The sequence below is a fragment of the Xyrauchen texanus genome, chromosome 25 (assembly GCF_025860055.1).
Source record: "Xyrauchen texanus isolate HMW12.3.18 chromosome 25, RBS_HiC_50CHRs, whole genome shotgun sequence".
Taxonomy (NCBI): Eukaryota; Metazoa; Chordata; class Actinopteri; order Cypriniformes; family Catostomidae; genus Xyrauchen; species Xyrauchen texanus.
Window position 1 is genome coordinate 38,941,918 of NC_068300.1, and position 60,948 is coordinate 39,002,865.

A 60,948-nucleotide genomic window follows, 5' to 3' on the forward strand; every position below is an offset into this window, starting at 1 on the left:
CAATATCAACTTTCATGATGCTTCACACTGATTTATACTGGTCTAACAGGTAAATCTGTAATGAAGCTGCTCAACCAGTATGGTTTTTCTGGTGAAGCTTGTTGACCATTGTAGTTTTACTGGAAGTGCTAGTTAAGAAGACGGTTGAAGCTGTGGCGTAGTGGGTAATGCACATGCTTTAAAGCAGTATTGAAAGAGTTCCCATGTATGCTGGACACTTTGTGGTTGCTTTTCTTTCACTATCCACTCCAAATAAAAATATTTTCAATTAAATTCTAGTTTTATAAAGAAATTCATACTTAAGCCTAATTTATATTTGTCTATAAAACCAATTTCAAGCATTTAAACATAAGCCTTGAGATCAAAAGGCTTTTAAGATGATGAAAAACATAAATTCAGTCAAGTGTGTCCAAACTTTTCACTGGTAGTGTATATCCTGTAGATTTGGTGTGGACAGGCTTTAGGGCAACAGTCTGGCTTGTGTTGATGGTTTTTCTGTAACCTTGAGCTCTGGATACCTTATGGCTTTTTGCAGGAGTGCTGGAAAGGGTCAGCTATTCCAGTCAAATCCAGACAGCAGGAGCTGAAAAGAATCACCCCTGTCAAACGGCCAGCTAACCTATGTTGTGTATGGTGTGTAAGCATGTTTTTGTGTGTATGTGGGGTCAGTGTATCAGGGTTTAAATCCCAGTGAAGATGTTTTTGGCCTTGATCAGCATCCTGATCGATCTCTGGCTGATTCACTCTCAGATATGTCTTATTTTATTAGTAGCTTCAGCCTTCCAAGTGCCCATTCACCCGTGATCAATACGATGGCTGAGATGGGACATATTTTTCTCATTTTTAGTGCCTTAACGCTATTTAACCGTGTCATCTGATAAATGAGTGACCCTCCCAAAACGCTGATTTTCTATTGATTTCTCCCTCAATCTCGCCACCCTTTGCTCCGTCACCCTTGCATTGTTTGTATGTCCAGTTATCTGCTCATATCCTCCAGCTTTAAAAGACTGCACTGTTCATTTTCTTTACACAGGCAACCATTTTGTATTAACCAAAACACTGGTTAAAGCACTTGCTATGGTGAAATAAAGGTGTAGAGATATTCTCAATAGTAGCCAGATTTTGGACTTGATAGCCAAAAAATATTTATATATATTATTTTTTTATTTATTTTTTTATTTATTGAACTGAAAGAACTGAAGACTGAAAAATAAGGACAGTTTTATTGATTAACTATACCAAGAATTCAAAGTAGAACGTTGTAGGCCATGTACACACTGCAGATTTTTGGGAGTAACAACCACATTTAAACACTCTTAAGTATCTGTGTGTGTATGAAATTCAGGAGGCACTCCTGAGTTTGCAGTGGCTGACACAGTGAAAACCACAGTATCACTTTGGATTTGGACTAATCACTTTGGATGCAAAGGAAAAGTGCATCCTGACAACCCTGATTGGCTGACAGCACCACAAGAACACAGTACTAAGCCCTTTACTTGTGACTATCCTAAGCTCTAAAGATTTCCATTCTACACAGTGTTCATTTTAGGAGATCCTCATACCTCTGCATCGGTTTTCAGCCATTAGACAGAATGGCATCAAGCTTCAGACCTCAACAGATGAAACAGCATCAGATAAAATGGCCTCAATCTCAAAGAATCAAAATAAATTACATCAGACTCAAAGTATCAGACTAATAAGGTATCTGATAAAATGGCATCAGACTAAACAGCATCAGACTAAATGGCCTCAGACTCAAAGGCATCTGATGAAATGACATCAGACTCAAAAGATTAGAATAAACAGCATCAGACAAAATGGCTTCAGACTCAAAGGCATCAGATGAAACAGCATCAGAATCAATGGCAAAAGATGAAACAGCCTTAGACTCAAAGGTATCAGATGAAATAGCATCAGACTAAATTGCTTCAGACTCAAAGGTATCTGATGAAATGGCATTAGACTTAAAGACATCAGATGAAACATCATCAGCTGAAATGGCCTCAAACTCAAAGGCATCTGATGAAATGACATCAGACTCAAATGATTAGAATAAACAGCATCAGACAAAATGGCTTCAGACTCAAAGGCATCAGACTACACAGCATCAGACTAAATGGCCTCAGACTCAAAAGCATCAGACAACACAGCATCAGACTAGTCAGCCTAAGACTCAAAGACATCAAATGAAACAGCATCAAATAAAATAGCCTCAAACTCAAAGGTATCTGATGAAATGGAATTAGACTCAAAGGCCTCAGACAAAATGGCCTCAAACTCAAAGGCATCTAAAGAAATGACATCAGACTCAAAGTATCAGACTAATAAGGCATCTGATAAAATGGCATCACACTAAACAGTATCAACCTAAATGGATTCAGACTCAAAGGCATCAGACTACATAGCATCAGCCTAAATGGCATCAGACCAAAAGGCATCTGATGAAATGGCATCAGACCAAAAGGCATCTGATGAAACAGCCTCAGACTAAATTGAATCAGACTCAAAGGCATAAGATGAAACCTCATCAAATGAAACAGCATCAGATGAAACAGCCTTAAACTCAAAGGCATCTGATGAAACAACATGAGACTCAAGAAATCAGTCTAAATGGCCTCAGACTCAAAAGCATCAGAATAAACAGCATCAGACTAAATGGCCTCAGACTCAAAGGTATCTAAAGAAATTACATTAGACTAAAGCATCAGATGAAATAGCATCAGACTAAACAGCATCAGACTAAATAGCCTCAGACTCAAAGCATCAGATGAAATAGCATCAGACTAAACAGCATCAGACTAAATGGCCTCAGACTCAAAGGCATCAGACTACACAGCATCAGACTATGGCCGCCGACTCAAAGGGATCAGACTACACAGCATCAGACTAAATGGCCTCAGTCTCAAAGGTATCAGATGAAATGGCATCAGATTCAAAGGTATCAGACCTGAACTGAATGCCTTGATCAGACTCAAGGGATCAGACTACACAGCATCAGACTAAATGGCCTCAGACTCAAAGGCATCAGATGAAATGGCATCAGATTCAAAGGTATCAGACCAAACTGAATGCCTTGATCAGATGAAAAAACATAAAATGAAATGGCCTCAAACTCAAAGGCATCTGATGAAACTACATTAGACACAAATGATTCAAATGAAACAGGATCCAATGAAACAGCCTCAACCTCAAAGGTATCTAAAAAAAAAAGAACATCAGACTCAAAGCATCAGACTAAACAACATCAGGCTAAATGGCCTCAGACTCAAAAGCATCAGACTAAACAGCATCAGACTAAATGGCCTCAGACTCAAAGGTATCTAAAGAAATTACATTAGACTAAAGCATCAGATGAAATAGCATCAGACTAAATAGCATCAGACTAAACAGCATCAGACTAAACAGCATCAGACTCAAAGCATGAGATGAAATAGCATCAGACTAAACAGCATCAGACTAAATGGCCTCAGACTCAAAGGCATCAGACTACACAGCATCAGACTATGGCCGCCGACTCAAAGGGATCAGACTACACAGCATCAGACTAAATGGCCTCAGTCTCAAAGGCATCAGATGAAATGGCATCAGATTCAAAGGTATCAGACCTGAACTGAATGCCTTGATCAGACTCAAGGGATCAGACTACACAGCATCAGACTAAATGGCCTCAGACTCAAAGGCATAAGATGAAATGGCATCAGATTCAAAGGTATCAGACCAAACTGAATGCCTTGATCAGATGAAAAAACATAAAATGAAATGGCCTCAAACTCAAAGGCATCTGATGAAACTACATTAGACACAAATGATTCAAATGAAACAGGATCCAATGAAACAGCCTCAACCTCAAAGGTATCTAAAAAAAAAAAAAAGAACATCAGACTCAAAGCATCAGACTAAACAACATCAGGCTAAATGGCCTCAGGCTCAAAGACATCAGACTAAATGGCCTTAGATTCAAAGGCATCAGATGAAATGGCATCAGATTCTAAGGTATCAGATGGAAAAGCATCATACTCAAAGGCATTGAATGAAACAGCCTCAGATGAAATAGCCTCAAACTCAAAGGCATATGATGAAACAGCATCAGTCTCGAAGCATCAGATTCAAAGGCATCAGACTCAAAGGCATCAGTCTAACCAGCATCAGATGATGCAGCTTTAGACTCAAAGGCATCAGATAAAACAGATTCAGACTAAAAGGCATAAGACAAAACAGCATCAGGCAATGTAGCCTCAGACTCAAAAGCATCAGACAAATCAGCATGAACTAAATGGCCTAAGACTCAAAGGCATCTTATGAAACAGCATCAGTCTCAAAGGCATAAGACTAACCAGCATCAGGCAATGTAGCCTCAGACTCAAAAGCATCAGACAAATCAGCATGAACTAAATGGCCTAAGACTCAAAGGCATCTTATGAAACAGCATCAGTCTCAAAGCATCAGCCAAAACAGCACTAACAAAATGGCCTCAGACTCAAAGACATCAGATGAAACAGCCTCAGACTAAATTGAATCAGACTTAAAGGCATAAGATGAAACCTCATCAAATGAAACAGCATCAGTCAATGCAGTCTCAGACTCAAATGCATCAGATGAAATGGCACGAGATTCAAAAGCATCAGACGGAACAGCATCATACTCAAAAGCACTGAATGAAACCGCATCAGATGAAATGGCATCAAACTCAAACACATCAGACTAAATGGCCTCAGACTCAAAGGCATCTGATGAAACAGCATCAGACTCAAAGGCATCAGTCTAACCAGCATCAGATGATGCAGTCTTAGACTCAAAGGCATCAGATAAAACAGATTCAGAAAAGGCATAAGACAAAACAGCCCTCAGACTACAGGGGCCAGTGGTGGCTCAGCGGTTAAGGCTCTGGGTTACTGCCCCAGCCCCAGCACCGTCAAGATACCACTGTTGGGCCCTTGAGCAAGGCCCTTGACCCTATCTGCTCCAGGGGCGCTGTTTCATGGCTGACCCTGTGCTCTGACCCCAGCCGAGTTTGGATATGCGAAAACAACTGCATTTCATAGGCTCTGTACCTGTACTCTGCACAATGACAATAAAGTTGAATCTTAATCTTAGAGGCATAAGACTAACCAGCCTCAGACTCAAAGGCATCAGACAAAACAGCATGAACTAAATGGCCTCAGACTCAAAGGCATCTTATGAAATATCATCTAAATCATGAAACAGACTAAAATGCCTCTGGACTATAATGCATCTAAATGCATCAGCCTATACAGCATCAGAATTAAGGGCATAATAAAGATTTATTCCATGACTATGCACTAAACAGATGGCTTTCACTGTTGCGCACCACACTGTCACACTGTTCTCCTGCGAACGTTGATGCGGGCGAATGAGATGGTGAATGCCGTGACTGGGTCCCGCCACTGAGAGTTGTGGGCCCCACTGCAGCCACGGGCCCTGGGGCTTAAGCAAAGGTAAGCTCATGCATTAATGCTGCCCTGTATCTACAGTGTGTTGCCTTATTGTAGTTTCATGACTTTTCTAAAACCTTTCTTATTCTTTATACATTTTATATATTATATATGATATAAAACCATTTTTACCATTTTCATTGATAACTTCTAGTAAAACAAACACTCTGTTTTTAACCATATTGTCTCTAATTTTATAAAACATTAGATCTGATATCACTGCCTTCCAACACATTTCATACCTCAAATCGCAACACACACTCACACCCGCTCTGTTTCTCTGCATTATTAATGCTAAATTAAAGCAGCCACTGTCTCCTGTCTTGAGCACAGTAATACATATTGATCCTTTCATTACCAAAGAACCTCCATAAAGTTCTTTACATGTTGCTGAGGCATTCTAGGTGAATCTAGATCTAATCACACTTGATACATGTCATAGATTGAGTCAAGTGGCGGACATCAGTCTTGGAATTCACAGGACACAATCCTAGCATAAAATTACTTCAAACATTTCAGGAGTTTCATAAAAATGCATTTGCAAAATTAATAAACATTAATAAAAAATTCTTCAACAGGATTATTTCATACCTGCCCCACAGTTTTACAAGTGTTCTCTGAATACCTGCACCAAAGGCATAAACACACATTATGTAGTCCAATAACAGCAGCTTGTGTGGGTTTTATTAGACCTTACCACCCTTTTTTAATGGGTTAAGTGATAAAGTGACATATACTGCCCACTCACCAGGTTACTAGAGTAGAGCAGCATACTGAGCATGCAGCAATAAAGTTGCTGGTGGGGAGGATTTTCTAATAACACTGACTACAGGGCAAAGTGCAGTTTGTTTTAAAAGAATGTATCGCTCAAATTAATTTAAAATATCGGTTAGCATTCCTATTTACCTAATGGCAGTTGCTCAGCTGGTGCATGCAGGTCCAGAAATATGTGACCAGCATCTTTGCTCACAGCTAATCTTAAACTTTTTTTGAGCAAAACTCTTGAGTTTTGATTTAAGACTTTTTAAGACTCTATAAGGCTGAATAAAAGAAAAATGTAATACTTTTGCATATTAATACAGACTTATTAAAAATGACTGATTCGCATGGCAAAGAAAATACCTGTAGGATATACATCAGATGGAGCTCTTGAGGGATGGAGATGAGAAATGTAACAGAGATGTAACCCTGCAGCTGAGCAGTTCTGGTAGCTTTGCACAAAGCATTTTTTTTAATTTCTGCCTTTCTTGTCAAAGGTGCTGTAATATGAGGGAGCACCACGATGTGAAAGGTGGCCAAACTAGACTGCACCAACATCGCATGCTTGCACGTTGCAATATTGACAGCTTTGTTGATTATAAACAGAAGCGATTGTTTTATTGCATCGCTCGCTTGATGCAGTATAACGGCATTTGCATGTCAAATTAACAGGTTTATATATCTTTAATATCTTAAGTTCAGTAAATATGTGACAACAATGTGCTTCCTTGCTGAGCATGCTCACAGATGCTGGCTGCATGAGAGATAGATAGAGAGAGAGAGAGAGAGAGAGAGAGAGAGAGAGAGAGAGAGAGAGCCGGAAGAGCTGATTTACTCGCGATGACATTACAGTTTGAAACAAATAATTGATTATTGATTTGATTTGTTTATCTGTATGGATTGGTTTACCAATTCTCAGCTACATGTTAAAGTGAATTAAGTGTGCGGGAATTCCCAGCATTATGAACGTTGAACATGTGGAAGTGATACACCTGCAATCCCATGCCAAATTTCAGACCCTGATTACCTGATGTTAACTGCTTTTAACCATTTGAGAGCCTCTTGGTTTTAATCAGTCTAAGAACTCATTATTTTCAAGCCACTTGTTGTTAAAAATGCATTTCCCCATTGTTTGGTATTTGATTACTTCACACCATAATCCACCTCACCCCATCCTGCACCGATCTAACAGCTCTGTTAACATGCAAATCAGTTAAAATATAGTTATTAACAGCCAATTAAAAAACATGTTTGCTGTTTAAAGCAACTCCTCTATACTCCAAAAATAACCCAGTCAACACAAAGTAACAAAACGCAAAGAATATTGTAAACAAATCCGCCATTTGGACTTGTTATGGGTTTAGCTTGAAAAAGTGCAGGGTACCAAATCATCTTTTTAAAGACTGCAGGTAGATGTGTCCCCCACAGCTGCTATGCCCCTGAGATAAAAGGTATCTTTCCATGTTAATCAGAGTTTTTGTCCTAACCAGCCATGACAGCGACACACAATGTGCACAGAGCATTCTAGTTTTGGAATCGTTTCTATTTCTTATGTCGCTCAGCCCAGTCAAGAAATGTGTCTAAAATTCTTCTCATAACAGTAAATTACAGCCTTTAGCATCTGTAATTAGGGTATGAACTACAATACCGTGAAGCACTGCGAATGAGGCAATCGAAATAATAACGAAGGAAATATATAAAACGATTGATTTAGAGTTGTTAATACAAACAATATATTTTGATAATATATAAAAAAATATTCTGATACAGATTAATATAAGGATTTTAGGAGTGTAGAGACTTGGTTGCATAATTCACAGTGCATCATGGGAGTTGAGGAATCTCTGTGGTGGGTCATTTCCCATCAGGATCATGGGAAGTGTAGTTATTCATCAGAAATTCATCTATTAAACCAATTTTTTCTTATTTTTTATTTTTTTTCTAAATTAAGTTGAAATAACGTGGATTGATGGCTTCCACAGAAGCATACTGTACCATCAATTAACAACTTCAGGGCTCACGGTAGGTCTGTCAAAGGCTTATAAATTATTGTTCATAATCAATTCCCCTATGGAAAAAAATGAATGTGATATTTACTTTTGGAACCAGACTGCAGCGCTCTATTTTCAAGTGAACTATTCCTTTAACATTCACCGCTGAAGCTTGTAGATTACCAGCTCCCCCTTGTGGCGACTCCCCGCCGCTGTGCCCCATCCACAGACGGGCATTAATCAAAACCAGAGTAGTATAAAATTCACTTGCCTATCCATTTGGAGTGTAGAAGCCTGAAGGCCGGCCTTGTACTTCACCTGAGAAAGAAAGAGAGAAAATAAATAAATAAATAAATAAATAAAGAAGAAGCAGCCCACTGCCTACACTTCATCAGAAGCCCGAGCTTCATAATAAATGGTGTGTCTGTGCGGTGGAGTTGTGCCATCAGAAACTCGCGCACTCTCTATCCATTTCATCCCAGCGGCGGCGGGAAGGGTCAGGGTAGAGCAGCGCCGCCTGCTTCCCTCAGTCATGGTGTAAACTACCTTTTAGGAATTGTTTCTCAATAAGAAATGATCAGTCCATTTATCTGCGGCAGACTGAACTGTCTCCGCGCGCAGACCTCCAATATTTTTCGTTTGACCTGATCAGGGCAATAAACTAGAGCGAAACACTTTCGATTTGTCACCGGCCCGAGAGCGCCACACACACACACAAACACACACACACACACACACACACACACACACACACACGTTTTTATATCATTGTGGGGACTCTCCATAGACTTCCATGCATTTTATGGGTTTTATACAGATCTAATGATAATTTCTATCCCCTAACCCTCCCAGAAAACCTTTTGCATCCACAAGGTAAGTGATCTCAGGTTTTACTATCCTTAAATGTCCCCACAATGTAGCATAAACGTGTACACCCCACCGCACGCGCGCACACACAAATTAATTCAACTCCAAATTCAACCCCTCCCATTCTCTGTGAATCCACACACCTCAGTTTTATGATTTACACTGTATTGTCTGTTTGTCTGTTGGGAGTGTTTTTTTGTTTTGTTTTTATAATTAGGCTATTAAGAATATTATTTATGCATGTATTGCCTAATATTAATTTTATTTTCTTTAAGAAGTCAATATACTGTTTATTTACTCATTATTTTCATTTGTTTCTTAGTACACTGTTAATTTACTCTGGTACTCTTCTCTATAATGTTAACTTTTTTATGTTTACTGGTTTTATGTGTTCATTGCTAAATATACTGTGTAAACCGTTTACCTTGTGTAATGTATACCTTTTTACTGTCCTGTTTTAATTGTAATATATGTGGTATATTCTACATTCTATAACATTTTACTCTCTGACTGCTAATGCACCACAATTTCTGTATATTGAATATTATTGTGTAAAACATCGAAAGGTTGTTAATTTTGGGTCATCATAAAGACCAGTAAAATATCTACTTTTGCTGTACTTCTGATTGTTTGTGGCATAAATGTAGAGTTCTTTACATTTTGTTTACATTTTTTGAGAACTTAATATTGGCACAAAGTGCATTCAATAATGGAAAGAGCATTAATCACTCTTGATTTACCATTTAAATGATCGGTTTTATGAAATGACAGGGTATTATATTGCATTCTGAAATCCTCAGAATGTGCTGTGGAAGACTGCTGCATATGCACTTTAGTATTGACAACTAGAATGAACAAATGAAAAAATCTCTTTGCTATTAATCAACTTGGAAAATCGAGACTTTCTTTGAGATAAAATGATTTATATAATAAAATCCCTTTCAAACAATTATTGACAACCTATATTTCAGATTTGGCCATTTTACATTGTTTTGTAGCTACAATACTACTGCATTCGGAAAGTATTCAGATCCCTTCATTTTTTCACATTTTGTTATGTTGCAGCCTTTTTATTTATTATTATTATTATTTTACATCAATCTACATTCCATACACCATAATGACCAAGCAAAACAGGTTTTTGATAACTTTGCACATTTGACATTGACTTAAGTATTCAGACTCTTTGCTTGAAATTTAGCTCAGGTGCATCTCATCACCTGGATCATATTTGAGATGTTTCTACACTTTGATTGGAGTCCACCTGTGGCAAATTCAACTGATTGGACATGATTTGGAAAGGCACACACCTGTCTATATAAGGTCTCACAGCTGAAAATACATATCAGAGTAAAAACAATCCATGATGTCAAAGGAACCGCCTGCAGAGCTCAGAGACTGGATTGTCTCGAGGCACAGATTTGGGGAAGGCTACAAAAAACAAAACAAAAATTCGGCTGCATTGAAGGTTCCCAAGAGCTAAGTGGCCTCCATAATTCTTAAATGGAAGAAGTTTGGAACAACCAGGATACTTCCTAGAGCTGACCCCCTGGCCAAACCATGCAGTCAGGGGAGAAGTTCCTAGGCAAGAGAGGTGACCAAGAACCCGATGGTCACTCTGTTTGAGCTCCAGAGATCATGTGTGGAGATGGGAGAAACTTGCAGTAGGACAATCATCACTGCAACACTCCACCGATCTGGGCTTTATGGCAGAGTGGCCAGATGGAAGCCTCTTCTCAATGCAAGACACATATAAAATCATTTAAAGGACTCTCAGACTGTGAGAAACAAGATTCTGTGGTCTGATGAAACTGTTTGGCCTTAATTCCACACGCCATGTCTAGAGGAAACCAGGCACCGCTCATCACCTGCGCAATACCATTCCAACGGAGAAGCATGGTGGTGGTAGCTTCATGCTATGGGGGTGTTTTTCAGTGGGAGGTACTGGTCAGGGTTGAAGGAAAGCTGAATGCAGCAAAATACAGAGATATCCTTAATGAAAACCTGGTCCAGAATGCTCAGGATCTCAGACTAGCAGAAAATTCCCAAATCTAGGTGTGCAAAGCTTGTCGCATCATACCCAAAAAGAACTGTAATCACTGTCAAAGCTGCTTCAACTAAGTAACTAAGTAAAGTAGTCAAGGGTAACTTATGGCAATGTGATATTTCAGTTTTTTCTTATTAATACATTTGTAAAGTTATTAAAAATCTAGTTTTTGCTTTGTTATTATGATATATATATATATATACTTAGTGCTGTCTCAAAGAAAAGATTAATATAATTTGAATTTCTTTTCATTTTTTATGTATCCGTAAAATAACATGACTGTGTTAGCTGCTTAGCAAAAAGAAAATACACAAAATGATTTACAGCCCTCAAGTTGTCCTTATTGTTTTTTCTCCCTGTAGAATCTTAACTTTAACTTTTTCTTTTTCTACAAATGCTGAATTTGCTAAATTTGTCAACTACAACTTAAAGCTCTTTAAATGTGTGCACTGCATAAAGCTTCTACATCACATTTCATTTTCAACATTTAATTTTTTTCTGGAATTTTTTGTCTGCTGAAATCTCTTGGAAAGATGTTTATCTTTCTCTATGTATCTGTAGCAAAGGTTCAGGTTTGGAGTTGATAAAGTCAGACATGAGTCATGTTTATTACAAACGAAACAGAAATCGCTCTTCAGCATAAATAAATCCAAAATACTTATTTTCAGCGTAAACACTCTCTATGAAACTCTCTGGTGTGTGCCTCTCTCTCTCTCTGTGGACTGGGTCATCTTTTATCTCCCCCGTCTCTCACTGTGAACATAGAAATGGTAATTAGTAGCAATTCATCTGAGGTGGAACTCCTTACCGCTTTCTCTCTCTCCAGACGGACCACGCCCTCACCTCCACAAACCCCCACCGCCTGAATCAGGGAACCGTCTGGACTGCCCACTCTCCCACCCCCCCTTTCTGGGGCGGAAATCTGTGATAGCCATCTGTGCCCCCGGTCTGTGGACCACCTCGAACTTGAATGCTTCATGCGGTGGAGCCATTGGAGCAGGACATGGTCCGAACAGAGGTTCCGACTAATGTACAGCACCGGGCGCTCCTCCCCCTCTACTACTTGATACATGCGTCCGTATGTAAAACAAAAGGGAGAGCGAAATCAGGGGAGTGCAGAAGCGGCCTGCCACAAAGTGCAGCTTTTACCTGTGTGAAAGCCTGTTTGCAAGGCTCCGTCTACTGGACCAGGTCTGGAGATCCCTTTTTAGTGAGATCAGTCAGTCGATAATAGCCAGCCAGCCTCAAAAACTGTCTCACATCCATTTTGGTCTTGGGTCACAATCGCTGTGGTTTTATCAATTTGGTGTTGCACCTGCCCATGCCCCATGTGGAACCCCAGATACCATACCTCCACCTGTCCAATTGCGCACTTCTTCGGGTTTACCTTGTTTTTAGCCCTGCTCGTCGCAGCAACTTCAGAATGGCCCCCAGATGCTACATGTGCCACTGCCAATCATTACTGTAAATAATGATATAATCTGAATAAGCAGTAGCATACACGGCATGCGGTTTGAGGACTCTGTCCATAAGACACTGAAACATAGCCGGGGCACAAATGTGACAGAAGGGTCACAAATTGGTGTAACCTAAACGTTGTGGAGAAGGCCGTTTTCTCGCGGGACATTGCTGTTAAGGGGATATGTCAATAACCCTTTGTTAAATCCAGTGTCCAATAAAAGCCATACCCAACCGATCGAACAGTTTGTCAATATAAGGCATTGGATACACGTAAGATTTAGACACCGCTTTGATTTTCCTATAATCCACACAGAACCGGACCGAGCCATCGCTCTTTGGCATCAGAACCACCAGGCTGGCTCAGGGATTCTTCTATTAACCCCATATCAAGCATGGACTTTAATTCATTTTTTGTGCTCAGGTATCTGGTAGGGCCGACTACGTATCACTACCCCTGGTCTGGTATTGTCTCAATGTGGTGTTCTATAAGATTAGCGTGGCCGGGTAGAGGTGAGAACACATCAGATAATAATTTTTTGCAATCTGGCAACCTCACCTGACAGTGAGAGGTGGTCTCCACAATGGACCATGAACTGATTGGTTTTAGACTAACTTCAGGACCAAGTCACCTCCCTCTCCCGAACTACCGTCGCCAAGGATATGGAGACTGGCTCTCTCTGTGGTTTTAGTAGATTGAGGTAGTAAATTTGACAAGCCCCGCCCTTATCCATATGCGCTACCTCATAGTCTACTTCCCCAACTCACCGTGTGACCTCAAAGGGCCCTTGCCACTTCATGAGTAATTCAAGCTTGATGTGAGCAGTAATACAAGTACTTTATCTACCAAGCTCCCCTGTTATACAGCCGGGACTGACATTCTTGCACCTTTAGCAAATTCTCCTTTAATAGACATCACAGTGTGTGGAGTTTTGATCTCAGGACAAGAATGTAATGATTTCAGATTTGCTTTGTGAAGGTCCCTCCTCCCAATTTTCCTTCATGACATCTAACATGCCACAGAGCTTTTGCCCATATAACAATTCAAATGGGGAAACCCCTGTGGAGGCACTACAAATAACAGGGGTTCGAGCCACTTATCCCAATTCCAATCACCTTTGTGCACAAACTTACGAATCATATTTTTTAAGGTCTTATTAAATCATTCGACCAAGCCATCTGTTTGTGGATGGTACACTCATGTCTGAATCAATTTATTACCCAGTAATTCATACAGCTCATGAAGTGTACATGACATGAAAGTGGTGCCCTGATCAGTGAGGATTTCTTTTGTAATCCCCACTCGGAAGATTGTTCTGAAGAGTGCTTCTGCAACACTACGTGCTGAGATGTTGCATCCAGGTTTCATGTCGCGTAGTCCACCAGAACTAGCACAAAGTGGTTCCTGCGTGCTTACAATTCTAATGGCCCAATGAGGTCCATGCCAACTCTTTAAAAGGGAACATTGATCAACAGAAGGGGGCGCAATGGTGCTTTTGGAAATTCTGGTCATTCACCAGCTGCCCGACCAATAGAAACAGGCCATGAGATGGCTTATTGTTTTCCCCTGTCCCGCAATCGGACTATGATGAGCCGCCTGGAACAACATTTCCCGACTCCTCTTTGGTAATAACAATTGGTTTGTATCTTCCTTTGTCTGAGTGTCCTGCGTTACTCGATACAACTGGTCGTTTCTAATTGAAAAATAGGGATATGAGAGTGCAATGCATGGCTGAAGGCAATGACCATCAATTACTTTCACTTGGTCAAACACATGCTTAAGAGTCTTGTCTTACATCTGCTCCAGGGGGCAATCCCGACAGTGCCTCCCCAGCCAGCACATTGCACATCCCACACTGTCCCACTTTCTTACAGGACCCATCCACACACAACCTCTTAACAACGCTGGAAAAGCCGGCCAATTAGTACCCAAAATTAGTGGATTGATGAGCTGGGAACTAACCACAGCCTCAATATTATGCTTTTGGGGCAGCTGTGGCTCAGGTGGTAGAGCGGGTTGGCCACTAATCACAGGGTTGGCGGTTTGATTCCTGGCCCACATGCCGAAGTGTCCTTGGGCAAGACACTGAAACCCAAGTTGCTCCCAGTGGTAGGCTAGTGCCTTGCATGGCAGCTCTGCCATCATTGGTGTGTGAGTGTGTGTGTGAATGGGTGAATGAGTCACAGTGTAAAGTGCTTTGAAAATTGCTAAGGTTAAAAAAGCAATATATAAGTGCAGACCATTTACCATTTTGTCCCCGAAATAGAATAGTGACGGTCACTACAGGATAATCGTAAATATCCCAATACACACCTGATTATTTGCATCCAATGTCCCATATTGAGCCAAGCATTGATGAATAGAGGTTAGGTTACAACCTGAATACACCAAGGCTTGGTATGTACACCCCCCCCCATACTTATGGGTATTTGGTACATCCCGGCTCGATTGGGGGCAGCCTGTGGAGTGTCGGGAACATCAACGTCCCCACCTCCATCACTGGGCACAGTTCACGGATGTGTACCAATTCCCCGCAACTTCAACAGATCAGCCCAAAACTCACACCCACACCAGTGGCAGCAGCTTCCCCCACCTAAGAGGAAGAATAGGCAGAGCTGGGAGAGAGAAAAACAGTTGTGTTAGTGCACCCACGAGGCTGGGGAACCGGTTTCGGGGGATTGTTCCACCATTTGTGGGGGAACGGGATAGGTCGGATGGAAGGAAGGGAAGGGCCAAGGGAAGGAGAAGGGGAGGGACCACAGAGAGAGAGAGCTGGGCTCGCCGGCTCCCGGATACGCTGTTAAATGGTCTTCTGCCAACTGTACTGCTTCATCCAGAGATGCTGGTCAGTGGCACTGGACCCACTCTGCCAATCCTTCCGGTATTTAGGAGATTAATTGTTCCAGTACCACGAGATAAAATTTTGCGAAGGCAAATGGGTGGCCGGCTTCGCTCAGCATCAGGGATCGGAACTGCTAGTGTTGCTCTTCTGGATTGTGGCTGACCCGCTGCAGGATGACTTTCTTCAGCCTCAGGAGGTTGCAACCACAGCCATTCCAGAGCTTGGGCCGTGCATACGAAGAGCTCCAGAAAGGCCTCCGGGTCTTCTTGCACCTCCATCTTTGCCAGCATTACATGGAGGTTTGCTGCTGCAGGGGTCGTGGCGTGCACCCCCTCCTGGGGTACCAAGCTCCGCAGTGCCCGTCAGTCTTCCTCTTGGCCCCGAACCGTTGTTGCTGCTCCACCCACAGATCCATGAGGGCCTGGTGTTGAGCCTGGTGGTTGCTGGTGAGGGATCGGAAAGCTTCTTCCAACTTCCTATCAATATCAAAGATGTGCTACTGTGAAAATGTCCACTGACAGACAGTGGCAGCACTAGGGCTGGGCTTTCCAGGGCTATAGTCCCCCTCAAGGATTTCCTAAAGATGTTAAAAAAAATCTCCCCTTTTCTCCTGTCCTCGTGGTGGCATAGTGACTCAATCCGGGTGGCGGAGGACGAATCTCAGTTGCCTCCGGGTGGCTTGTTCACCACGTTACCGCGAGACATAGCGCATGTGGAGGCTTCATCCCATTCTCCGCAGCATCCACACACAACTCACCACGCGCCCCACCAAGAGCGAGAACCACATTCTAATGACCTCAACTGGTTTGGTTGCTTAGCAGACCTGGCTGGAGTCACTCAGTATGAGTGACTGGACGCGACTCCAAGGGGTGGTAGTCAGCATTAATACTCGCTGAGCTACCCAGGTCCCCAAAGATGTATATTTTTTTACTTACACTTCCACTTTCATTAAAAGTAAAAAAAACATTTTTTTAATGATAAGATTAAAATGTGAGTGTACAAGTATAAACAAAACTTTATGTTCTTGACTATATAGGAGCCATTCAGGCTATGTACTCAAGTAAAGGTACGTATTAGCGATCATTTACAGTTGATCATCAACATCAATCACAATGGAACGCTATCAAATACAGTCAGGTCCATAAATATTGGGACATCGACACAATTCTAATCTTTTTGGCTCTATACACCACCACAATGGATTTGAAATGAAACAAACAAGATGTGCTTTAACTGCAGACTTTCAGCTTTAATTTGAGGGTATTTACATCCAAATCAGGTTACTCCCACTTTTTAAGGGACCAAAAGTAATGGGACAATTGGCTGCTCAGCTGTTCCATGGCCAGGTGTGTGTTATTCCCTCATTATCCCATTTACATGGAGTAGATAAAAGGCCCAGAGTTCATTTCAAGTGTGCTATTTGCATTTGGAATCTGTTGCTGTCAACTCTCAATATGAGATCCAAAGAGCTGTCACTATCAGTGAAGCAAGCCGTCATTAGGCTGACAAATCAAAACAAACCCATCAGAGAGATAGCAAAAATATTAGGTGTGGCCAAATCAACTGTTTGGAACATTCTTAAAAAGAAAGAATGCACCGGTGAGCTCAGCAACACCAAAAGACCTGTAAGACCACGGAAAACAACAGTGGTGGATGACCGAAGAATTCTTTCCCTGGTGAAGAAAACACCCTTCACAACAGTTGGCCAGATCAAGAACACTCTCCAGGAGGTAGGTGTATGTGTGTCAAAGTCAACAATCAAGAGGTAGGTGTATGTGTGTCAAAGTCAACAATCAAGAGAAGACTTCACCAGAGTGAATACAGAGGGTTCACCACAAGATGTAAACCATTGGTGAGCCTCAAAAACAGGAAGGCCAGAGTAGAGTTTGCCAAACAACATCTAAAAAAGCCTTCACAGTTCTGGAACAACATTCTATGGACAGATGAGACAAAGATCAACTTGTACCAGAGTGATGGGAAGAGAAGAGTATGGAGAAGGAAAGGAACTGCTCATGATCCAAAGCATACCACCTCATCAGTGAAGCATGGTGGTGATAGTGTCATGGCGTGGGCATGTATGGCTGCCAATGGAACTGGTACTCTTGTATTTATTGATGATGTGACTGCTGACAAAAGCAGCAGGATGAATTCTGAAATGTTTCGGGCAATATTATCTGCTCATATTCAGCCAAATGCTTCAGAACTCATTGGACGGCGCTTCACAGTACAGATGGACAATGACCCGAAGCATACTGCAAAAGCAACCAAAGAGTTTTTTAAGGGAAAGAAGTGGAATGTTATGCAATGGCCAAGTCAATCACCTGACCTGAATCCGATTGAGCATGCATTTCACTTGCTGAAGACCAAACTGAAGGGGAAGTGCCCCAAGAACAAGCAGGAACTGAAGACAGTTGCAGTAGAGGCCTGGCAGAGCATCACCAGGGATGAAACCCAGCGTCTGGTGATGTCTATGCATTCCAGACTTCAGGCTGAAATTGACTGCAAAGGATTTTCAACCAAGTATTAAAAAGTGAAAGTTTGATTTATGATTGTTAATCTGTCCCATTACTTTTGGTCCCTTAAAAAGTGGGAGGCACATATACAAACTGTTGTAATTCCTACACCGTTCCCCTGATTTGGATGTAAATACCCTCAAATTAAAGCTGAAAGTCTGCAGTTAAAGCACATCTTGTTCGTTTCATTTTAAATCCATTGTGGTGGTACGTAGAGCCAAAAAGATTAGAATTGTGTTGATGTCCCATTATTTATGGACCTGACAGTAAGTAAAAATAACACAGACTTAAGACACACCTCAAAATAGTTTAGAGAACATTAAGTGCTACTTTTAAGTCGACAGCCTCCGTTTGAGCCCGATGTTAGGAAAGTGAAGAAGTGAAGCGAGGCGGCTGGATACGTGAATTACAAACTCACGTAAATGTAGCACACATTTTATTTCTGGTAGGTGAAAAAAAATGTTGCCAACAAGTTTTCTAGGATGAGTCTAGCTGGCTAATTAAGTCAGAGTATTTCTTTACATGCTCTAAAAGTGACCTCATAGATCACTCCCATTATAATGAATGAAGCTGCACAAATCATGCTTGCAACATTATCAACTTCATTGATTATAACGGGAGCGATCAAATTTTCGAGCCCTTTCTGCTAAGGGAATAATTATAAGCATCTAAACTACGATACGCTTTAATCGCCATGGCCAGATGTCCCGATAAAACCGGGAGCCAAGTCCAGCGCCCTGACGGAGGTACAGTCAGTACGTCTTTTGTCCCGATATCAGTCTTAGCTTAAATGTTTTACGAAACTGACATTTCGTGCTTCTTCTGTCTTGAGAAACAAGCGTCAAGTAATGAGAGAACTGTTCATTTTTGAAGTCAAAATCAGCTGTACTTTTTCCATGTAGCTCCCAGTCTGTGCAAAACTTTCCACCTGGCCGCCCCCTCCCACCTTGGCTGCTTTGTGTCTGCCCATAAGAAAAGTTTCTACACCTGTTAGAAAAAAACACAAAATGTGATAATCACAAGGCTGTGAGTTGCAGATAAACATACAGTGCTCCCAAAAGATATTTTGACATTTAAAACACATTTAGACATGTATGAATGGAAATGCATTAGATAATAGAAATGTAAATGCAAGTGTAATTTATTTAAAAAAAATATATATATATATATATATATATATATATATATATATATATATATATATATATATATATATATATGTATGTATGTATGTATGTATGTATGTATGTATACAAAATTCGCTTAAAAGACACCAGTCGCTTAAAAGTCATTTAAAAAAATTAATCAGAAGTTTGTCATCATTTGTTTACAGATACCACTTGCTTTGAAACAAAATATCTAATGTAATGACATTCAGATATGTTTAAGGGCCCTATGTGTCCAAATGTTTTTTTTTTTTTTTGAGGCCACTGTATTTGTACAGAATAGTAGAAAATCTTCTGAAACGTCTGACCAGGCCAACACTGACACCTATTGGTCCAGCTGAGTCATTACTGAATGTTTTTATCACTCTACAAATGTCATTATGTCTGTTTTTTGGGTTCCCCCTACTCAGAATTTTCAATTTAATCCATGGTTACCACATGTTTGTTAGCTTTATTGTTGAGTATTCTGTCCTACCTAAAATGGAGCATACATAAAAACCGATTATTAAACACAATATGAAGATTGTATATTCTAGCAACACAATTATTGAGTTCTTTTAAAACACATGGATGGCCATATTAATATTAATGTATTGATTTTAGTCATCAGATTTTGTTGTTTGAAAGTGAGGGGAACTGACTTCAAACAGCCACTAACCACCTTGGCATCATTTGGTTAAAAATAATGGCAAAAATGGTTCAGAAGTTAATTCTGAGGCCATGTTCACATTAACACGTTTTTGTTTGAAAATTTCACTTTATTCCTCTCATCCACACTAACGTCATTTTTCTCCACCGAAAGAATGTAACATTTAAAATTCATTCTCTCCATCGCCGCATACTTTGGGAAAACATGCCGTTACAATACTGAAAACTGAAAGAGTTGTGGCCTCTGGACTAACTTCTCTTTTCTGAGCCATTTTTGCCAATATTTTTAACTAACTGATGCCAAGGTGATTGTTAGTGGCTGATTGAAGTCAGTTCCCCTCATTTTCACTTAAAAAAAAATAAAATGATAATTATTATCTTCAAAAAAATTTTTTTTCTCTTTTCAAAAGAAGGAATGCGGTACCAATCTTGGCCACTAGGTGCCATTATCAGTAAACATGTAATCTTATGCTTTTAATGCTTTTTCGGTTGCTATGTGTCATGTGCAGACTTTCATGGTGAAATTTAATTAAAAATAACAAGCAGTCTATGCTTTTGAAACACACTGTCTACTGCAGAAGTGAAGAGTTCCAGAGGAAGACTGTCAAATAAATATCCAAATATTGTTGGTCTGTCTAAACATGAGATAGACAGTTACGCCAATGTAAAATGCTCATCCTGAGGGGTAAGCAATGACCTGTAGTATCGCTCCCCAGGTTCCGCCGGAAGATTTTTATTAAATATATATTTTATAAAATTATGCTCCAAGTTTACATTTAATGGTTTTAATTATTAGTAGTTTAGCAACTTGATTCATTCTGGGGTGTTAGGAGTTCATGGTAATGTTAATGTATGATCAGTCGACTAAACGCACATTCAACCGGATGACTGCAATGGAGATATAACGAGAGACACTTTATGAGATTGTAAGAGATTTTTAAGAAAATACGTTTTTAAATATAATTGTATCACATTAATACATTTTCCGCCCAGTTTGTCAAAATTAAATGTTTAAGCTGAAATAATTAAGATGTTTACATATTGTATTGAGGTCATTTCTTGTGTGAATGAATCAAGTTGCTAAACTACTAATAATTAAAAGCACAAAATGTAAAATTAGACCATAAGTTATATTAATAGCGTGTATTTTACCTGGCGCCTATGATCACGCATAGAGGTTACGTCCTTTACTATAGTCATATCACACTAAACAGTGGTATTATGTTTTTAGCAACATCACCCCTCACCAAATTGTTTGGGATGAGCATTTTACATTGGCATCACTGTCTAGCTCATGTTTAGACAGACCAACAATATTTGGATATGTTATATTAAAATATATTATTATAATTAAATTTCACCATGAAAGTCTTCACATGACAAAGAGAAAGCATTAAAAGCATAGGATTACATGTTTACTGATAGTGGAACCGCATTCCTTTTCTTTTTTTGAAGAGAGAAAAATAATTTTAAGAGAGAAAAAAATATTTGAAGAGAGAATTTTTAAAAAATATATATATGTTTTGTTTTTTGAAGAGAGAGAGATAAAAATAAAAAGGCTCAGAAGAAACTGAGACAGAATTATTATTATTTTTTTACCGTTTTTTTTTTTTTTGTATTTTTTTTTTTGTGAGTGTCCAAATACTTTTTGCAAAGATAAGACTTCAGTGAAGTATTTTAATATTTTTGTAAGGCACACCATCATCATACACCATCAAATGCAAAGACCACATATAGTTCAGCACAAACAACCAATTCACTTTTTACTGTCTTTTACGTTTTTTTCTTTATTTCCTCCTTTTAAAAATGTACCACAATAAGTAATATACACAATTACTTACTACAAACAAATAACTGAACTATATGCTGTACAGTGCTTTGGAATGGGGCATTCGGACAGAACTTCGATTACACTTTGCTCACATAATACATATCAGATTCAAATAACTGCACTAAAGTGAAACTACTTGAGATTTTCCATATTAAAGATTTTGTTGATCATGCTATTATGTTTAAACTGGTTTTATATTCAGCTAATTTGACTGTGAAACAGAACAGCTACACTACTTCAGACTACTGAACTGACTACATATATAACCGTTTACATTACCATAGAGAGATTTGGCAATAAAGTTATAGAAGTAACTTTAAAAGTACATTTTATATGGACTTTAACCACTTTCAAATTGATTTGGAACAGAATCAAGTGTATTGGGGACAAAGAAACCACAGTAAAATTAAAACAGCAATGAAATACACAGGAAAAATGTTCATTAGCTGCTTCCAAGTTTAAAGAGCGTCACATTTATGTTGACATGACAGAGGCTCCGCCTTCACTCACAGGATTGGCACCCCAGTCCAATTAATTATGAAATGAGCTCCTCCCTGAGGCGTGTCTTTCACTGTGCTATTTACTCTCATCTTATCAAACAACTAGTCATGGCTGGTTATTCCTTAGGAAATGACAATATGAAACTATGACTAGTTACACCTAATAACAGTTTTTGTGTCTAAAGGTGTGGAACAAGGCTCATTTTTAGGGATACAAATATAAAAATGGCACTTTTTGACACATGCTTACAGTATAACTATGATTAATTGCACATTCCATAAATACCATGAAATGCTCTATGGTTTCATAATATTTGGCACAAAATGGTTAAAAGGCCACTACGATTGAGCTACACAGTATTTCTCCGATGAGGGTTTGAAATCATTTGTAAAAATAGCTTATTATAGTAATATTGGCTATTAATATGGATATTATTGAGAGTAGGGGTTCGTGCAATGTTGTAAAGCTTTACATTCTGGCCATCAGATATCCATCCAAATATTGTTATTTCTCATTCAGTTTTCAGTCTCTAACAGTAAACAATCAAATCACAGTCCATTTGACTCCAATGGCTCTCTAGCTTCACTAAAAAGCTAATCAAAATAATAAGATTACGAGGATGGACCATATATCATACATCTGTATATACAAAAAGTAACAAGAGTGTTTTAGTGTTTTTCGGGCTTGATATCCGCATGTGTGGTGAAGTTGTGTCTAAACTTTGTGTCTAAGGAGTGCACTAGGTTTTTGGAGATGTGTGTCAGTTGAAGGTCAGCTCAGAAGACTTTGGCCCGTTTGCTGTTCAGAGACCCGTGCTGCAAGAGAAGAGATATAAGTGGGTAAGATATCTGATGTTTTCTATAAAACATGCAAAACTATTTTACTGGTGCAAAGAAACTGGCCTGTGAAGTTCATGCAACCATTATTCATTTGAATTAAGAAAAGGAAGAAAAATCCTGTTTTTAATGATACAAGCCTTTTAAATAAAACCTCAAATCTGACATTTTATGCAGGCAATCATACTCACAGCACACAAACTTCATTTTTCATTACAGTCAGTAGAGAATGGATCAGATCTGACACCAGATCAACACAACTACCCACAAATACAGTGTGAAAACAGGCTTTGTTTGAGTTTGTGCATCTTACCTTGGCCTGTTTGTAAAAGTGAGGGGCCAACTCCACCAACCAGGAAGACTCGACTGCCGTCACGTCCCGCATGTAGTACTTACTGGTCTGAATCACCTCATTGAAAACCACCCTGAGACATGACACATGAGAAATTGTTCAGTGTATACTAAATGACAAATCGATAAATACTGGGGGCTTTGATGGTTTTTGTTAATGGAATCAAAGCACTGACAACAATTGAAAAGATGTTTATTTGGTTATGAATAATGTACCATTTTGGGGGCTTTTCTCCATACAGCACAGAATCAGGGTGTATGTACAGTTCTCTATCATCTCGCAGCGTCCTGTACATGAAAATAAATCACAAGAAATACATAATGCAAGTATAACATTAACAATAATGCTGATGTGCAAAAGAAAATTTGGATAAACACATTTATGGCTGGAAGTGTTAGATGATACTAGTGATAAAAAAGGAATTATTGATGAAAAAGAAAGGTGAAACTGATTGACTGGACTGACCTGTAGGAGCCGGAGTGATGCATACGAGCAGCATTTGCAAAAAATCCTGACACAATACATCTGAGAATCACATCCGGGTCACCTTGAGAGCAGACAGAAGATCAGAGTTAGAATCAGACTAATATGACAATGTAATCTGACAATACGACTGTGACACGGCAGAGGGCGAAGCCGGGTCCTTTATCAGGCTAATCAAGCCTCCGAGAGGAATAGAGGCCGACTGCGGACGGTGGTGTGACAGAGAAAGAGCATTTAAGGGTAGCTACCCTTGTGTGTGTTTGTGGGTGTGTGTCTTTTTATTTAATTAAATGTCGTTTATATTGTCAAGCCGGTTCTTGCCACCTCCTTTCCATTAATACCTTTATACTGGTGCCGAAACACGGGAGTTCTCGCTGCTACCGTCCACCCCAACGGAGCAGCCGTGGCCATCTACTGGGGGATGGAGGAGCCCGGCTGACTGGAAATGGAGGAACGGCCACCGACCGCCAACCGCAAGGGGAGAATGGGCTCCTAGCCGACCGCCTGGAGCAGTCAGGGCCCCTGCCAGGGGTGGGGGGAGCCCCTACCAGCCGCTAAACGTGGCGGGGTCAAGAGAGGACCACTGACCACAAGCGGTGAGGGGTTCCCGGCCGACCGCCTGGAGCGGAAGAACCGCTGCCAGGGGCGGGGGAGACCCCTTCTGTTCCCCGAGAACGCGGCAGGGCGTTCTGTCCGCCAGGGACTGGAGGACTGCCTCCGATCCACCCGGGGATGTGCAGCTGTCATTTGTTAGAGGGTGGAGGAGTAGCCAAGGACCAAGCTAAGGCAACACGGAGAGCCTGCTTGACAATATAAACAACATTTAATTAAATAAAAAGACACACACACAAACACACACATGGCAGCTGCCCATAAACGCTCGCTCTCTCTCTCTCGCACCACCGTCCGCAGTCGGCCTTTATCCCTCTCGGAGGCTTGATTAGCCTGACAAGGGACCGGGTGTGTAGAATCACGACCCGGCCCCGCCCTCCGCCCAGTCACAATGACAAACTGATATGACAATATGATCTGACAATACAGCAAACCACTATGACAAACAAATATGCCAAATACAGAAAACCAATATGACAATACGAATGACAATGTGACTAACCAATATCAAAGTACGATAAACTGAAGTTTCACTTTTCACAATAACTTTTTTTTTCAAAGCAGCTATACAGAAAATACAACTAACCAATATAACAAAACAATCAAACGTACAAATGCTGCAATTTAATTATACAAATATAGAGTCTGCATGTGCTGCGTGCTTCACAAAATGTATTTATTTTGTTTAATTACTAAGATGGAACACTTCTGATTTGTCTGCAAATTTCAAAGCACTTGTTCAGTTTTGGTCATAATGCCTAAATGCATTGGAAAGTAGAGCTGACAGGCCCATTCGAGCTTAAAAAAAGTACCGGTAGTCCCTTTAAAATGATGTATCATTAAAATATGATGTAACGATATGACAAACCGTTCAGACAATACAACAAACTAATATGACAATACGACAAACCCATCTGATAATACGATCTGGCAATACAACAAAATGGTATGACAAGATGGAGTTGAAAAACCAGAGCTTGATGCTATAGCCCACTGGTTGGCAACCTTTTTGACATGGAGTGTCATTTTTAATATTCCTAGTTAATGGCTGTGTTGATGCCTCACTTTATTTCCAGGATTAATATATATTTTGAATCAGACTCAGGTTTTTGAACCCCACAATGTGTGTTTATGTTTACTCTTTTAAATGTAGTTTTGGAAGTCACCATCATTGTGGTTTAAGGAGGGTGTATGCTGGGTTGAAATGTTAATGTTTCGTTTTGATGTTAATGTTAAAGTGAAGCTCTGCCTAAATTGATCTGCACCGCCAACTCGTGATGCACTAATGGCTTGGTGCTGCGCTCGTCTGTTGACAATAACACAGTCTCATAACACTTCAAGAATCTTTAGCTTCCCATTCAGCTCATAAAAACACGCTGAGTGATCATGAGTAAGCATTACATTAAGAGGTATGTAGTACATATGGTGGTGGCGCAGTGGGCTAAAGCACTGAACTGATAAGCAGATGGTTGTCGGTTCAATCCCCACAGCCACCACTATTGTGTCCTTGAGCAAGGCACTTAACTCCAGGTTACTGCGGGGGGATTGTCCCTGTAATAAGGGCACTGTAAGTCACTTTGGATAAAAGCATCTGCCAAATGCATAAATGTAGGTAGATTGGCATGCAGATGAAAGGGACATGTAAATAAAAAAGCAAACTCCTCTCTCACTGTTGTTTGGGTGCCAGCAATTACCCCTCTGTGTGCCATAGGTTTTCGACCCCTGCTATAGTCTTTACAGTAGTATGTATTATTGTATGTCCTTTAGACCTAACATTAGCATTAAAGTTGATCACAGATATGTTAACCTGATATGACAACTTACCTTCACTGGATGTTCGAGGCACCTTAAACTTATTGAGGAGGTGTCGTAGCTGCTCTCGAACGGTCACAGCACGCAAGAGACCTTTATAGTTCAGGAAATGATCCTGACACCACTGAGAGCTCTTCTGATGCTGTGGGAAACAAGAACGCATTTGGTCTTCATAAATACATTTCATTAGCTGGGTTTGTATAGTGTATCATTTTTATGAAAATCAGTCTTTCAATAGCAGGATATGATATGTCTGTCAGAGTGGTTACCTTTATAAAAGCCTCATAAACGTTCAACATGGTCAAATGATCACCTTCAGCCACAGCAAACTTCCTGTGCTCACGTGCCTGATGTCATAGAAAGACAGATTGGAAAATAAAGGTATTCATGGTAAAATATTTAGTTGATGATTAAGATAAAATTAAGGGTACAAGATAGAAATATTGAAGTCAAACGCATACAGCTGATTTCTTCTGATTGTGTGGCACCATAAAAATGTTCTGAATTTGCATCATGGCTGCTATGGTGACAATCTCCTTGGAACAGCTGAAGTTTCCTGATTCCAGCAGCATCTTGGCAAACATGGGACTGAGGGGAAACTCTGCCATACGCACGCCCATCGGGTCAGTCAGACGCCCGTATTGATCCAGACCTGATAGAGCAAGATCTTATGAGAATACAAAGATCATCAACTAGACATTGATAATGAAACAGTGAAAAAGGCAGTGGTGGTTTTATACCTCCAAGAGCGAAGAGCAGCTCCAGAGCTTGAACCATAGACTGAGCCGGTGGAGGCTGGAATGCAAAAACCAAACAGCAATGACTCACATCTGATCGCACCAAACTGTGCTGAGGATTTCCATTATAAAACAATGAAAGGATTCATAAATGTGTTTATATTTGTTATATTTGCAGAAGATATCAGTATCTGGCACTCACAGATAGGAAGTTGAATCGCAGAACATTGTCGATTCCCAGAGCTTTGAGCTGAAGAATGACTGGAGCCAAATTAGAGCGCTGCATCTCTGGAACTGTAGATGCAGGCAACTTCTCAAAGTCCTCCTCTGATAGAGAGAAAAAGAAAGAGAGAGAGTGCTGTGTTGTGTTGTGTTACAGTATTGTACAATATAGTGCAGTGGAGTAAAGTACAGTTTCATGTTGTATAGTTTAGTCCAATGAGTGTAGTGTAGTACTGTGCAGAGGGGCTATCAACTGGGCTTAGAAACTGAAGTTGAACTTTTACCTAAAATATTACAAAAAACTCTAATTAACCTTCCTATGGTATTCAGTCATTTTTGACCGAAACACATTTTCCTCATTTAAAATAAATGGTTTCCTTTATCTGAGCAGTATGAGACTTTTACTCCATTTGCCATCTGAATATAAAAAAATAAATTAAAAAATATCTTCTTTTTTTTTGTATATACAATCAATAAATCAGCCTCAATGCAGATAAAACCAGACAGAAATTACAGGGTAAGACCCTAAAACATCCTCAGTACAAAACATACACACTCACACATTTACAGACACTCAAAAATGAATTGGTGAGACTAAAACACAGAGCTTTTTTATTTACATCTACCAAAAAAAAATTATTAAATCAGTCACAATGCTAAACACACACACACTCAGAAATGAAGGGGTGAGAGGATAACACACTCACAATGCAGAAAACACACACACACACACACACACACACACACACACACACACACACACACACACACACAGAACTAGGGCATTGATAATTTGAGCTCTACAGCCATATTTTGGCCATAATTGCCTTTAAACGTCATCTGTTGTTTTCCAGCAGATGATAGCAGTTTGACACACTCACTCACGCACGCACACGCGCACACACGTTTGAAAAATTACTTTTAAATATAAAAAGTTTGAAATTGCAAAATGTTTACTCTGTGTCTTCTGTTTTATACTCTAATTGAATTTTCTGAATTTTAACAGTTCGTTTACGTTTCTTGATGTTCATTTTTTGACATAATTATGCATTTACTTTGAGTTATTATTATGTTTAAAATAAATTAGAAAATTGCTTATGTGTCTTCCCTTTGTAACACCATGGTCAGGTTTGATTGCAAGAATAATGACAATAGCAGCAAAAACTGGCACTTCAAATCAATTTTAAAATGCTAAACTTTGACAAATAATAGGTTGATAATGTCTAAATATATATCCAAATGCACATCTTGTAATAAAATATAAAATTAGGTTACAATAAGCCATCAGACTACACAGTAGGTTGCTACAACTATCTACTGGCTGTTACTGGCATGACATGGTGTTCAAGTTATGTTATTGATATTTTGTTTACCAGATGGCAGCAAACTTCCCTCAATTTATGTCACATTCTCATATTTTATTAATGTTTCAAATTATAGAAGTGTAGGTTCTGAATGTTTTTTGTTGTTGTTTTTATGGCTTATTTGTATATGCAAATTAAAGGTAAAAAGTTAGATATTTACATGTTGAAATGATTGAATAACATGAATAAAATCCTAAATGAAATGAATAATTTTATTGTTCTTACTTCAAGGAAGAAGAAATGGTATCATTATAATAAAAATATCAGAAAAAGGGTTACACATCTGTCCGGTCCAAAATTACCATGAATACCATAGGGAGGAGCCATTTTCCAATACCATAGGAGGGTTATATTTGAATTTAAAAGTCACCAGATTTTTACATTTACGTTGTTTCCTTAGTCCACAAGAGGGCGCAATGAATACATATTAGCCAAAAAGCACCGCTGTATATTACTGCAAAGAACATTCCTGGATATTAAAAAAGAGCATTCAATTTAAAATTAAAATGCATAAAATAGAAAAGAATAAAAAGGTTTAGCCAAATCATATTCTCAAATGGGCAAAAAAAAAGCTTGAATAGACAGTTCTTAGTTAACTGTGTAGGCATCAGAACATGTTGAAATACATTTACAGATATAAACAATTAGCATAATTCAATGGTTGAAGTAAGTAGTGCATTGCTTATCAGAGACTAAAAACGAAATGTTTTCATTTTAGTTCATTCGTAGCAGAAAAAGTATTTTTTCGTTCTGGTTCCAGCATTCTGCCGCACACCTCTTTTCAAATGGTAACCGGTTAGAATTTTCTTCTTTTTTTGTTAAATGACAGCACTCTGTTCTAAGGGTGATACTCACAAGAAGAACAATAACAAGCACAGTATACAGCTAATAAAGTCCTGAATCAAGTTTATTTTACAACCACTATTTGGGTGCACACTCATTGCTCTCGACTCTTCAATAAGCCATATGAAACCAAACATTATCACAAAGAAAGGCCTAAATAAAAAAGAAACTAATAATAATTGAATTTTAATTATAGATCTGTATCTCACTCAAAACCTTGCAGCAATAAATCTATATTAATGCATAAGCCTAGAAAACAACTAAGAAGTGCCCAGAACTTTTTATCTTTAATATCTGTCCTAGCACACATGCATCACTCAGACATCTATTTGATGTGTGTGTTTACATCTGGAAGACATATTTTTTTACATTGTTTGCTCATCTGCAATACGTCTTTAAGACGTTTGTCAATATGTATGTTTTAGATGTCAGTAAGACATTCATCAGATCTCTTTGAAACATTTATGATTTACAATGTTTGTAAATCTGATCTTTTCAAGATGTTTAGCAGATTTTAATTAGATTGTGATTCTTTCCAGATGAAAAAATCTCGGAGATGTGTGCTATCTGGGTTGTATCTGGATTAAAGGTGTATGTATATGTAGTTTCTGTATATAGTTGTTAAAAAGGTCAGTAAACAGGAGTGACTGACAGATCATTGTGAAAATGTACTAGTTGAAATTCCATTTTTGATATCAAGAATTAAGTTTTTACTACTACAAACCTACTTACTGATGTAAAAAACATTAGTACATTCACTAGTAGTAATTCCATTGATGATATCAAGAATCATGGACATTTTAACAAATCAAAATTGAATTGTTGATATCTATAATTCATAATCTGCATGTGATGAAATGTTGAAAGGGCTTGCGATAGTCACCCTGCCATAATGCCTTTGCCTTCTATAGGCAACAATGAAATGTTGTCCCATTATATCGCTCACCAAATTCTTGCCATTACAAATCAATGCACTGTGGTACGTGATGTTGAGAGATGGGGAATTCAGGTGTAGCCAAATGTAACAATTTTAGATTTTTGTTGGTTCTTGTTAGAGAGATTTAAAGGGCACTTTATAAATTGCTTCCCAGAATTAAAATAGTAATAGTAGAGTAGAATTTTTGAAAAATATGTGTACAATGATGTACAGTACACTAACATGAGATGAAGACTCTTGTCATCAGTCTTAGTGAAAAGGCTACTTTATCCATGAGCACCACTACATTGAGATCATTGACTTGTTTTATCTCGATAAACCACTATATAAATATACAGTGCTTTGAAAATTATTTGACCCCCATCCTGATTTCTTCAGTTTTTGTGTTCAAAAATTCAAACAAAATTTAACATATCACAAAGGCAATCGGAGTAAACAATAATAATGTTATTTATTGAAGCAAAAAGGTTATCCAATACCAACTGGCCCTGTGTGGAAAAAGTATTTGCCCTAAATACTTAAGTCTATGAAACTGCATTCATAATGGGGTTCAGCTGGACTAGAAACACACAGGCCCTATTTACTGTCAGCCCAATTCAATCAAATCAACAACTAAATAAAACTTTTCTTGGCTAAAAGGTCTCACCCAGTAGCACACAATGCCAAGGTCGAAGGGAATTCCAGAAATTATGAGGAATAAGGTGATTGAAATACATCTGTAGGGTGCTACTGGATGTTTAGATCAATTCAAGCATCAGAAATAATTAATATTTATTAATTATTAATTAATTAAATTAAATAATAGAATTTAACTCGGGCACCAATCTTTGACAAGAGAAAAATTATAGTAAGTTACTGATCAAGTAAAAATCTACCCTGAAGGTTGAGTATTTTGATTATTAATCAAAATAATCATGAAGGGGCGGAACTAGTCAAATTATTGCCATACGAATCCAACAGTAATACGGTTACATTTGGCTTCTAACTACAACAAAATAACGATACACTGAAGTAATATGGGAGTTCTTGACGTGGCAGAGGCTGGCTTCAACACAATATTCAAACAAACAACTAGGAGTACTTATTATAATATAACAAGATTTATTATAATCAAAACCAATGAACACCACCAATACTATATGAATACAACACAAAATCACAACAGGGAAATCCTAACTAAATAGTGGCGCTATATGCTAGTGTATGTATGTATGTGGGGGTGTGTCTAGATATGTTAACAAAGAATACAATATAGCAGATTAAACTCCACATGGAGAACTAGGTTCAAAATGGAGGATCAGGTCCACATGGGGAACTAGGTTCAAAATGGCGAACGAGATTCAAATGGAAACTAAATTCAAAATGGAGGATCAGGCCCAGCATGGAGAACCAGGTATAAAATGGAGGATCAGGTCCACATGGAGAACTAGTTTCAAAATGGAAGATCAGGTCCACATGGAGAACTAGGTTCAAAATGGAGGATCAGGTCCACATGGGGAACTAGTTTCAAAATGGAGGATCAGGTCCACATGGAGAACTAGTTTCAAAATGGTGAACGAGATTCAAATGGAAACTAAATTCAAAATGGAGGATCAGGCCCAGCATGGAGAACTAGTTTCAAAATGGAGGATCAGCTTCACATGGAGAACTAGGTTCAAAATGGAGGATCAGGTCCACATGGGGAACTAGTTTCAAAATGGAGGATCAGGTCCACATGGAGAACTAGTTTCAAAATGGAAGATCAGCTTCACATGGAGAACTAGGTTCAAAATGGAGGATCAGGTCCACATGGGGAACTAGGTTCAAAATGGCGAACGAGATTCAAATGGAAACTAAATTCAAAATGGAGGATCAGGCCCAGCATGGAGAACCAGGTATAAAATGGAGGATCAGGTCCACATGGAGAACTAGTTTCAAAATGGAGGATCAGGTACACATGGAGAACTAGGTTCCAAATGGAGGACTAGATCAAAAAGGTGGAGCAAACGATAATTTGAATGTGGAGGGTAAGGAGGAAAGAAAGATGGCTGGATCAAATACAGAGCAACAGAGCTAATACCACGTGTGGGTGGAAATGAGCAGGCACACAAAGGAACTGACGAAACAGGAGGGAGAATTTGAACATAAACCGTGGTGCCGCTCACTCTGTGAATTTCAGTGAGAGAGAGAGAGAGAGAGAGAGAGAGAGAACGAACAAAAAGGGGTGCATGCAATCTAACTGGGGGTAACCGCACGTAACAGCGGGATTGAATCGTTAGTTCAGATCACTCAATAAACAACATTTCACCCAAAATTGACGACTCACAAATCAAAACAGCATACAGCGATCGGAGTAAAACATACAAATTATACTCAAAACATCAGCACTTACAATCAAATACACGATTTAGTTGTACAAGAAAAGTCACTGTTTATAAACGAAATCTGCCCAGATATCAAGCCTTACTTGGGGAAATCCTGTGTGATTTCAGCAGTGTTATCCGTTTGAATTCCTGTTGCATTGAGTGGTCAGGAGAAAACGATCTGGAATTGGTCCTTTGTCTTACGCTCTGCAGTCCAGTGATGAAGAGATATGCAGGAGATAGCCAACGCTGATAGAAAACGAGGGAGAAGGGAAGCTGGATGACTTTCCGTTTTCAAAATAAATTCAATGTTGTCTTGCAGTGAAAATGAATGAACCAGTTGTAATAAGATACTACAAAACTGGAACAAAGCTAAGTTAATCTTACGCTACCGTGACTAAATGGTGAGGTTAGAAAAACGAGGTCTCTTTGCTCTTTGTCCAAAAAGGAGGGAGAAACTCCTTTTAAATGTGCACGAATACAGATGTCCCTCTAACAGCCAGCTGGAGCTTAGCACAGAGAGAGCGAACTCACCTCTGTCCGCTGGTTGTGTTGACAAGATGAAGTCATCGGTCATAGGCCGCTTTTTGACCTATGGCTTTTGAGACTGGTCCATGGGCGGGACTTCACATCCAGCTGTGAAACTGTGACGGACCCTGGGAAACTGAGTTCAATGTCTCACCTTTGATCATAGAACAATGGGCCATGTGGTCTCCGCTGCCATTTTGATTGGCGCAAGGCCCTATACATCAGTCTTGGAGGATTACAAAGCTATTTCTAAGACTCTGGGACACCAAAGAACCACAGTGAGAGCCATTATCTCCAAATGGAGAACACTTGGCACAGTAGTGAACCTTCCCAGAAGTGGCCAACCTTCCCAAATTCCTCCAAGAGAACTGCAACGACTAAACCAGGAAGTCACAAAAAAGCTAAGGGCAACATCCAAGGAACTGCAGGCCTCTCTTGCATCAATTAAGGTCAATGTTCATGACTCCACTATCAGAAATACACTGGGGAAAAAACGCCATCCATGCAAGAGTGGCGAGGCGAAAACCACTGCTAACCCAGAAGAACATTAAGGCTCGTTTGAATTTTGCAAAAACACACCTTGATGATCCTCAAATCTTATGGGAGAATGTTCTGTGAACTGTCAAAAGTGGAACTGTTTGGAAGACAGGGGCCCCGTTACATCTGCCGTAAATCAAACAGAATTCCACAAAAAGAACATTATACCTATGGTCAAGCATGGTGGTAATGTGATGGTGTGGGGATGTTTTGTTGCTTCAGGGCCAGGGCGACTTACAATAATTGAGGAAAACATTAATTCTGCTCTCTAAAAGAAAATCCTAAAGGAGAATGTCCGAACATCAGGCCATGATTTGAAGCTCAAGCGCAACTGGGTTATGCAGCAAGACAATGATCCAAAGCATAGGAGTAAGTCCACATCTGAATGGCCCAAAAGAAGATAAATTAAAGTTTTGGAGTGGCCTAGTCAAAGTCCTGACTTGAATGGGCAGTTCATGCCTGAAAACCCTCCAATGTGGCTAAACTAAAGCAGTTCTACAAAGAGTGGGACAAAGTTCCACCACAGCATTGTGAAAGACCGATTTCCAGTTATCCGAAACGTTTGATTGCAGATGTTGCTGCTAAAGGTGGCACAACCAGCTATTAAGTTATATATAGTAAGCGATATAGGTGTTGGATAACTTTTTTGCTTCAATAATATTTATATATATATATATATATATATATATATATATATATATATATATATATATATATATATATATATATATATATATATTTATTTATTTATTTGAAAACTGTATTTTGTGTTTACTCAGGTTGCCTTTGTTTTATGTAATATCTCGTTTGAAGATCTAAGACAATTTAGAATGAAAAACCCCCCAAAAAATAGAACGAATCAGGATCACATCATTGTAATATGTTCAAATAATTTCAAAACAATGGAATAAAAGTATTTTTAATTACCCAATTAATTAGCCTCAAAGTGATTTATTAATTGTCCCTAACATTACCTCAGTTTTACATAATATTTTTTTGTCACATAGCTGGTTATGCTAGTTTGCTACATTTTATCTAGCAATAGCATACGTTACCATGCTAAATGCTAAGTACTAATAGCTCTTAAAGTAAAGCAACATGTTAGCATGTTATGTTGTCTGTGTACCCATCCTCAACCTAAGCAGAAGTTTCGCTCTTCACCACAATGGTACCAGCGTTACAGAATTGGTTCTAAATCTCAAAACAAAACCATTAAACCCTATTAAGTTTCCCTATTTTTTCTTGAACAAAAATGCATGAAATAACACTTCATTTCAAAGAATTTACTCTCCTTATTAGGGCTGGATACCGATACAGATTTTCTGATTCGATTCTGATTCACGAGCTGTCAATTCCATTCAATTCTGATTTGATTCAATATTGATTCATATGGGTATATTTCAGTTATAATATAATTTTTTGCATACAGTAAAAGAAAGAAATTCTCAGAATACAGTTGGTGCATTAAAAAAATATAAATATAAATTTTACTAATTATGTTTTATTCATTTTTGCCATTTTGGTCACATTTAAAAAAAAACATTTTAATGAACAAATCATGTATTCAATCAATAGATATGACATTATATTGCATATTTTATATTTTGTTACACATTTATTTTTTAATTGCATAATTTGTACTATTTTCAAGTATATACATTGATTTGTTAAAACAGGTACTGTCTCTTTAAGAAAACCAGCATTTCTGTAAATGAGCGCATATTAACAAGAGAGACTCAAATGCTTTATCTCATCTCATCGCTGCTGAATATTCTCCAATATACTACACTATTACTTGTGATTGAAATGTAAACATTTACCAGCCAGGATCTACATTTTTAGTTGAATAATGCAAAATTTGGATGCAAATGCAAGTGATTTCCTCTCATTGTAGAGGGCGGAGTATAGAGTAAAATAAAGATCTTGGGAAATCGATCTAGATTCGATATATCATTCAAATGAAGATTTCAATGCATCGAAACTCAATTTTGTTACGTAGATCACAAATAATATGATTTCACAAATCAGACAACCTGCGTTTTCCTGTTTTGTCAGTGCATTTGTTTTTTAAATAAGAACATGTGAAACAATACAAATATGAAGGCTTTATACAGGCGAAGAGTTTACACATGTTTTGTACATTTAAATTTGGATGTTTTTGTTAATGTATATTCAATTTATTTAAAAAAAGTCAGCTCATTTGGAAACCTTTATGATGATGTCATGTTTGTGAGTAAAACAAAAATATCCTTATACTTGTTATTTTTTACTTAATATTTGAGTAATTGATTACTTGTTTTTTTTTATGTGTTAAGGTACACAACTACAAAAATCTTGAAATGCCCATCCCTAGTTTCTATGAAAACCATTCTTTAGTTTTGTGTAAATCGCACTACAGTACCTGTGTAGAGTCTGAAACACTTCCCTGCACGGTTTCGTCCTGCTCTTCCCGCTCTCTGACATGCGGAGGCTTTAGAGATGGGCGTTACGATCAGTGACTCTATTGCTGTATGAGGATTATATGCTCTCAGCTTCACAAACGCACAGTCAATGACAAACACTACGCCATTAATGGTGATGGACGTCTCAGCTATATTGGTAGCAACCACCACCTGAAGGAAAATAAGATCATGTGTGTTAAACATGGTCCACTAAGGTGAAGTTCATGACTATGGCTGAATCCCAATTTGCATACCATCCATCCCATAAAGTATGCAAGATTAGGATATAACATTGCAGTTTGTCCCAATATGGCATACAGTCTTCATATTTTACAGTCACATCACACACATTTCATAATTAGTATGTGAATTGGGAAACAGCCCAGTTATGTTGAGTGTGTGCAGTTGCACCTTTCTGACAGTAGGGGGAATCCTCTCAAACACTCTCATCTGTTCATTATATGGAAGACCTGCATACATGGGCATCACACACAGGTGCTTCTTCATACCGTAGCGGGACAGAGTTCGAGCCTGTTCCTGAAGCATAGACACCACCTTCTCCACCTCCTCCTGTAAACACACAGATCAATGCATTTTAACCTCCTTTGACCTGAGCGTGACTGCTGTGAAAAACATATGGCAATGTGTGTGGACAGGGGGACTAAGTTGTAATTTTTAAATAATACCAAGTTATAGAAAGTCAGATTTATTTTAATCCAATTGTTTATTATGTTCTCAAGAGTGTTGGTTATTCATGTTTTTAACGTTAAAGACATTACATCAGAAATTAGCATAATTAATTCTGATTCAATGTAATGTCCAGCACCGTCCAATCACTGCCAACCATGTTAAAATAAAATGATCCATTATAAATTGTGAATCTATGTACTTATTATCATTGTCTCACGTGTGCCAAACACGTTGAGTGATCCAAACATCATCTGCAGCCTGAAACTGAACTTTAGTCAGATTTTTTGAGTGTATGTAGAGCTATAGGATGCTCCCTATTTAGTGAATGACTTAACCTCAAGTGTGCTGTCTCTCTGCACTGGTCTCAGAACAGTTTGAAATGAAAGATGAACGAATTGATTCTCAATGTGAAAATGCAAAGTATGATTTCTAAGGGAAAAAATGTGCTGAAGTACACATTAGTGTATATTGTGTCTAGCACTGTGGCGTTTCGCAATATATCTGTAACATTTTAAAAATGGTATATCGACTGAATCTAAAGACTCTAATCTTTTGACTCAAACAGGGTTAATGTAAAAACTTACTTAGGTCTCTTACCAGATGTACATCGATTAGCCACAACATTAAAACCACCTGCCTAATATTGTGTAGGTCCCCCTCATGCCGCCAAAACAGCGCCAACCCGCATCTCAGAATAACATTCAGACTGTCGTGAGTGAAAATCCCAGGAGATCATCAATTACAGAAATACTCAAACCAGATAATCTGACACCAACAATCATCCATGAGATTATCTAATCAGCCAATCATTTGGCAGTAGTGCATAAAATCATGCAGATATGGGTCAGGAGCTTCAATTAATGTTCACTTCAACCATCAGAATGGGGAAAAATGTGATCCCAGATGGGCTGGTTTGAGTATTTCTGTAATTGATGATCTTCTGGGATTTTCACACACAACAGTCTCTAGAATTTACTCAGAATAGAGCCAAAAACAAAAAACATCCAGTGAGCGACAGTTCTGCTGATGGAAATGTCTTGTTGATGAAAGAGGTTAACAGAGAATGTTCAGACTGGTTTGAACTGACAAAGTCTACTGTAACTCATATAACCACTCTGTACAATTGTGGTGAGAAGAATATCATGTCTGAATGTTATTCGGAGATGCGGGTTGGCGCTGTTTTGGCGGCACGAGTGGGACCTACACAATATTAGACGGGTGGTTTTAATGTTGTGGCTGATCGGTGTAGTTCTGTTGGCGTTTCTCCCAAAAACAAACTTTGCTGTAGTCGGCACCATGTTGTTTTGTCAGATGACTCTGTACATCAAAAGTTTAACCATTTTTTGACATCCCAGAGTCTTCTGAACTGAGATCAGTCAGATTCAATTATTTTAAATTATGTGTTGAGTATAGCGAAGCAAAAATTTTATTTTAAATTGCAACGACTTCCAAGCAGTTCCAAGTTTTTAATAATAAAACAATAGACAGAATAAAATATATCCTAACAGACTGATATGTATACAGAAACATGTTATAGCTATGGAGATATTAGTATCATCGTTCATGTTTTTACTTCTTTATTACCGTTACAGTAAAGTATAAACAGATTAGTGAGTTCAAAAATAAAATGGCAAAAAAAAAATATTTAGAAATTATATTTGGTAGTCTTTTGTTGCCAGGTTCATCACTTATAGATTTCACACCAATACACACACACCCACACACACACACCTGTCCTGTGAGAAATGCCAACACATCACCATCATCTTCTGTCTCATGAATCTTCAGCACCGTTTCAACCGTGGCCTTTACATAGTCTGGAACTGGACTGCTCACAACAGACAAAAACACAGATTCATATCTCTGACACTTTTCACAGGGTTCATTCTCTCAGAATACAATGTGCATTTCATGAAGCACACTATGGAGGATGAGGACAGCCATTATTAAAAATAAATCAATAAATATACATTTGCTTATAACTGTAAAAAATGGAAAAAATATAAATAGAAATATACAAATAAAAGTTCAAATCTGATATACATAAGCATTTATACTTTTATTTACTTATTTATGTATAATTGTATTAATTTCCACATTTATTTACTACCTTAATTATTTCTACATTTATATATTTCTTTGTCCGTATGTTAATGAGGGGGGCGTGCTTTATCCCTGAGGCAGAGCTGTTGAGCTCAGAGTGGAGCTTGGAGGCCACAGTGACACCTTGTGGTTGACAAATTTAAATACAACCGAAACAGTCACAGATGGGTTTGGGCATGCACAGAGATGGACTTCAGTTGCAAAAAAATTGAACAAAAATGAACAATTGCCTTGAGACTCGACTTGGACTCGAAATCATAGACTCATGAAAAACACGAGTCAGTTTACGACTGTGTTTCCCACTGGCGCTCTCTCTGTTTATGCATTGTCGTTTTCTGTTAAGCGTTATCAAATGGCATACACATCAAAAGTGGATTGAAACGGTGCTATTCGCAGCCTGGATCAATGGACAAAGCAGCCTGAGTGCAGAGCAGCTGCGCGTACGTGTCTCGCAGACCGGACTTGAGCGCTCAACCTCACAGCTCACATTACAGCGCTGCAAGGACCAGCGAGAAGCATGGTGTGAGTCACGGAAACATTTCGGTGAGCAAACATTAAACGGCCCAACAACACAGCATTGACACTGAGAAAACACTGTGACATGCACAGACATCAATTAGCAGACTTATCACAGAGTTCACATTTATCATGAATTTACTACAGTTAGCTATACTATAAGGGAGAGGGAGAGAGAGAGACAGAGAGAGAGAGAGACGCACGGATACACATTTGGAATCATCACTGTCAGATCAACATATTATTATCCTAATGTAACCAAACTACTCTCCTTCGGTCTACCCGCCCTCTCCCTCCACGCCACAGTAGGTGTCCACTGGTGTGGAAGAGAAAATCCACTCAATGCCCATGCACAAAGCTACACAGCTGCTGCTTAGGGGCACGTCTGTAACATGTACAGCAAGTGTGTATTGTCTACCACATTGCTTTCCATATACTACACTGTCAATAAAATCATCATGTACATGCATAATTAAAGGAAAGAATATCAATATATTTACACGAGAATGACAGGAATTGATGTTTCATGCACTGTAAAGGTACGCACAGCTGATATTCAACAAGATGCGTAATGCGCCCGCCAATTACAATCAAGGGCATTTTACATGGCACGCAGTAACCGAGAGTCCCAATTAATTCGGATTAAGGCAAGTCACGACACCACCACGAGGACTTTGGGAATTGGGCCTTCCAAATTGTGGAGAAATAACAGTTGCCTGAAGACAGAGCAGAAGTGTTTACTTGCGGATCGGTCTTGAGCTCTCAACTGCGACGTGTAGGTTACAGCTTTAACGGTACTTGTCCGCTGGCAACTTTCCAACTGTAAACGCGCATATTTAAGATGATATTTTTTCTTGTGTACTGAAAGCAATGATAGACAATACGCACTCACTTTACGCAGAACAAACACGCTCTCGAGCGTTGTGATTCGGCCATTGAGCGGATTTCTTCAGCGCCTGTGGACACGCAGTGAGAAGTACTGCGCGAGTCGCAGGAACCATTTGAATTCGGCACAGAATTCTCTGGTGAAATCCTCTATGAAACCTTAGGCGAGTAAACTAGTTTAGAATCATATTAAACGGCCTGACATTCTGAAAAGAATTGACAAATGAACAGGAGAAAACACTGACACACGTATATAAATTAGATCTTTTCACACATCAGCACCCTTTAAAAAAGACCACGAATATACTATGGTAACACTAGCTGTATTAATAATAGTATATTAGATAAATATAGACTAAATACTATTATAGTCTACTAAAACTATGGCTCTATTAAATGTATAATAGGCTACATTACGGTTATACCTTACAGTGTAGAAGAGATCCACAGGGAAGGTTCGGCCCTCAACGGTCAGAATACCACAGGTGTCTTTACTCGGGTCTCCAGACTCATTCAGGTTGAAGAAATCTTGAAATTTCTGAGAGAGAAACAGCTGTTCACTGAACAAACAAACGCAAGCACAGTCCACAAAGCCAATGACTCCAAGAGTGATGGACTGATATATCGGCCAGGCTGATATTTGACCATATTAAGATTATCAGCATCATCCAATAATGAATTTTCAAATACTTTTTGTATCTAACTGTGTGAAATAAAGTTCAGATTAACCTTGGCATCCAGTGTTGCAGAGGCTACAATCAAACGCAGGTCTCTCCGCTTCTTCTGAATCTGAGAAAAGAGAAAAACAATGAGAAAAAAAGAAAAATAAATAAATCACACCAAATGCTCATATCTGATGGAAATAACAAAAAATAAAGTGTCACCTTCTTCAGCAGACCGATGGCAATGTCCGTGTAAAGCGTTCTCTCATGAGCTTCATCCAGCATTAACACACTAAACACAAACAAGAGCAATATTTGTATAGGCCGTGATATCCGGGTCAGAAACTGACAATTAGTGATAGTTGGCAAGGCTGATTAATCGGCCAATATTTTGCTGTGTTCGCTTGACCGATTAACAGGAGTGTTAACTTTCCATTGTGTCAGTTCTAAAGTCTACCAATACATTTGTCAATGAATAGTCAATGAATAGTTCTGTTTTCAAGATTTTTTTCTTTTCAACTTCATGCAAATTAGAGTAAATATTGTATAAATTAAGTGTTTGTTTCACTTTAGAAATGTGTTGTACATTTGATTTGCTGTTGTTAAATTGAATTATGGTTATCTGCATTTATATCAGCCATCCGGCTATCTAGATATCGGTATTTAAATCGACCATTGAAAAACCCATATCGTTCGACCACTACTCACAATGGCTCTGGGCAAAAACTAATATAATATATACCCACATTTATATATACAGTTGAAGTCAGAAGTTTACATACACGAAGGTTGAAGTCATTAAAACTCGTTTTTTAACCACTCCACAGATTTCATATTAGCAGACTATAGTTTTGGCAAGTCGTTTAGAACATCTACTTTGTGCATGACATGAGTAATTTTTCCAACAATTGTTTACAGACAGATTGTTTCAATTTTAATTGACTATATAACAATTCCAGTGGGTCAGAAGTTTACTTACACTAAGTTAACTGTGCCTTTAAGTAGCTTGGAAAATTCCAGAACATGATGTCAAGCCTTTAGACAATTAGTAATTTACCTTCTGATAGGAGGTGTAACTGTGGATGTATTTTAAGGCCAACCTTCAAACACCATGCCTCTTTGCTTGACATCATGGGAAAATCAAAAGAAATCAGCAAAGACCTCATAAAAAAAACTTGTGGACCTCCACAAGTGTGGTTCATCCTTGGGAGCAATTTCCAAATGCCTGAAGGTACCATATTCATCTGTACAAACAATATTACACAAGTATAAACACAATGGGACCACGCAGCCATCATACCGCTCAGGAATGAGACACATTCTGTCTCCTAAAGATGAAAGTAGTTTGGTGCTAAAAGTGCAAATCAATCCCAGAACAACAGCAAAAGACCTTGTCAAGATGCTGGAGGAAACAGGTAGACGAGTATCTAAACTCAGCAAAAAAAAGAAACGTCCTCTCACTTTCAACTGCTTTTATTTCCAGCAAACTTAACATGTGTAAATATTTGTATGAACATAAAAAGACTCAACAACTAAGACTAACAGAAATGGAATAATGTGTCCCTGAACAAAGGAGGGGTCAGTATCAAAAGTGGAGTGGTGGTGGCGTAGTGGCTAAAGCACAGGACTGTTAATTAGAAGGTCACGGCCACCACCATTGTGCCCTTGAGCAAGGCACTTAACTCCAGGTTGTTCCGGGGGGATTGTCCCTGTAATAATTGCACTGTAAGTCACTTTGGATAAAAGCGTCTGCCAAATGCATAAATGTAAATGTAAATGTAAAAGTAACAGTCAGTATCTGGTGTGGCCACCAGCTGCATTAAGTACTGCGGTGGATCTCCTCCTCATGGACTGCACCAGATTTGCCAGTTCTTGCTGTAAGATGTAACCACACTCTTCCACCAAGCCACTTGCAAGTTCCCGGATATTTCTTTGGGGAATGGCCCTAGCCTTCGCCCTCCAATACAACAGGTCCCAGACATGCTCAATGGGATTGAGATCCGGGCTCTTCGCTGGCCATGGCAGGACACTGACATTCCTGTCTGAATGTCCTGTCATGAAATCATGCACAGAGCGAGCAGTATGGCTGATGGTATTGTCGTGCTGGAGAGTCATGTCAGGATGAGCCAGCAGGAAGCGTACCACATGAGGGAGGAGGATTTCTTCCCTGTAACGCACAGCAATGAGATTGCCTGCAATGACAACAAGCTCAGTCCGATGATGCTGTGACACACCGCCCCAGACCATGACAGACCCTCCAACTCCAAATCGATCCCGCTCCAGAGTACAGGCCTTGGTGTTATGCTCATTCCTTGATAAAAAATGTGAGTCCGATAATCACCCCTGGTGAGACAAAACCATGACTTGTCATTGAAAAGCACTTTTTGTCAGTCCTCTATGTTCCAGTGAAGGTTGGTTTATGCCCATAGGAGACGTTGTTGCCAGTAATGTCTGGTAAGGGCCTGCCTTACAACAGGCCTACAAGCCCTCAGTCCAGCCTCTCTCAGCCCATTGCAGACAGTCTGAGCACTGATGGAGAGATTGTGCATTCCTGGTGTAACTCGGGCAGTTGTTGTTGCCATTCTGTACCTGTCCCACTGTTGTGATATTCGGATGTACAAATCCTGTGCAGGTGTTGTTTCACGTGGTCTGCCATTGCAAGGACAATTAGCTTTCCTTCCTGTCTCCCTGTAGCACTGTCTTAGGCGTCTCACAGTACGGACATTGCAATTTATTTGCATGCCTCCATTCAGCATGCCTAAGGCACATTCACACAGATGAGCAGGGGACCCTGGGAATCTTTCATTTGTTTTTCAGAGTAGAAAGGTCTCTTTAGTTTCTTTCGTCTAAGTTTTTATAACTGTGACCTTAATTGCCAACCGTCTGTAAGCGGTTAATGTCTTAACAATCGTTCCACAGGTGCATGGTTCATTGAACAAGCATGGAAAACATTGTTTAAACCCTTTACAGGGAAGATCGGTAAAGTTATTTGGATTTTTACAAAATTATCTTTAAAATACAGTGTCCTGAAAAAGGGACATTTATATCCACAGTAAAACAAGTCCTACCTGAAAGGCTGCTCAGCAAGGAAGAAGAAACTGATTGAAAACCACCATAACAAATCCAGACTACATTTTGCAAGTGCACATGGGGACAAAGATGTTACTTTTCGGAGAAATGTCCTCTGGTCTGACGAAAAAAAAATGGAACTTTATGCCCATAATGACCATCGTTATGTTTGGAGGAAAAAGGGTGAGGCTTGCATTTAAACCGTGAAGCATGGGGTGGCAGCATAATGTTGTGGGGGTGCATTGCTGCAGGGGGGACTGGTGCAATTCACAAAATAGATGGCATCATGAGGGAGAGTTATTATGTGGATACATTGAAGCAACATCTCAAGACATCAGCTAGGAAGTTAAATCTTGGTCACAAATGTGTTTTCCAAATGGACAATGACTCCAAGCATACCTCCAAAGTTGAAGCAAAATGGCTTAAGTACAACAAAGTCAAGGAATTGGTGTGGTGGTGGCGTAGTGGGCTAAAGCACATAACTGTTAATCAGGAGGTCGCTGGTTCAATCCCCACTATTGCGTCCTTGAGCAAGGCATTTAACTCCGGGTTGCTCCAGAGGATTGTCCCTGTAATAAGTGCACTGTAAGTTGCTTTGGATAAAAGTGTCTGCCAAAAGCGTAAATGTAAATATATTGGAGTATTGGCCATCACAAAGCCCTGACCTCAATCTGGCAGAACTGAAAAAGTGTGTATGAGCAAGGAGGCCTACAAACCTGACTCAGTTACGCCAGTTCTGTCTGGAGGAATGGGCCAAAATTCCAGCAACTTATTGTGAGAAGCTTGTGGAAGTCTGCCCAAAATGTTTGACCCAAGTTAAACAACATAAAGGCAATGCTACCAAATACTAACAATGTGCATGTAAACTTCTGACCCACTGGGAATGTGATGAAAGAAAGAAAATCTGAAATAAATAATTCTCTCTTCTATTATTCTGACATTTCACTTTCTTAAAATAAAGTAGTGATCCTAACTGACCTAAGACAGGGAAAGTTTTCTACGATTAAATGTCAGGAATTGTGAAAAACTGAGTTTAAATTTATTTGGCTAAGGTGTATGCAAACTTCTGAGTTCAACTGTACAGTAAATATATATATATATATATATATATATATATATATATATATATATATAACCATTTGTAATGCATCACACTACTGCTACTATGTTGACTAGGTTCTCTTCTGGAGGTGACTGTTACATTAAATATAGATCAACAAAGGTAGATCAGTCTTTTCAGTAGAATAATGGAATTGCCTGCCGAGAAATTTTAGAAAGTGTGGTACAATTTTTTTTTTAAATTAGGTGTTAAAGAAATGTCTTAAAGAAAAACATGAGTCATGTGAGTCATGTGATCACTAGATAGAGTGAATATGATTTGGGTGTATTGATGTTGAATGAAATATGTTGTAGATGTGGGCATACTGTATGTTCATTTACTTTAGTGTTTTGTATAATAATGTGTAGGTTACATATTAATAGGACCTAAACCATGCTAATGGCCAATACTAATATTATTTTTAATGTGTAATTGTGAATACACACTACTTTCCAGGGCAGTACGGTAACTGTTGCCCAGGGACTATGGTTGAACTTTAGCTTCAAGCAATACTGTTACAATTTATAAATATTGTGAATATAAGTATGATTAGGAATAATCAGAATAATAAAAAAGGACAGAAACGTTGTGCAATACTGTTCCATTTGTTAACATTAGTTAATATGAACTAACAATGAACAATAGTTATACAGCATTAATCTTAATGTTATTTTCAACACACAGTAACACATTTTTCAAATCAAAAGTTGTATATGTCAACATTAGTTAATGCACTATGAACTAACATGAACTTACAATGAACAATTGTATATTTATTAACTAACATTAATAAATGCTGTAAAAATATATTGTTTATTCATGATATCTAATGCATTAACTAATGTTTACGAATGGAACCTTATTGTGAAGTGTTACCATAAAAATATACTGTTCTTTGTTAGTTCACAAACCTTAAGTGTTAACAAAAGTTGTAATAAATAAACAGATCTGACCTCTGGTAGATGTTTTGGCAGTATCTGTACCTGTATTTTTTTAACAGTGGGTCAGACATCATCTCCCGAACTAACATCCCATCTGTCAGAAACTGAGTGAGAGACAGAAAATGACAGAGTGCCACTGATTCAATGCTTAAGTTTAAAGGTTTAATATATAAAGGTATAAGGTGAACTAAAAATCTCTATAAATGAAAGCTTTTAAGTGTGTGATAGCTTATTAACGGAAATATACTGTATCTACCTTCATACGTGTGGCGTGAGGGTCAGAGCAGTCGTCAAACCTGATGGTGTAGCCCACCTCATGCCCTAGAAACGCCCCACGCTCCTCTGCTACACGACTGGCCACCTGTGCACACAGATACAGACAATAACCGGCCTGCAGCAGGTGTAGAGCTGAGATTCAGGCTTATAGAACAGGAGTGGATACATACAGATGTAGCAGCCACCCGCCGAGGTTGAGTGACACCAATCACCTTCCCTTCGGCCGCCCATCCCGCCTCCAATAAGTACTGCCACAAACATCAACAATGAGAACCATTACAGATGCACACCGTGTGAACTTTTCAACAGTTTCTGTCAAGTAAGCAAGTTTGCCAAAGAAAAAATGAACAGCTTTTACTCTGATTGGTCGAGGGTATCAGACTGACCTGTGGGATCTGTGTGCTTTTTCCAGATCCTGTTTCTCCAACAATCACCACAGTCTGGAAACTCTCCACCAGATACAGGATGTTGTTTCTGTGCTAAAGGCAAAACAAAGAACATCATTTATTAATGCAGAGAAAGGTAAAATGTATGGAAGCAATGCTACAAAAACAAAATTAAAGATTATTCATAGAATATACCGTCAAAGACTCATAAGATGAAATGGTCGGTAAACAAACCTAATTTTTATTTATTCCTCACAGAATGTCAATATTACTATAGGATTGTAAAGTTGTGTTTGATATTTTATTTGAATAAAGGTTGATCCATGATCCATGAATACTGTCTTTCTATTTTATACTCTGTTTGTATCGTAATCTGAATAAGTTTAGCATGCTTGTTATCCAACTTAACAAATATAGACAACGTTTGAGTCTTATGGGTTAATAATGCAAACTTCAGTCACTTGATGGTGCACAGCCGGCACTGAATCAGCTGATCAGCAGGAGAGTGAGATAAAGGGGCAGCCGGAGGCGCCGGTTCGAGAGAGAGAGAGAGAAGCACGTGGACGCGCTGCATGTTTGTTTATGTTGGTTTTAAGTTTAACATTAAACTATTATGTTGACTGTTCAGCCTGTTCCCCTATCCTGCTTGGCCGTCCTTATACTATTACAGTGGTGCCGAAAACCGGGAGGGAGGAGAGATGCGCTATCTTGGAGTCCTTGCCATGCCATCTGCCAGGGAAGCAGCCGCGGCCGTCTGCCCGGGGACGGAGGGGTCGCTGCCATCCGCTGAGAGCCAGAGGAACCACAGCTGTCTGCCGAGAAGGGGAGGAGCAGTTCCGTCCACCAGGGGTAGGAGGAGTCACTGACCGTCCGCCGGGGGAGGGGCGTGCTGGCATCCGCCACAGGGTGGAGGAACGGTTGAGGACCGGGCGATAGTGCGTCAGGGAGCTGGCGAGCAAGTTCTTCTCTTTCTCTCTCCTCTCTCTAACTCCCCCCCCCCCGAGTTAGTCAGACCGGTGGCGCCCCGGCTTGAATCGGGCAGGGGAGGAGTGTGACGAGGAGGAGGGTGTGACAGGGCCGTGATGGAGCACGACCAGTGCTGAATCTGCTGATCAGTGGGAGAGTGAATTAAAGGGAAGCCGAAGGCGCCAGTTCGAGCTACACATTTGTTTATGTTGGTTTTAAGTTTACCATTAAACTTTTATGTTGATGTCAGCCGGTTCCCGCCTCCTCCATGCCCGTCCTTATACTGTTACAATGCTATGCCGATTCATTAATCATAATTAATTACAAATATAAATATCTGCTCAAAAAGGCCCACAAATAAAGATAATTTAAAATAAAATAATCTAAATAATATATAAAAATATAGTAATCCAGATAATTCAAAAACATTACATTATTGCAGCAGGCGAGTAAAGCATCGATTAGACTATACAAAAAGTGGCTTTAGAAGTTTTGTTTGGTTAATTTCCATATTATTGAACATAAGATTATCGTTGGCCTACAATCCACAGCAATCCAATTTACAAATTGAGTTCATCAGTCTGACCGAGGTAGACATATATAGTGATAGTTCCACAAAAATGAAAATTCAGACATTGTTTACTCACCCCTGTGTTGTAATAACCCTATCTATGACTTGCTTTCTTTTTCTTAACACAAATGGAGAAATTGTGAAAAATGTTGTGCTCAGTGATGTCATAAAATGGCGGTTTATGGTGATCACCTCTTCAAGCTTCAAAAGGACACAAAAGTATCATTCAGAAGTCTAATATATTATTCCATTAGACTCATGATTGTTATGAAAGCATACAATGAGGTTTGGTAAGAAACAAAACAAAATCTAATGTATTATTTAGTGAAAATCTTGACCAAAATCTTGCTGTCCTGTGTGCATTCATGAGAGCGCACGAGAGCAGCAGTTCAAGCAAAAACTTGTTTCGTATATCTAAAAAAAGGTCTGCCACAAGAAAGGTAACAAAAAAACACAACACAGCTGCACACAAACCAGCAAACAGAACTTACAAAACATGTCTGAAGAGTTTGAAGTCGTAGATAAGATGCACTTCTATGACCAGCCTTATTTGTACGAACCGGGGTACTCAGAAATCAAACAGAGAGATGGAAGAGGCTGATGCAGCCACACTCAGAAGCTACAGTCTGTCGGATAGTACAGGAGTCCACAGTGCTTTGGAGGTTTTGGAAGTTTTGCTTACCGAAAGTAAACTGGAAGAACAGGACTGTGAGGCGGTAGAAGCGAGAATGTTAGTCACATCTTCTCTATTCTGAACCGGTGTGTGTGTGAGTGTGACAGACCTCAGACTGAAGAGAGCGAGACCTCAGTGAAAACAGTCGGTAGGTGTAACAGTCCACAAAAATCGTGCCATTTTTAACTGGCTCGTGAGATGCTAGCTTCAATAGACTGTTATAAGAATAATTTTGGACTGATGCCAGACGGGGCTCTCGGCGCGATGCTGCAAATAGAAACCAAGCGATCAACAGAATGTCTCGTCACTCGTCTGGGCTAGCTAAGACAAAAACTCTGATTAACATAAAAAAGATACCTTTTATCACGTTTGACATCTGGTTTGGACATGGTGTGAATGTTACTGCCTCTATCTATCCCCCTCAGTTTCATTTCCGAGTAGTCCGGAAAACACCAATAAGGCTAGGTAATGAAATATCATCTGTGACGAGGAGGAGGTCGTGGCTGGGCCATGATGAGCGAGATAAAGGGGAGCCGGATGCGCCAGTTCGAGAGAGAGAGATGCACGTGGCCGCGTTGCATGTGTGTCAGTTTTTGTTTATGTTTGTTTTATGTTGAGTTTCTTATTAAATTTTATGTTTACTCTTCAGCCGGTTCCTCCTTGCCCATCCTTTATCTGCTGCCCATTTCCTTTTTTATGTCAAACTTTTTGACTCTTCAGACATGTTTTTTAAGTCGGTCTGATCTGGTTTGTGTGCAGCTGTTTTGTGTTCACTGTTGTGAATTTCTCTAGTGGTCCGGTTACACCAACAACAAGGTGGTTTCTCTCTTGAACGCCCCATCTCGTGAACAGGGGTTGTGTATTCTGCTGCTCTCTTTCACTCTCATTAACGTGCACAGGAGATAAACTGTCGGTTAAGATTTTCGCTTAATACGTTAGATATACGTTAGAATACGTTGCCCACCAACATCCACTCACATAAAACAAGGAACTGGCTCCCCCAGTTGATCCTGGTTTCTCCCAAGGTTATTTTTCTCCATAAACTAACAGCTTATGGAGTTTCATGTTCCTTGCCACAGTCGCATTTGGCTTGCTTACTGGCTTGCATCATTTTCAGTCACGCTATTTGTTTAAACTGCACAGTGAGGATTGTAAAACATTACAGCCTCTTTTGCTGTCACAGCATCATTCTCTGTAAAGCTCCTGCTTTGAAATGATGTGTGTTGTGATAAGTGCAATGGAAATAAAAACCATCTCTAGACATAAACACTGTTTCAAAGTAAATATAGTTTGAAACTTACCAATTTATTATTTTGTATTTATTCATTTTATTAGCACAGTTAGAAAAAAACGAAAACTACAAAAATGATTTGCCAGGTGCAGTTCTTTTTTGTGAGGGGTGGCTGTCAGTGGTACCTTAAACACTGGCAGTCTCTGTCTCTGTTTCTCTATAGAGAGAGCAGTGTGAGGGTTATAGATGACGGGAGAGCCAGTGGTCTCAGTGGACAGATCTCTCTCCTCACACACACCGGGGGCCTCTGATCCTGTAAGAGCCCACACATCACCCATATACACAACACTCAATACACTGACAGCATCTCATTCTGTGTAATACATCATAATAAATGCATTTTATGAGACACAACAACATACATCTTCAACTCATCATGTTAGTCTAGTGCAGGACAGTGTAATGTCTGTTAAAATAATTGTTTCATGTTGCTGTAATTTAATGAATACGGCACGTGATCATGTTACACTCATGCACCACTGCAGTAACGCACACTAACGCATCGATAACGTTTCAACAACACTCTCTCTCACACACACACACACATGCACACCAGCCCTGCTGCTGAATGCATTTACTACGCATACAAAAACGCTTTAAAATTATATATATATTTATATATAATGATAATTTTGTTCTGCTAAATGAAGTCAATTTTACCGGGTTTCCAGAATTGCATGGTGGAGTGGGGCGCCGCCATGATGCACTACGTCATTTGCGTCAGTGACGTCATCAAAACACAAAAATTGTCATCTGAACACTAGAGGACGACAAAGACCAGACGAAATAAAACAAACCATCAGTCAGAGCCCTTCTACTCAAATAGCCTATAAAATATAAAATATAAAATAGCATAAGGCGGCGAGACACTGGCGAGGAGACAAGAAGCCGTTTGTCTATTTTGGATGTCTATGGAGGAGATGCTTCAGTGTGCTGAATGTGAGGAAACAGCTCATTACTTAATACATTGACCACCTGTCCGCTAACCTTCAAAGTGTTTTTGAAGTGAACTATGTGTGGAGTTTATTACGATACATTTCTGTTTTTAAGAGAAAACACGGACAATTATGCGACAGGTAGGTGTCAGTTTACGGCTCTCCCCATTAATCTGTATTGTTTCCGCAAACGGTGACTTACTGTCGTAACACGCTAGTTTTCGCTCTCTGAAATGACAAAAATGCGGAGATTGTTTTCTAGAAAATAAAAAAATCTGCATCAGATATTTGTATATAGTATTAGTAGTAGTAATATTAATAATAATAAATACTTTATAATAAAATTAAGAAACTGAATCTACAGTTCAATGCACAGTTCAACATGTCAAATTGTAATTAAAGTTTTAAATTGTACATACATGTAAAAACGTATTAAACAGTATAATTGGAAAAGTGATTTAAAGTGATTTTTATTTGTTTGATTCTTTATTTTATTTTTATTTTATTTTTTGTTATCAAAAGAACATTTTTGTTTCAATGCATGATCAGCTCAAACACCAGCATGTTCCTAAAAAAATAAATGTTGAAGCTCCAAAAAGCACATAAAGGCAGTACAAAAGTAATCCATACGACTCCATTGGTTTAATTCATGTCCTCTGAAGCGATCTAATCTGTTTTGGGAGAGAACAGACCAAAATATAAATAATTTTTTCACTGTACATCTTGACAGCGGTCTCTTTGGCGATCATGATTTCAAGCTCGATTACACGTCCTAGCGTCAACTAGCACTATGTGCATGCGTCTGGATCACTTCAGAAAACATTGATTAAACCACAGATTACTTTTATGCTGCCTTTTATGTGCTTTTTGGAGCTTCAATATCTGGTCACCATTCACTTGCATTGTATGGACCTACAGAGTTTAGATATTCTTCTAAAAAATCTTAATTTGTGTTCAGCTGAAGAAAGTCATACACGTCTGGGATGCATGAGGGTGAGTAAATGATGAGAGAATTTTCATTTTTGGGTTAACTATCCCTTTAAGCTGAATTAATGTAATGTTATTCATCAATGTAACTTTATTGAGCAGAGGATACTTCTGTATTATGTTTACAGTTAAAGAGTTTGCCAATATGCAATGTTAGCTAATGATTGTACTGTAAAGCAGTAGCAAATGCTTCAATGCAGTAATGCATACACAAAAAACTGCATGGTTTTGTCATAGATGTTTATATCAGACTAAGGGAATTAAAGTATCAGATACACTTTGAACATGACTTCTGAGTTCAGTTGTTGGTTAATAAATGTTCAATATGAATACAAACTAACATAAGGAACCACCAGCCTTGATAAAAAATTGAATGCAAATGCCAAATTTATACATTATGTGTGATTTATAAAGTCATTTGGAGACAGGGATTTCACGAAATACAGTCATAAAACAAACCAAAAAAATCTTTCAAATGCAGTTTTACAAATATAGTAAATGGATAAAATGATTGAGTCCATCAGAACATCGGTTGAAAAGTGTGGGCAGACAATGCCCATGTTTAATTTTACTCTCCAAAACATCTCAGCCAGAAAATAGTCTCTCCACAGCCTCATTTATATCTTATTAATCATAACAAGCATACACAACATCTGCATTTCCGTGAATACACTATAAAATACTGAGAAGTGTTACACTGACAAGACATAAAAAATACATTAATACATTACGGATCTGATCAAATTCAATTGTACAGAATTTACATGCTGCTATCTGATTTACTTGTCATAACAGAGTAAGACAATGTGTGTTGGAAGCTAATTGTGAAACAAACAAAACAAAAGACATAAAATTAAAGTTAAATTGTGTTTGATACGACAGCATTCAAACAAGAAAAAGAGAAAAATCAGAAATAACAGTATCAACCCATTAGCCGTGGCAGTGCACTGGACAACATTAGCTTAAAATTCAATGAGCCCTGGGTTCAACAAGGTTATGAACGTGTACCCACAATGCTGCTGTTCCTCAAGGCCCAAACATGCTTCTGATCACATACACCGATGCCTTGAACAGTAGCTCACTCCAGTCCTTCCACATCACATTAAATAAAATGTCCATCATTGTCTCTCCAGGACTATGGGTTTCAGGCATGTTCTCAGTTGTAGTGTAGCGCCGTGTAGAATATTATCCAAACCACCTGCACAGCAAACACATATCAGTATTATCAGACTGTTTACATTACGAAGAAATACCTCGAGATTAGAGCAGTCACAATTAACGCGTTAACGTATATGATTAATAAAAACAAATTACCGTGTTTCATGATTAACGCATTTACCGTTCAAGCATAAACACTGGTTTGAAGGGCGGACCTTTTGCGACGTGTCCGCTATAGGAGTCATTACAATGATGCACAAACACACACATAACAGTTATTCAGTGTCAGAGATAAAGTGATGGAGAAAGGAGCTCTTAACCCTATTTGATGTACAAAACAAGCCCAGATTGGACTTGTGACAGAAATCAAGTATTTTTCAGCCTATGGAAGGTTGATTTTAATTACCACAGAAGCAGGTCAAATCTTAACTATCAGCAAAATGCAGCATGAGACGTTTTTGTCTGCAAGCGCTTTTCATGTGGAGTTCAAAACGGCGCTTGCACCGATGCGGATCATGAATGCAGTTTCACAATTGCTGTAAGAAAGCTGAAAGCAACAGTCTACCGGCAGATTAATATTGTGGAGGATGAGAGTTTAAAGATATTTAATGCCTATTGCAATGAATATGCAATCTATGTGGGGATTAGTTCTTTCAATTAGTCAAACTCCCACTTAGACTTTAAGAAACATTTAATGTTACTTGAATTGGTGATATTTTAGTGCATTTCTATCTTTATACTGTGGAAGGCTTTGTCTGGAAATTTTTTATAAAGCATTATATTGTTACATATTGTTTTGTTTTCTATCCTAAGAAGGAAATAAATTAATTTTGACAGAAATATAAGTATATATAGAGTTAAATTTCGGCACTTCTAAAATCTGTGATTAATCGCAAGTAGCTATGAAAAATAATTTTATTAAATCGCAATTTAAAACTTTAATCGTCTGACAGCACTACTCAAGATAGATGTCACATTTCCATTTGTGTTGTAAATCTCTCAAAACTATCAAGAAATGATTGGGTCATATTTCATCACAAAAACTAAAGAAATGAATATTGAAATGAGAAAATATATTTTGCATAAAGTTTTAGTGCCAATGAGATTCTTTTTGCATTGTAACATTATTTTAAAGATAGTTAAGCACATCGTCACCATAAATGCAAAATAAAACAAAAGTACGGTACATCATGGTAGTATTTGGTGTCCTGAATTTAATTATTCTGAATTCAATAATAATAAAATGTGTCTAGACAGGATGATTATTACAGTATTACAGTAACATGAATGAGAATTTATTACAGGAAAGAAAATTAGGGATTAAAATGTGCTAAATTGTCATTTTAAAACATAATTTAAAGGAATACTCCAGATTCAATGCAAGTTAAACTCAACTGACCCTTCGCTAACCCCCGCCTTTAGCATTTCAGACCAATCCTACCTTAGCAACTGTTGCTGTTCGCCATTTCACTGACAAGTGTTTGCTTTTTTCCAACAAGAGTCTAGAGGAGTAATGTGTGTTTGAGTAGTCTTAAACAAATGTTTATAGCCGGGTCATTTGTAATAGTGACACGAGGTACTTCTAGAGGATACATGTATAACATCAGCGAGGGCACTTACATTTGCTTCTAGGTAAATTAAAGCTTTTACCTTTATGTTAATTCATTTATGTATTGATTCAGGTCTTAGTAAAGATGATAGATTTTATTTTAGGGCACTCTAGTTAATATAGCAAGTACAGAATGAGAATAAACCCACCAGAAACAAAGCAAAAGAAGTCATGAAGCCTTCTTTAGTGAGCTCCCATGTCCCTCCATACTCCTCCTCATCCACCTGCTGAAAACTGCTGAAGTACACATACAGAACACCTGCGTTGATCACACAGAATCTGAGGAAATAAACAGACAGACAAACATAAATCACTGATGATTTCATGAAGATCACTTTCAGTTGAGGACTGCAGTACTCACATTGCAATACCCAGAAACCCTTTCAGTGGTGCAACACCCCATATTACACCCAGTATGATAGCGATAATCTGACGAATCCAGTAGACCACGTCTAAAAACTCATCCTGCAGTGGAAACAGATCAATAGAAAGGGACATTAAGGAATTAATTCAAATCAATGAATAAGACAACAATAACAAACATCACTTTTGCCATGTTTACATCAAGATCAGGGCCCGTATTCAAAGATTCACCTGGAGTTCTCTAAAGATTTCCTAGCGAGTCTTTGCTTAAACCTATTCACATAACCGCTAAGGGCAAGTTTTACTAAATAAACCTTAATGTAAGAGTAAGGTGGAGTTGACCTTGCTGATATGGATTACGAGTGTCACATTTTATGAGCGCACTCTTTTAAAATCGCCCGCAGTGATTGGTAGACAGAGTACCGCTATGTCAGCCATGACAGACAATGATATTTACTGTATATCCACTAGGTAGGTGGCACGTGTCAAATTGACATCCACATGAATGGCCGGACCCAGGGTTTCCCAGCAGAACATTGCCCTGATCATCACACGCCTTCCACTGGCTTGTTGTCTTCCCATAGTGCATCCTGGTGCCATCACTTCTCCAGGAAAATAGAGCGCATGTACACGGCCGTCCATGTGATGTAAAAGAAAATGGGACTCATCGGACTAGGCGACCTTCTTCCACTGCTCCAAGATCCAGTTCAGATGCTCGCTTGCCCATTTGTAGGCGCTTTAGACAGTAGACAGGGGTCATCATGGGCACTCTGACTGGTCTGCAGCTACACATCCCCATATGCAGCAGGGTGTGTGTTGTGAGAGATTCCTCCCATAACCATCATTAACATTTCTGTGACTTGTGCCACAGTAGACCTGCTGTCAGTTCGGACCAGAGGGGATAGGTTTTGTTGCCCTCACACACTGATGAGCCTTGGGCGCCCAACACCCTGTCGCCGGTTTATGGTTTGTCCCTCCTCGGACAACTGTCAGTAGGTACTCACCACTGCTGACCGTGAGCTCCCTACAAGCCTTTCCGTTTCAGAGATGCTCTGATCCAGTCATCTGGTCATAACAATTTGGCCCTTGTCAAAGTTGCTCAGGTCTTTACTCCTGCATTCAACGTTGACTACGAGAATTGATTGTTCGCTTATCATCTAATTTACCCAGACCTTGACATGTGGCCTTGATAGGAGACGTTATTTGCTTCACCTGCGAGTGGACATAATGTTTTGGCTCGATGGGTCGGTGCAGTTTTGGCAGCACACGGAGGACCAACAGCAAATTATTCAGGTGGCCAAATCATCTGCACTACACAGTTTCATTTTCATGTGGTCAGGGAGCGAAGAGTTGTCAAAAACTTTACCTCCAGTGTAATTGGGGTGTTTCAGTTTGTGGGAGAGTTACCTGCTACTGTAAGTTTACAATAATTGAAAACACCCCTCGCAATTAAGGCGATACCTTTTTAAAAGGTCAATATCATAATATTATACTTCTTTGTTTTTAATGTGGATTGACGACAGCAGCCGTGCTTCAGATAGCTTTCGAGTAGGGATGCACCGGTCCGATACCTGGATTGGTATCGGCTCTGATACTGATGTTTTTAAACGGATCGGATATCTGGCCAACCCAAATCCGATACTGTGCGTTAGTCATGTTTATTACTGTCAAGTTTACAAAATGACATAAAGAACCATAAAAACAACATTAACGCAGTCCATGTGACTCGCGCATTTTATTCAAAGCCACTTGAAGACAAGCAATAGCTCTGTGAATCACAAAAGGCTGTGTTTAATAAGTAAATATATAAAATGCACGAGCAGGGCATCAGAGAATGACACTGCTCTGTTTACACACACTCACGGCTATTTTTAGCTTTCACATGGTGTGCAATATTTGAGCCCTACTCACGAACAACATCTCAGATGTAGATGCTCAATAGTTCGGTTCACTTATAATATGCATTTAGAACGGCACCGGAGGAGCATTTGACCAGAATTTGAATAAAAAGTTAATTAAACTATTGTGTGGTATCGTATCGGGAACGGCCGATACTGAGAATTCCGATATCGGAAGAGAAAAAGTGGAGTCACTCTTAGGAATTTAGAAATCCTCAGGAGGACTTCTAAGCTGTTGTGGGTTTAGGAGCTACTTTTAGTGTTCAAATGCTTCATGAATTACTCTTAGATTAAAATTTACGAGTCCTAAAATTAGGAGTGACACGCATCTAATTATTAAGAGTTGCTTCTAAATTTCTGCGTTAGGGTTAACTATGGTAATAACATGGTTTCTGGACATTAACTATGGTAATAACATGGTTTCTGGACATTTTCCATGGTTTCTGGACATTAACTATGGTAATAACATGGTTTCTGGACATTAACTATGGTAATAACATGGTTTCTGGACATTTTCCATGGTTTCTGGACATTAACCATGGTAATAGGTTAAGGTTAATGGAGTGGTGGTGGCGTAGTGGACTAAAGCGCTGAGCTGGTAATCAGAAGGTCGCTGGTTCGATCCCCACAGCCACCACCGTTGTGTCCTTGAGCAAGGCACTTAACTCCAGGTAGCTCTGGATTTTTTTGCAGAATGTCCCTGCAATAAGTGCACTGTAAGTCACTTTGGATAAAAGCATCTGCTAAATGCATAAATGTAAATGTAATAGCATGATTTTTGGACATGCACCATTGTATTTTGTTTTTTGGACATATACCATGGTAACAACAGTTTCTGAACATGTAACATGGTAATAACATGGGTTCTGGACCTGCACCATGTTACTAGCATGATTTTTGGACATGCCCCATTGTATTAGGTTTTTTGGACAGGTACCATGGTAATAGCATGATTTTTAGGCATGCACCATTGTATTATGTTTATGCAAAAGTACCATGGTAATAAAATTGTTTCTGTACATTTACCAAGGTAATAACATGGTTTATGGATATGTACCATGTTAATAGCATGATTTTTGGACATGCCCCATTGTATTAGGTTTTTTGGACAGGTACCATAGTAATACCATGATTTTTGGACATGCCCCATTGTATTAGGTTTTTTGGACAGGTACCATGGTAATAGCATGATTTTTAGGCATGTGCCATTGTATTATGTTTTTTCAACATGCACCACGGTAATAGCATGATTTTTGGACATGTACGATGGTAATAACTTGGTTTCTGGACATGTACCGTGGTAATAACTTGTTTTCTGGACATGTACAATGTAATAGCATGATTTTTGGACATGCACAATTGTATTATCTTTATGGACATGTACCATGGTAATAACATGGTTTCTGGACATGCACTATTGTATTATATTTATGTAAACGTACCATGGTAATGGCGTGGTTTATGGACAAGTACCATTGTATATTGTTTATGGACAAGCACCATGGTATTAGCATGGTTTCTGAATATGTACATAATTTGGATATGAAACACAGTAAGAGCATTGCGCAACACATGGCATCGTTAGTCATTTAAAGATCCCAATCCCTAGACACGACAACCTAAACCCTGAAAAATTAACATCACCGTTTAAACACTCACATATACACACACCTATACATTCCAGAACACATTACAATACATGACAACGATATGTAGATATAATGATATGATTGCAATATATTAGACCTTTTCTTCCCACACTGCTTTACAGCTGATAGCTTTGCTCCATGAGGACTGCTTGACTCCTCCATTAAGCACGTGGACCTCCTCTTTCCGCTTCGAGCTGCTCGTCATGATGTGCAGTCTGTCCAAACTCAATCTGGGTCTGGAATTAAACTCGATCGGAAGAAAACAAACTTGATTGGTATTATGAGAGATTTCAGCAGTCGTTCACATCCACTGTTCAATGCCCCACATTGATAAAGCTCAGGACACTAACACTGCGCACGCGTAAGCAACTCATGACCTTGCCGATGCGTCCAATGAGCGAATGCGACGTCTCCACGATAAGCTAATGAGAACGCAGAACAGGCGCATGCGTCCCATGATGCGTCCAATCACCGTGCGCCCTTCGCAAGGTGAGTAATGAAGTGCCAGTAGATGAATGAAAACATGAATGAAATCAAAATCTTTCAAGCAAGTCAGTCCACTGTCGGCCATCTTTGGAACGCTCTCGGGTGGCTATCAGTCATGCCAGTGCAGCTCCTATGTACTTGAATGGAGAAAGACCAAAATCTCACAAATCGTTGGTCAAGATTTCAAATCAGTAAGAAAATCTGACAATTCTGGTATCATAAATTGTGATTCTTCACCTCATATTACGCTATAAAACGCAAGTTTCCTGGATTTATCGCTAATGCGCATGCGTGTTCTCGAGTTGACTAACGCCACAAACCGGTGATATCTGTATCTAAAATGTGATTGGCTCTTTTACCTGTAAGGCGGGACTTCCTTTCTACATCCGTTGACCGTTGGGCGCTCAGAGCTCCTTGGTTGAGCGTTCCAATTTCTCCCATTCATTAAAACAGAAGTGGCCCATCTCTGCTAAATGACCTCTAAATAAATCTCGTTGCACTAGTTTAATTTAATATATTGTTCAAATGTATATTTATATCTATATCAATAAATATGCGTACATATTTTTATTGTATAATATGAAAAAAAAATTGCTTTAAAATATAATTTAATATATTGATATTTTTATACATACTAAAAAGTGTAATTACATTATAAACAAAATTCTAAATAAATAATAATTTAAAACAATATTTACGTTTTAAAATTCATTTAACTTTAATATTTTATTTGTTATGAGTATCCTTTAATTTCAGCTGCACTATTATTACACAACATGTTTTTGGAAGTCTTTAAACTTTTTATATATATATATATATATATATATATATATATATATATATATATATATATATATATATATATATATATATATATATATATATATAAAAGAACAATGATTAAGAATATTTTAAAATGCATATTAACAATTATAAATACTTTTAATGGAATATTCTGGGTTTAATACAAGTTAAGCTAAATCTGTGACATAATTTATATTTGTGGTAATCAATATTTTGAATCGCCCCTCTTTTTTTTAAAAGAAGCAAAAATCTGGTTTACAGTGAGACACTTACAATGGAAGTGAATGGGGCTAACTCGTAAACATTAAAATACTCACCGTTTCAAAAGTATAACCACAAAACATAAAGGATATGTGTGTAAACATGATTTTAGTGTGATAAAATCATTTACTTTGTTTAAAGTTTTAGCCATTTTTTTTTAATTATTTTTATCCCCTTTTCTCCCAATTTGGAATGTCCAATTCTCACTACTTAGTAGGTCCTCGTGGTGGAGCGGTTACTCAATCCGGGAGGTGGAGGACAAGACTCAGTTGCCTCCGCTTCTGAGACCGTCAATTCGTGCATTTTATCATATGACTCATTGTGTATGACACCGTGGAGACTCACAGCATGTGGAGACTCGTGCTAATCTCCACGATGCACACACAACTTACCACGCGCCCCATTGAGAGTGGGAAACCCTAAACGCTACCACGAGGAGGTTACCCCATGTGACGCTACCCTCTCTAGCAACCGGGCCAATTTGGTTGCTTAGGGGACATGGCTGGAGTCACTCCGCACACCCTGAATTCGAACTGGCAACTCCAGG

At 38.9% G+C, this 60,948-nt stretch overlaps 2 protein-coding genes across 2 annotated transcripts; both read right to left on the bottom strand.

The window, feature by feature from the left end:
* Window positions 1-21,475: 21,475 nt before the first annotated feature.
* LOC127618718 (probable ATP-dependent RNA helicase DHX35) lies at window positions 21,476-50,952 on the bottom strand. Its single transcript, XM_052091328.1, has 21 exons — window positions 50,912-50,952; window positions 50,377-50,504; window positions 46,751-46,843; window positions 46,535-46,612; window positions 46,345-46,449; window positions 46,131-46,192; window positions 41,202-41,271; window positions 41,047-41,106; window positions 40,743-40,855; window positions 38,545-38,641; window positions 36,535-36,693; window positions 36,084-36,294; window positions 27,112-27,236; window positions 26,913-26,967; window positions 26,634-26,824; window positions 26,442-26,519; window positions 26,185-26,314; window positions 23,731-23,812; window positions 23,481-23,552; window positions 23,227-23,338; window positions 21,476-22,892 (listed from the first exon to the last, which is right to left on the bottom strand). Exons 1-21 carry the CDS (start codon window positions 50,949-50,951, stop codon window positions 22,854-22,856), a joined length of 2,100 nt encoding a protein of 699 aa, XP_051947288.1. The 5' UTR covers window position 50,952; the 3' UTR covers window positions 21,476-22,853.
* Window positions 50,953-52,545: 1,593 nt separating this feature from the next.
* LOC127618725 (respirasome Complex Assembly Factor 1-like) lies at window positions 52,546-59,195 on the bottom strand. Its single transcript, XM_052091336.1, has 4 exons — window positions 58,948-59,195; window positions 55,302-55,405; window positions 55,090-55,219; window positions 52,546-53,371 (listed from the first exon to the last, which is right to left on the bottom strand). Exons 1-4 carry the CDS (start codon window positions 59,053-59,055, stop codon window positions 53,330-53,332), a joined length of 384 nt encoding a protein of 127 aa, XP_051947296.1. The 5' UTR covers window positions 59,056-59,195; the 3' UTR covers window positions 52,546-53,329.
* Between the last annotated feature and the right edge of the window lie 1,753 nt (window positions 59,196-60,948).

What these genes read in the sequence shown, in the direction of transcription:
- LOC127618725 (XM_052091336.1), bottom strand. Translation starts at nt 59,055, where the DNA reads ATGACGAGCAGCTCGAAGCGGAAAGAGGAGGTCCACGTGCTTAATGGA. An exon ending in GGGTTTCTGGGTATTGCAAT is followed by an intron (nt 55,220 to 55,301) that starts GTGAGTACTGCA and finishes TTATTTCCTCAG; the next exon opens with ATTCTGTGTGATCAACGCAG. An exon ending in CTTCTTTTGCTTTGTTTCTG is followed by an intron (nt 53,372 to 55,089) that starts GTGGGTTTATTC and finishes TTTGCTGTGCAG; the next exon opens with GTGGTTTGGATAATATTCTA.
- LOC127618718 (XM_052091328.1), bottom strand. Translation starts at nt 50,951, where the DNA reads ATGGCGGCGCCCCACTCCACCATGCAATTCTGGAAACCCG. An exon ending in AGAGACTGCCAGTGTTTAAG is followed by an intron (nt 46,844 to 50,376) that starts GTACCACTGACA and finishes TTTTGCCTTTAG; the next exon opens with CACAGAAACAACATCCTGTA. An exon ending in ACAATCAGAAGAAATCAGCT is followed by an intron (nt 26,520 to 26,633) that starts GTATGCGTTTGA and finishes CTATGACATCAG; the next exon opens with GCACGTGAGCACAGGAAGTT.